Here is a 72,089-nt window from a genome sequence, read left to right as displayed (position 1 = left end):
TCCATATTCCAGCGGTAAAAGCAATCGCACTGCTCACCAATAGATATGTGACCGAACACCAGTGTCTCGAGTATGGAACCCAACATATCTTGGTTGCAATAACATATCCATGTCTTGGCACCGTCATCCAGCAACTGGCTTATGTTATGTTACGAGGGCTGACAATAAAGTAAAGTCTCCAACGCTGCAACTTCGCCGGATCACGCGCTAGGCGAAATCTGGCAACACCGCCGTGTTCCTTGGTTCCTTCACTACCACTTTGCTGCTGGGTGAGGCTTCCCCGACCGCTCAGTCTTGGCTGAGCAGCCGTCAACGATGGAGGTACCCCTCGCGTCAGCGTCCAAGTGCGAATTGCGTTCTGTAATACGTTTTTTGAGTGCGAAAAAGGTGACACCTATTGAAATCCATCGTCAACTAGTTGAAGTTTACGGGGAAAAGTGTATGGACATAAAAAACGTGCGTAAGTGGAGCCGCGAGTTCAATTCCGGGCGCACTAATGTTCACGACGAGGAGAGAAGTGGCCGACCGTCGGTCTCGGATGCGATTTTTCAAGCAGTGGAGGCAGAAATGCTCAAAAACCGCCGTGCGACAACTAGGGACTTGGAAGAGAAGCTTGGAGGAGCGTGTAGCAGCGAAACAATCCGTCATATCCTTGTGAACAACTTGCAGTATCACAAAGTTTCTGCCCGATGGGTGCCGAAACAGCTGACCGAAGACCACATGAAGCGGCGCGTGGAATGTGCGACCAAAGTTGTGGCCCGTTTTGAAGAGGAAGGCGATGATTTTTTGGAAGGGTTTGTTACGGGGGATGAAACGTGGGCTCATCACTACACACCCGAAACAAAGGAGTCGTCCAAACAATGGCGCCATAGCGATTCTCCGAAACCCAATAAGTTTAAGGCGACACTGTCAGCCGGCAAGGTGATGGCTATGGTGTTTTGGGATCGCCACGGGGTATTGTTGGTGGATTTCATGCCAAGGGGAACCACAATATGCAGCAAGGTACTGTGAGACCCTGGAAAAGCTTCGTCGTGCCATAAAAAACAAACGCCCGGGATTGCTGAGCAAAGGAGTGAAATTTCACCACGACAACGCGCGCCCGCACACAGCCAACGTTACCCTTGACCTGCTCAAGAAATTTGGCTGAACATCATCGATCACCCTCCCTATAGTCCCGACGTGGCCCCAAGTGACTACCACATGTTCCCCGCCCTGAAAAAACATCTCGGAGGGAAGAAGTTTGAAAGTGACGCGGAGGTTCAGAAAGAGGTCAACACCTGGCTGCGCGAGGCGGACGGAGAGTGGTATTCTGCCGGGATAGACAAGTTCATCGTGCGGATGCGCAAGGTGTTGGAAAAAATGGCGATTATGTAGAAAACACTTTTTGTAAATAAATGTCTTTTCTATGAAAAAAAAAAATTGGAGACCTTACTTTATTGTCAGCCCTCGTATTAAGATTATGGCACAATTCCCATCACTAAAAAAATAAGGTGTGGAAAAACATCCACGGCAACAAGCTCAGCTCAGAACAACGATCCGCACTGTACCTGTATGTGAATGGCAAGATTGCGCACGGAGAGCTGCTGGAGAGGATGGGTCGGACATCCTAGGCGGCCTGCATGTATTGTGCTGCACGGCAAACCCTGGAACACAAGTTCGTCTCGTGTCCTCGTGCTAGTGTCGCGTGGAAGCTGCTGCTGCAATGCATCAAGGGTGCTGCTCCAGGATTCCCGGGCTCGTTCCAGTCCCTTCGGCCAGTGTTGGAGCGGATACCATATCCACAGCATAAAATTATCTCAAGTTTGTGTGCTAACTACGTCGTCCACATCGTTGGCAACAACGATGCTGCGATTGACATAACAGTATTGAAATGTAGCCTTGGCCGGGAACAAAGTGGTGGAGCCCACAGCATCACAGCGAGCGGCTGCTGATCGGCTTTGCGGTTGACCTCACCGTGCCTGGCAGAACTCCGCGGGAAACCTCGTCGCTGACCACCCTGTCCGTGTTGGCAGTGCAGCGCTGGATGGCCGTACACCAGCTATCCCTTGCGCTCCAAAAACCGGAAATGGTCATAGTCAGCAGCCTCAGGAGAAGACATCCGAAAATGCCGGTTCGGGTCGGGGGCTCCGTGTTGCGATCAAAGCGCCACATTCGCTACCTCGGAGTTCAGTTGGAGGATCACCTATCCAGGTACTTCGACGTGAAGGCGGTCACCGAAAAGTCGACACAAATCAGCCGGGCCCTGGGATTCCTTCTAAAGAACCACGGTGGACCGTCTTCGCAACGTCGGTGATGTGGTACGCGGTCCCGGTTTGGTGGAAGGCGACGGAGCTGCAGTGTTACCGGCGCAGGCTGAACCGGGTCCACAATCGGTCGACAAAAATGGTGACCAGCACGGTCCGTGTGATAAAGTACGACGTAACCACCGTGGTCGCTAGGCTACCGCCGATTGTGGAGCTGATCCAAGAGCACCATCGGTGCCACGAGCGCAGCACCCGCGACTGTCAGGAAGGAGGAGCGCGCTGAGCCCGTATCAACCAACAACCTAGCCGAGCACCTGCTCCACAGCCAGGAGGCGTGGGGACGGATGGACGAGGCTACCAGGCTCATCTGCTCCGAGCTACAGCGACACTGGAATATCGAGCAGCAATCTGGCGGTGGGTGACTGTGCGGGCGGCAGCGGTAGAAGCGGCCCGAGAACGCGCAAAGGCGGGGCGCTTCGGGCGAGACCCGACCCTTCGCGGACGAATCCATCAGATGGACGATGAAACCAGGCGAGTCTTCCGGACAGCTACTGGACAACATCCGGCGACTTCGCGTCGCCAGACCAACAGCAGGTAGCGGAAGCAGCGCTAAAAGACGCAGAGCGAGAGCTACGGAGTGCCCGACGCGAGCGCCGGTACAGTGCCAGACGCTCACCTCCACACAGCTCTACCGTGCAGGTGCATGCTGTGTGGGAGTATTAACGAGCTAGAGGAGGCACTAGCGAAGTTGTCGAAAATTTAGGTGATATTAGTTAAGTATTAGGAGTTGTAGCGAAAATAGAGAGAACCTTAATATAAAAGACCCTCCAACGATAAGCGACTTACCCACCCCACCGCACGTCTAGCAGCTTTTGCCGTCCGTGCTCCTGCACAGGAATCGACTATTCCGGACCGATGACAGTGGCCAGTGGTCGAATAACAGAAAAGCGCTGGGTCGTTTACATGCCTAACGATCTGGGCTATCCATATCGAGACGTTTGCCTCCTTAAACACAAGTTGCTGCATAATGGCCATCAGAAACTTCACCACGCGTAAAGGGACACCGATAGAAATCGTTTGCGACAGGAGGACTAATCATATCAGTGCAAGCCGTGAGTTGAAGGAAGCACTCGCGTTAATATTAATATGTGGGTCCATTACAAAAATAAAGTAAATTTTTGACAATCGTTCTTAGTTCTATTTATGTATTCAATTTGTCGGTTAATGTTATTTTCAAAAGTTGTTGGTATTTTTAATAGTGAAGAACAATCAGCATTCATCGTGTTCCGCTCTTTTTTGCCGAAATAATGCGTGTAATGTAAAAAAACATGTGATAAATGTTATTTTACATCACTTTCCACAAGATTGTTGGATGACCCATTACCCATCGATGGAAACAAACTGACAGTAGCACTCTATTGGCTCGTGATGGCCATTAGATTATCGTAGGCGATACCGTGTCCGTGTTAAGTAAAGTTAACTGTTCGAAAATTGTAAGCAAACGCTAGCAACCGCCACGCACCCGTTTTCCTACGCCACATTAGCAATATATGTATCAACATAAAGCAGAAAAAAATTCCAGATGTTAAGTCCAAAAGCAAGGCCTTCCTGGTGTGGAGAAATTCAAAACTAAATTTGTCCAAGAGATAAGTGATGCTTTGTATGAAGAATCCAGGGTTCACTTAGAAGATTTGGCTAACCTGGTGAAGAAGCACGGGATAAAAGGGATAGATTCTATTGACAACAGGGCAAACTGGGTGGAATTCTTCCTTGTCCATAACGATAAGAGATATCGTTCAAATTATTGAGAGGGACAACCGTTGCTAACGAAAGTGCATGAATCAGGGAAAAAGAATGAGAGAATTGAACTGGTAGTTGACGAGACAGGGCCCCTTGTCTACGAGTTCTCCCCAATATCTTGGAATTCTGTTGCCGAACTATTGGGAGAGGAAAAGGTGAAAGTAGCTTTAGATTTGCTCTCCCTGCAATATCCGGAGTGCGCCAAATGGCCAAGGTGATACCCACTATAAACAACTTCAGATTCCATTTGGCTAAAGAGGCTAGCGTCACTTTCGACATAGGTACATTACTGTGTGTATTGACCTACCTTCCTGGGTATGGAGCTGTCATACAAGAATACTTCATGAACCCTCTAACTAAAATTAGAATTTTTTTATATGTATGAAAAAAATTATTTTAATCTAAGGTACTGATTTTTTTTTTGGACATACATACACGTACATGACGAGGAAAACGAAATGGCCGATATGCTGAGCCGAGTCGGAACAATTTCCTCGGACAAAATCGACTACGAGCAACTGGCGCAATCAAAACACACAGCTGACAAAACTTAGTATTTTTTTTAAATCCACCAAAAAACACAACAGTAATACTTGAAAATATCTGCCTACCGCAACTTCAGTTACCCGGATTGCAACACAAAACCAGCGTTCTTCACCCAACCACATCGACCTCATCGGTTCTTTGCCACCATCAGAAGACAATTGTTATTGCCACATGATGATCGAAAAATTTACACGCTGACCAGAATCGATCCCTCTTCCTAATATAACCGCCGAAACCGTTGCTAATAGTCGCCAGTAGAACTGAATCACGGCGTGCAAATTCGGCGTGCTGGAGAAAATCACCACCGATTAAACCAGACAACTCACAACAATTTTATTTTTATACCAAAAGTTGCTGCCCATAAAGAATTAGACACGTTCCTCAACATCAATCACATAAGATTAACCGAGAATCCAATTACTTGGTGGTAAAAAGAGGCCAAAACATGTTGAAGAGCAAACATAGCAAACATACAACGGTATAACAAAGCAACCTTATATATCAGTTAGCAAATACAGATTGTATATTCCACACGTACTTTTCTAAAGCTCTGCTTTTGGGTTATGGGCCCAGCCTAAACCCTAACCACGAAAAAGTTGTTAATTTTTCATTCCTGTGTGGCTGTGTAAAGCTTATTGGGAGGAAAAATGGAGGAAAAGAAGATTTATTTGTTCGATGGCGCGAATTTCAACAATTGGAGCTTCCGGATGGAGATATTCCTAGAGGAGCTGGACCTTTTGGATTGTATTCGCGTTGAGGCGGACAAAGTGGAGGAATACAAGGTGCTGGAAACTGATACGGCGGCAGAAAAACTGGCTAAGCAGTTGAAGCTGTGCGATAGGCAGAAGAAGGACGTGAAATGCAAGTCGGTACTGGTCCGGAACATCGCGGATTCACAGCTTGAATACATCAAGGGTAAGCAGAATCCGCGACAGATTTGGACAACGCTTGAAAACACGTTCGCTAGAAAAGGCATATCGGGACAGTTTTACATCCTGACAAAGCTTTCGGCGATGAAGTTTTCGGAGTCCGGTTCTCTTCAGGCGCACCTACTCGAGTTCGAGCGGATGGTGCGGGATTTGGAAGCTGCCGGCATAAAACTACAGGAAAGCTTGGTTGTGTTTTATCTGCTGCAAACAATGTCGAGTTCGTATGGTCAGCTCGTGACAGTTCTGGAAACGCTTGCACCGGAGCAGTGCACACTTGATTTTGTGAAAGCTCGTCTCCTGAGTGAAAGTATGAAACGGGAGAACAGTGATGAGGGGAAAGATAGTATCAATTCGATGGCGTTTGGTGGAAAAGGTGCCAAATCGAAGCTGAAGTGTTTTAATTGCAAAAGGCTTGGGCACAAACGAATGGATTGTCCTCTACTGCAAGAAGGAGCTTTTGGGAAACTAAACAAAGGAAAGTAGTTTAAGACTAGAGACGAAAAAGCGCATGTAAGCGAAACATCTATCACTTTTCTATGTAGTGATTCGAGGGACATCAAGGAAGAATGCAGTAACGATTTCAAATGGATCTTAGATTCTGGTGCTTCTGATCATATGATCAATTCTGCAGAATTTCTTCGTGATGTAAAGAAATTGCACGATCCGATTATGATAAGAATCGCATCAGGTGAAATGTTACAAAGCAATCACAAAGGAAAAGTCGATACTATAGCAACAATCGGTGGTCGTCGAATGAAATATGTTGTTGAAGATGTTTTGTTCGTTCCCCGTTTGAGATATAACCTTTTCTCGATTCCTCGCATTGGACAGCTTGGAATGGAAATAACCTTCTCGAAAAATGTTGCTGTAATTAAACGCGATGGTCAGAAACTGTGCACAGGAAGTCGATTGAATCGCCTTTATGAACTGGACGTAGAGGTTATGAAACCAAACAGATCGGAAGTGCTGATTTCGCAGAACTAAACAAATGATGCTGAGCTTTGACATAGAAGATATGGTCACATAGGCAAGAGTGGCTTGATGAAAATTATCCGTGATGAAATGGTCAGAGGATTGTCTTTGAAGAAAGAAGCTATAAACGCTACAGATGGCATGGGTGGTGGTAATGTATGCGGTCCTTGCATGGAAGGCAAACAGACGCGAAAACCTTTCCAGGAGAAGAAGTTGCGTAGTTCCCGGCCACTTGAGCTAATACACAGTGACGTTTGTGGTTATATGAATCCGACCTCTTGGAACGGCAAACGTTATTTCGTCACATTTACGGATGATTTTACTCATTTCTGTGCGGTTTATTTCATGAGCACGAAAACCGAGGTTTTGGAATATTTCAAAACATATACTGCTATGGCAGAAGCTCATTTCGACAGCACTATTAGTCGTATACGTTGCGACAACGGAGGAGAGTACGTTAGCAAGAAATTTTTAGATTTCTGCCGTATGAAAGGAGTACAAATTGAATTCACAGTCCCATATACTCCCCAGCAAAATGGAACCAGTGAACGATTCAATCGTACTATCCTCGACAAAGCCAGAGCTATGATAGCAGATTCAAGCATGAATCGAAACATGTGGAACGAAGCCGTGTTAACGGCTGTTTATCTCATAAATCGAAGCCCCACAGAAGCATTGAAAGCGAATAAAACTCCGTATGAACTCTGGTACGGGCATAAGCCGGACGTATCACGATTGCGCATTTTTGGGAGTAAAGCGTACAGCCATATCCCGAAGGAAAAGCTAAACAAAATGGAGCCTCGCAGTAAAACTAGTTATTTTGTTGGCTATGGTGGTGGTGGCTACCGTTTATGGGATGGAAAGCAGATTTTTATTGCAAGAAATGTTGTTGTAGAGGAAACATCAACAAACCAGCGGCATACGAATAACCAGGCCGATAATGAATTGCATCAAAATCATGGTCAGTGGATTGGACCATATACTCCTGTAGTTGTTCCTGATCGTGCTGAAAACGGAATAGAACCCATTCAAGAATCACCGATTATACGTATGGAGGTTAATACTGATAGTGATGATGGTGATGTACAATCCATGCAACGATCGCCAATCGAAACTGATACTGATGAGGATACATTTGACGATGCGAGAAATAATGCTTTAGAAGAAAACCAAGTTCGGTTTCAGGAGGGGAATAACGATTTTCCTAGACGCAGCGATCGAGTTCGGAAGCCTCCTGCAAAATTGAACGATTACTTGTGTTTTGCCTATGCATTGAACGCTGAAAATTTTGTTGAAAACGTTCCTGATAGCATCGATGAATTGAAGAAGCTTGATGATTGGTCTGAATGGAAACAATGGAAAAAGAAGAGATCTACATGCGTCAACCAAAAGGATTTGAGGAGGAGAATAAAGTGTGTCGACTCAACAAATCCATTTATGGTTTGAAACAAGTATCGAAAGCTTGGAACGAATGCTTTTAATGTTCTGCGCTAGCCGACTGCATCTGTGAGATACTGTGGACCTGCAAACTATTTGAAGAGCTGCATCTTCGAGAAAATGTGCCTGCAGAGATCTTCGAAGATAATCAGTCTGCTATTGCTATTGCTAAATCGCTCAAGCATACTGAGGTGAAGTTGCATTTCATCAAGCAGTGCGTCCAAGAAGAAAAGGTGAAGCTGAACTACATCCCAACCGCTGATCAACCTGCGGATATGCTAACAAAGGGACTACCTCAGGCGTCATTTGTTAGACATCCCAAGCTGTCTTGGGAGTTGAACAGTTATGTGTTTGAGGAGGGGTGTTGAAGAGCAAACATAGCAAACATAAAACGGTATAACAAAGCAACCTTATATATCAGTTAGCAAATACAGATTGTATATTCCACACGTACTTTTCCAAAGCTCTGCTTTTAAAACATTCCCAAAACTGTATACTTTATACAAGCGTCGGATTTGCATCCCGGCTTCGTCGGTTCCTTGCCTAAGGATCTACTTTCCAAACCAGGGAACATAATCGTCGAAAAAAGAGAACAGACAAGTGCAAAAACGGCTACAGGAAATAAGGCTCATACAAGAAAACTTTTGGTTCGTAGAGCCAGGCTGGCTATTGATATTTATCTGAACCATGTGAACCATGTGAAAACAACCCATTGAAATATTTGAATGAATCTCTTCGAAAGATTCAAAGTACCCAACATTAATCGAATGATGTCGCAATCGCCCAACAATGGTAATAGCCAAAATAAAGATTGGTAGATGTATCGTAATCTTTATAATTCTAACGTATTCTAATTTCAAACTGCGTGCTAAAAGTGGCGCTTGGAATGAGAAGTAATCTCGAATCCTTACGGGGAGTCGTGAGAAACAAGTGTACAGCAAGTAATTATTGACGAGAAAATCAAGTCTACAGCCCACATTGATAATTTGATTTAAAAAATGGCTAAGCGTAGTGGTGTCTTTCGATTAAGGGGTGGGACCTATGCTTGGTTAGTAGGATTCTTTTATATAACTCTCTGATTATGCCATACCTTGGCTTTTGTTCGTCAATCCTGTTTCTAGCTTCCCAGACCCAAGTTGACAGGCTACAAGGTTGCAAAATAAAGCCATGAGATATGTATAAGGTTGTATTCGGTTCAATTCGTCTCTATCGACTATGATCAACATCTTGCAATGTGAAACTAAGAAACGTGTACCAAACTGTGATATTCGTTCATAAGCTTGATCAGGGTCATTTACATTAACCGAGAGTGCCGAGCCATACTACGATAAGTAGTATTCAGCGTAGGTTTACTAAATTAGCTCTTTATTATGCACCGTGGTTCATGCCTACTAATCAGATATGCTATCGTGATCGTTGCTCACTATTAGGTTTGCAACCCCTGTCCTATAGGCGAAATGGGCCCAAGCTACGTTTATAGCCAAACTATTAAATAACGAAATTGACGCACCATCCCTACTAGATAAACTAAATATTTCTGCGCCGGAAAAGGCCCTGAGATTCAAAGACGCTATCAGAGTCCCGCATACAAGTTTGGTATATCATATGCAAGTATCCGATTATCGCTATGTCTAAAATGTTTCATATATTCAGCGCCTACCATGATTTTAATGTTAGCACGGCCCGTTTCAAAAATAACATACTGTTAAGATGGACGTCTAGCACTAATTAAAAATGTTCAGTTTATGATTTTGTTTTAAATTGGATGAATTGGAAGATTGTAAACTTAGATTTAATACCAATTTTAATTTCAAACAGACCTAATTGTCCATTGAATAAAACTAATAGTAATAATAATTTATTATTATTATTTATAAACTACCAACCACAATTGTCAATGCGGACACACCACCTGAGTTTAAAAAATTGTGTGCGGCTTATGTTTTTATAGGGTATGTTAGTAATTAGGATAGAATGTATTGTATGTGTACACAGCATTCCACAATCAGATGATGATGATTAAGAATTAAACTTAATGTAATTTTTATTTTAAAACTAGCTGATTAACCCGATTTCATCCGGGTAGAAAGAAATTCCAAACGAAAGAGTGTTTTCATACAGTATCTTGAGTTTTGCAATCTTTAATTTAGCGTTTTGGGGATTGTGGTATTTTTTAGTATTACCTTTAGTCGATGAAACCATGTTAATATACATTTTACATTCGCTATCTAATTGTGCTTCCACCTTGGTTCAACCATTTAAAATTCATCAATTGAAGCAAGTATGAGAAATACCCCAGTTAAGCCCTCACCCCACGATATGTACCGTCGCCCGGCACTCACCGCCAGACTCAACGCCATGACGCCCGTGGACAGATCAAACTGGCTTCGGGAGTTGCGCAACATCCGTGAGCGAATCCGTCGCCTGAGGAACAGGACTGTCCAGCGAGCTACGCACCACGCGCTCGAGCGCAGGAACGACGCAATGCTGAGGCGACACGAGGCTACGAACCAGCAGGAACTGCAAGACGCACAGCGAGACCTCGTAGCAGCGGAAGCAGAGCTCGTAGAAATCCGAAGGGACCAACGGAGACTGTCACAGCAGGAAAATCGGCCCCGACAACGACGTCATCAGCGATGACACCGTGAGGACATCCCGATGACAGCAGAAAGAAGGCAGGGGTAAACTGAGCCAAACATGGGAGCAAGACGCGCACCAAAGCGCACGGAACAACCAGCTCGGAAAGGTTTTTAGGAGGTAGTGGTGGGAGTCAATCAGCGGGGGCAACCCGTCTGCTGTATCTCACAGAGTCCGTTCCCCAGGGCGTGGTACCCTTCCCTTGGTAAGGAGCCCGACAGTCCCTCAGGAACATCCCCTTACCCTCTTCAAGGGTCTGGGGGTGCCACAGCGTCCGTAAAGAGAGATTTTTCTCCTTTCCAAACCCCCCCCCGAATGATCGCTCTACCACGACGGTGCACATGCGCATAGGGAACAGGGTACGTGCGATCGCCAGGAGGCGATCGATCACTAAAAAAAAAATGTTAATAGTATTGGAGAAAAATGGTGGCGTATCGACAGATGGACGGAGTGCAATTGGGCGTCGCGGAATTGTATGCAAGGTAAGTTTCTACAAATAAAGTAAATTATAAATGTACCATTCTATACAATTCTTTTCAATTGCATTTCACTCATCAGCAAATAACGGTATAGTATTGCAAACCAATGATGGTGGTGCCATGAGCATGGTCGAAAAGTGGAATCCGAAAAATGTTCGTGATTTTAAATCATCGTTTGAAGAGGTGTCTTTAAGGAAAGTCCTTACATGCGTAGTGCTTAACAAATGAACCATACCACATAATACTTGTTTTACTTTCCAGTCTTCAGTCAAAGGCCGCATCAGGAATGTATTTTCAGCAGTAGCAACAGCACACAGCCTCGCGCCGATCCTGAGTGGGAAAGTGGGAAGTGGGAACCGACGAGACCAGCCGCAACCCTCTGACGGCGGTATGTCGTCGTGTAGGTGCCAACCGCCATTGATGTTGCCTATTAGGAGCTTTCTAGCGCAAGGGCTTCACGAGAGCCTAATCGGCTTTCGGCGTCAATGCTCTTCAATGAGCCATACCACAACCACTTGCTCAAACCCCGCACCAGTGGTGAAGCGTCAACATGGAATGGTAAAACAACCTTCCAAATAGTAACATGGCCCGTCCACCGCCATACTGACAGCCAGATTTTTTCAAAGTATTTAAATGATGTAACTTTACAATAAAAATTTACTTCATTAGATTAGCTTGGTTAACTATTTTCTTATCACCAACAAAAATTTGTTTATTTTTGTAGTGCAAACGATATTTATATTCCACGGCTTAGTTTAAGACGGCGTCCCATTCTTCGGATAGAAAAAAAAAAACTCTGTGGATGCTTATAATTCATTACTGACTCTTCAATACTATCCTTTTTGAACTACCGTTGCATACTATGAAGAATCAGCTTCGGTTTAGATTTGATCGACTCGACTTAAGACTGTTAAATGTGCACTGATACTATATCATACAAGGGCATGTTAACACGTTCCGTACCGCATCATCCAATTATGGGTGGTAGCAGTTCTGGTTCTAAAAAGTTTTTCACCCATAAATAATTGAAAATGGAACATACAAATTATTTGAATATTTTATATACATTTTTTGGGAAGCTAAGTTTTTGCTTGGCCTTCGAAAACAATCGGTTTAACAAATGTTATAAACAAATTTTCATTAAAACAATTGTACTAAAAATTATGCTAAAACGCTTGATAAGCAACGTGTTAAGTCAACTATGGCGAACATGTACTAATTTATTAATAAATAAAATAATCAAAATAGACGAGCATCAAAATGTACAGTACAGAGACATAGCTGTACTCGATAGTACATCTGTCCGCAAACAATATGTTTTCGTCATCACAACGAATTGCAAACATTGTAACATCCTTCTATTAAATTATTGAAAGTACTATAAACCTGGAAATTTTACTACAAACATGGCATACACTTTTCTTTTGTTCATATGGATCATCCGTTTTTCTTTTGTTGGAGAAATCGTTAAAATCAAACTAAGGTATAGTTACGTGAATAATGCGAGCATACAGATAAGGTACGGAAGTTTAACAGAATAGCATTCATAATTGATTTTCTAACCCGAATAAAAATATGCAATCAAACAAATAAATGAATAATTTGTAATTATTGAACGCGAGTGATACATACATCTCCATCTTAGTGATAAATTTTTGTTGGTAAATATGATGCGCTAATTATGGCACCCGAACAATAAAAATGTGATTGCATTGCGCATCAATTTGAAGTGTTACCAATGATACCTGGATGTAATGATGATTGACACTTACCTACCTTCTTCTACTTACCGGTGAACAAAATATCCTTAGCCCTTGTTATCACACTTTTTTACATCGTCGGCTCGAGCATGGAAACTGAAAACAGCCAAAAGAATAAAAAACAATTCACAAACTGTGTTACTAGATGTTATAAACAATCTACGTGTTGAACATAATTATTAAGAGTATATCTCATGAGGTTCGTGATAGTATAATATACTGGAAGAAAAATTACTTAAAAACTGACTGCTCCGTAGGCATGTCCTATCTGATATCTGCCTGATGCCTGAATTTTTAGTAAATTAAACTACAATAAATTCGAACTTTTTCGTCAAACTGAAAGAATTGTATAATGTTTTAATAACAGAAATCTAAAGATCAAAAGAACGTTAAAGTTCGTAACTTCGGCATAACTAAAATTTCTTAAGAAATGGGCGTAATGTGAAATGCAATCTGGTGACACCAGGTGTTATTTATATTCTAGAATCTATCTAATTTTTGAAGATAAACCCAACACAACAAAGAACAATGTTTGTACACTTACCTTTAATTGCAATGGTGAAATTATCCGTTGCACATTAGCTAACACTTTTTCCTTAGCGCAGTTCTACACGGCGCTGCGATAATCCTTCGACCGGGAGTTTCTGCCTTCTGAACACCTTTGACGTACGAGTTGGCCGACTTAGGCAATTTTGTTTATTACTTTGGCACTTCCGTGTTCCCGGAAACCCGGTCGCAGAAAAGTCACAACGCCGTGTAGACCTGCCGTTACCTATCACTCTTTCACTGCCCCACATCAATAACACGTCATGCATTTGATAAGACCAATAGTACGCCATAATATTCGGTTAAGCTGAAATGAACCAAAAAGCAGAGTCATTAAAGATTCAATCGTACCTTTCCACATATTTCATAGTAATTTTCAACTCACCACATTATTTGGAAGGAAATTTGCCGTCATTTAAAATTCAAATCGGTTTATGAACATCACATTGCACATATTTCTGACGAAACGAAACATTATAACATACCAGCCAGCCACTGTTTACACTTCTTCCTTCATTGTCAACATAGCGAAATAATCCTATTATCGCGCCTACGTGAGGAACACCAAAGCTATTACGTGCGACTTATTACTTGTCGCCTAAAATCTTCACGTAAACCCAAGCTAGTCGCCAAAATTAATCTTTTGGTATTTCTTCTAAAACGAATAACATTAAAATTTCAATGCCAATAGTTTCGGTGATCAACCTAATAAATAACCAGCTTACTCACCATTAAATTAGGTTTCCATCTTTTGTTCTGCCGCCAAACAATATGAAAATCCTGGAACAATGTGTATTCAGTACATTTTCTGCACCTGTAAAAGAAACAAAAACATGAGAATTATGTAAAGCTAGACTAAACCTGTACAGCTTCTCATGTAATTCTCAATTGAAGTTAAAATATAGTTTGATAAAAGCTTCGACAAATACAGTAACATCCGTACAGTACAGTAACTCATTCAATTGCTGAATTGATACGGATTGAAAACTTTTGTGACACGATTTCAAGATTTATTAACGCCCAACAACAATTGGCTACGATCATTGAAACGAAAGAATAAAGCGAACACTCAATTCTTTTTACACTTCGCTTTTCTACACCTTAGGAAAGATTCAAACTTGTAAAATGATGCACATTCGTATTTGTAGGTACCCAAACTGTGCCATTACACTTTCCACCGTCACTAGCGCAACTTAAAAAACTAAGCACAAATTTGCAATGAAATGTTCAAGTTGGCAAACGCCTTACCTAGCATACAAGCCTTCTTCTGAATCATATCTGATCGGAACAACAAATCCGCGGCTTTCTACACTTGATGTACAAACATCACTAGCATGAGCTAGCACCCTGACGTACACTATCATAAAATCTCTATTCACTTTACAAAACTACGGCCGGCAAACACAATAAAAAATTTACAAGTTAGCCACCGCCCCGCTTAACAATCAAAGCCTACTTCAGAGTAATTGTATCAAACCGGAACTAGAAAACCGCGTATTGCTACAGTTTTCTACACTTTGACATTTGGTAAACGATCCAAACATACGAAATAATTTTTCAAGCAAAATTATATCGACTCGTCATTGACAGTGAAACATTTCATATGAGGCAATGTTTTCCCAAATGTAAAACGGCCGTTTGCTTTACTACAAATTAATACGTTTGGAAATGCTATTCCCGGATGATAAAAATTCAATTTTTTGCAGCTGTCATGTAGTTAGATCAATTGCTTACAGCATGGAAACTTAAGTTTTTCCATGGCAGATTGCTGGGACTCTTACTGGAACTACATAGTAGCAGCAACAATTTAAATTTCTGTCAGGCGGTGTTTTGAATGTGCTCAATCTTTATCAAAAATTATTTTTATGTAACCCGAAACAAACCTCGACAAAAGAATATCATTCTACCACCAACGGTATGTGCAATTTATTCACACCCCAACCAGAACCTTTTTTCTAGATCTTCATTAGCAATTTTGAATAAATAAAAGCCGAAAAAACTCATTTCGACCATTTTTGCTTTACATCGAGCTAGCGGGATGATGAAGAAATGCATCAAAAAACCAAAACCGTCAACATATAGAAAACCTTTTTACTAAAAAGTAGCAGTTTGTGGATTTGAAAAATCTTCAAAACTAGTGCAGTTATAGCATTTTAAAAATAAGGGTCAAAATGACCCCTAATGGCCTTATCACACTGGTCACCACTGCACGATGGAGTGAAGCCGAGATAAAAATCAAAAATTCATTTTTGGATTTCAGAAAAATGAGAAATGTTTTCTTAAACTACAAGATGAAACTAAGGAATGACCCAAAAACTAGAGCCTCGGTTCTTCCAGGTTCTAAGAAACAGCCCGTCAAAGTCAAGATTTGTGAAAATATTGCATGAAAAACTGAAAAAAATCCATCAACTTTGAAGGTTTGTAACTCCTATAATAATGGTCGGAATCGAATTTTAAGCACAGTTTTGGAAAGGTTTATTGTCATGCATTAAAATTGTTGACAGTTTAAGTAAATTGAAATTGAATGTCACAAAATATTAAGCATTGTTTCGGAAAACTCTTGGAAAATTTATCAATTTTCTGTTTTTAACCTTACGCCATCGCTAAGGATTGTGAAAGATTGTAATATGATGCATACTCACTTATAGTCTAGAATGTTTTGTAACAATAAATGATAGTTTTTTTTTGCGCATACGCGCGCATCTTTACGTTATTCTGTACTTTATATGTGAAGCTTATAGTTTACTACTACTAGGCGTCTCCATCATGCCATACGCAGCATCATGTGTGGTAAGAAATGTATGAAATTCTCATTCCATGAAATATAGGTCGATGATCGTATCGTAAAAATGTGAAGCAGGGTAGGGTTTGAACATCACGTAAAAAGGGAAAGACAAGCCAAGTCAATGGCAAAGAATGAAATTTGGTTAGAATGAGAATGAAAATGTATAAGGTCGCTTTTACTTGTTTTACAGCTCACAAACCCATCTTTTTATACCCAAAATTCATATTAATAATGTACCCTACACTAACATTTTATTTGGTTTGTACCCTTACCTGTAAAAGTTGAAGTTAATCTTCAAGAGTTGGTGAACCACACTGGGTGTGGAATAATTGAAATGCAAAAAGCAAAAATCTTGCAGCACCGTTTCTTTGTGTGATTCACTAAGCGTCGTATTATTGCGCTTGTGGGGTATTGGCGGATCTAGTGGACACAGCATTTGCAATCAACTGTTTCATGGTTCCGGAGAAAATACTGCATCAGACACTGATTTACTAGTATCGGCAATAACTCCTATCCGTCATTCGTTCATCAGTGACAATTCAGATATCATCTGGATAAACTTGATGCCCCAAAGTGTTGGTTCTGCAGGCCAATTGTGATCAAGTTTGCGAATGAGTCAAAAGAAAAAGTTATACATACAGTAGATGAAATCAAAAGCCAAATAAGCAGGTTAGTTCCTTATACAATTCAGCTAAATGAAACAAGTTAAGTGACGGTAAATTATTCATTTTACATGATTTGAATTGATGGAAAAATTTTGGCATATTAACCGACACTATGTATACGCAAACATGTTGTATATATGGTGCAAAACCAATAGAAATGAACAGTGTAGAGCAGTTATAAAATGGATTTATTCCATATCCTGAGAATTAATCTTGTGATTTATATACGACTACACTGCACTGTTGTTACAGAATTGAATTTAAAAAACGGAAGGTTACTAAAAATTAAAAAAACATGTACAATGATCGAAAAACGAATTGTATTGTAAAAGATGTACAAGGAATTTGGTGTTAAAGTAGATGAACCAAGGTAAATGGGTGGAAATAGTACGACGGGAAATGTTTGTCGTAGGGCTTTTTCAAACATTGAAAAATATTTTAGATATTTTTCGATCGAGAGTCGACTGTATATTGTAACGAGAACAAACGAAGTCTTGGGATAGAAGTTGACTTCAGCGGTTGAGATTTAAAAAAAGAGAAAAGAAGCGAGAAAAAGATTGTCGAATTTAGAATTTAAAATAAAATTATAGAAATGTTTCGTAGAGATCACGACAGACTCCAAAGCAATGTATTCTAGAGTTAAATACATTTTACAAACTAATTCCTATCGTACCACAAGTATAGACAGCCTTCATTTAATGTTATTTAAAAGTGACAGCAGCAAAATTATGTTGAGCATAATTTGTGCGGACATAACCCTTTCGAAATCAAATTAAGCGTATCGTCCAACATGAAAAATTGTATGGGGAGGAGAACAAGTACAATTTCATTCTGAACATTGATCAGTTAACAAGAATTAAAAAAAAAGCAAAGAAATATCAACAACACTCACCATTTTAAAACGATCAATTAAGAAAGAACTCCCATCATGTTCGTCTCTGTTATTTAACATAATCACCAACAAAACCATGACTGAATCGACACTGAAATTGATTGAAGTATAAATTAAAGCAATTACCACTAGAAGTTATGATCTTCATAGCCATACATAACATGCATACTTACTTAGTATCAGAAGAAATTTCAACTTCAAAAGACTGAACAACACACGACACTGTAAAATGCTGATTATCTTTGTTTTCACAAACATCAATACACTGAAATGGATGAACGGATAAAAAATAAATTAGAAAATTATGTTCACATATTAACAAAAATTAATTATAATTAACAAATGCTTATGAGTAACTTCTGCTTTCTCTTCTACTTCATATAACATGCCTGGGAGATAAAAATTAATCAATAGAATAATACTTCTGCATAGTCCAAGACAAACCGATTATAATATCACTTCTCAAAAAATTTGCTATGAACTAAACCGGTAATTCAAGCGTATTACTCTGCTTATTAACACGTTAAGCGCTACGTCGGCCCCGTGGGGCCGACAGTGTTCTTCCCCGTAAGCCGGCGTCGGTCTGCTCGGGCCGACAGAGCCCGTTGGGTAGGCCGGCGTTTCTACGAATCGCTGGCAGAACGGGAAGTAGTACAATTTGCGCGTAGCGCTTAACGTGTTAACACGTTAGCGCCAAGTGCAAATTGCACTGCTTTGCATTCTGCAAACTCCGTTCGTAGCAAACTATTGACGGCGAGCGAGCAATGCTTACACATTCAATCATGTCTCGACGATAAGGTACAAAGCAAAACAGAGGAACGCCGGTCTGCCAAACCGTCTCTGTCGGTCCCAGCGGACCGACGCCGATACACGGGAAAGAACGCAGTCGTAGCGCTTCACGTGTTAATCAGAAGACTTATTAAGCATAGGTTCAAACCGAATAACTGTACACAACTTACCACACTATACATTCCTTCTTTTTATGTAAGCACTTCCTTCGTTGCTTCGAGGGAGTTAATTGAATTTTAAAGTATTCATTTCCGCAGGTATCTTCATTTCCACGTGTTTCTTCTTTAACTCTGTGCCCACAGCGCTAGAAAGAGAAGGAAAAGCAAATATTTGAGAATGATTTATTACAGTACAAACTTCTACAGTACGTCGGTGCATCACCTTATACATCCCATTAAATTAATAATAATCCTTATTAAATCCCATTCATTCGCTGTTTTTACAACAAGCCTTACATAATACATTGAACGGGAACCCCACAACTACATACCATTGTTTGTCTCATTTTTGAGGTGGCAAACTTTTTAACGGGTTAAATCAACAACATTCCATCACTTTGCTTTAAAGAACAACATTATACTATATAACCAAAAAATGTAACCGAAAAAGTTCGCATTATTTTTTCCTAGCACGGTCATTTGACGTCTATTTCACGACCGGAAAGCAACCAAACTAACAACTTGCCAGCTCTCACGGATTCTATCACACATGTGACATTTATTTTCATGAAATCGCGTTGCCCAATGGAAAACTCTGACAAACGGTTGTAGAGTTCTGTACTAAAATCATATCTCATCAGCTTCAAGGTGGGTTCTAACCATGCGTTTACACTGGCTTGCGACACTTCTGCGACCGATTAACCCACGGTTAATGAATACGGTTATCTTCTTCTTCTTCTTCACTTCGTCGAGGATTTACTAGAGTAAGGCTATTGAATCCAGCTTCCTGGGCCTTCGCAAGTTAACCTGGAAACATAGACCTCTATCATATAAAAAAAACCTTGCGCGATGTCGCGCGAATCGCGCTATGTTTTTTTTTGCATGGAGTTCAGCGCCTGTCAGGCGACGTCGCGTTACGCGACGTTGCAGTCTGGAAAGCGTGTATCTCGGGGTCCACACTACAGCGCGACGTTCCGTCACGAAACGCGCCGTCGCCTGACAGGCGGCCGAACTCCATACAAAAAAAATGTCGCACAAATCGCGCTAGTGTAGAAACAGCGAAAAACGCGACGTCACGCTAGCTCTTGTCAAATGTCAATTCGAAACGAAAACAAACCGACAGCTGGACAAAACGTAAACAAACCGAATCACAAACGCGAACAAAACGAGCAATATTCTTCACGAAACATCGGATTTTTCGTTGTACTACTTATTTTTAGGCTTCACAAATGTAATTCAGTTATCAAACTCCGTTTTAATTTATATTTTTACCAAAGTTTTTTCGGGTGCCGAAACGTAAACAAACTGCTTTTCAACAAGTAGGAGATGATGTGGAAATATATACTTCCTACGGCGGGCCAAAATATCGTCGTTGTTTGTTTAAGTTTGTTTTCTCAATGAATTTCAAATGTGGAAGCGCCAAACTCACTCAGGGCGCATAAAATACGTAGCTTAACAAATATCATGCATTACTACCTCAAAATTCAATAAAAAATTTTAGCCGAGTTTGCGCCTCAATGTGATACATATTTCCACATACTCTCTTACCTCTGTCGCGCTTTGCTTGCGCGATTGTTCTGCCGAAACTGGGCTACTTTTGAAACGGGACGTCGCGCTGCAGTGTGGACCCCGAGTATGGTATTAAGGACCGGCTACTAAAGGCCATATGTCCTGGAATACGGTTATCGAATAGGGGATTTCATGTCCACAATATTGATCATACTCAAGTGTCAAATATTGTTTTTAAACAAAGGGAAAACCACGAGCACTGACGACAATTTTCCCTTTTCTGGAGGACCCAGCCTTACTCATCCGGTAAGATGAGTTCTCCTTGATGAGAACGCCTTTCTCGGGCAACTACGTATCGGCAGCAACTTTCTGCACTTTCCGGCGGCAACCAGATAGCACAAGCCTGCTTCAGATAGTTATGTGCTTCATTCACCTGCTTCACTAGCTTGACCAAGAAGCAAGACAGCGTTTCGTCGTCCACATTGCCTACTGTTCCGTCTACCGTGCAAATCTGTCTTCGTGTGCGCTCAAATTACGCAGGATTTTACTTAAAACCGACACAATTACCAGAACCCCAACAGTACTCCACGTAACACACGGCAGTTCAAGAAGTAAACAAAAGTAACTGGACTGTCAAAAATTTCTTTTATTTTTCTATCGACGGTTTGTCAAAATGCTCTAGACGATCAGACCAGAGTATTACATTAGACCATGGATTAACCTGTGGTCACAGCTTTGCGCAACCGCATGCGGTTGCGTTTTTGATCTGTCAAACGAGCACAGCTTTTTGCCAAAATTAATACCCGGTTGACAAAAATTCAAATTTTTTGCATCTGTCATGTAGTACCAGCAAGTTATTCCATGGCAGATTGCTGGGATTCTTGCTGGAACTACATAGTACCAGCAACAATGTCAGTTTCTGTCAACCGGGTACTTTAATGTTGAACATACCACTTATATGAGCATACATTATTTAAATTAAAAAACGCATTAACTACATGAATTAGTACGCCAGTATTTATTCACTATATCAAAACTCTTTCTCGTCGAACAAACCACGACAATGACCATTTTTACATACAAATAACGGTCTTTTTGTAATGTCACAGAAAGTTGCGACGAAAACGTTGGCCAGATCGTCCAACGCCGCGACCCGGTGCCGGCGGAAGTTTCTGCGACACTTTTGACATGCAAGATGACTGATTTGGACTACTTTTAATTAATTTGACACTTCTTGTGAGCACAAATCTGTCGCAGAAAATCCGGTCGTAATAGTGTCGCAAGCCCGTGTAAACGCACGGTGAAACGGGATGTCGCGCTGTAGTGTGGACCCCGTGTCAGTCTCGTAGAGAAGTGAACTATGCTGTGTATATGAGCGTTGACTGAACATCCATCCATTTTTATCGACTGTCATCGACATCGACTGTCAAATTGTTCTCAGCAAGTGTTATTTTCCTGCAGTTTCAGTTCGGTAGTGCATCAGAGCGGATGTTAGCAGTGCATAAGTTTCCTGAAAGGGTTAGCGGAAAAGTAAGGTTACGGCACGACCGCGTGGTGACGCCGAGCTGGAGCTCAGGTCAGACAAATCCTAGCTGCCGCACATCTCGTTCTGTTTGAGTCAATCAAGCGGACCACGAGTTCTTGTGTCCTGACAACGGAAGGAATTATCCCTCCCGTGGGCGGCGGGTGGACATATGGCTATTATTAGCCGGTCCTAAAGGACGAGCCCCTTCATAGGAGTTCGGACAGAGTTGGTACGCCTCTGATTACGTGTAAGGGAACAAATTGTTCGACTTAGCGTAGGAGGATATACCCCGACTCGCATATCGAAAGAAGAAGAAGAAGTTATTTTCCTGCTCGGCCTGCGACGTTACCAGAAGCTGAATGCAGGTTTAGTTTGTTCGAGTGTAGTATTGGGAAAGTTTTCAGCCAAAATGCAACATTTGGAGGATTGCCTTGAAAGTATGTTGAAAATCATGACGCCTAATTAAGTAACAAAGATAAATCCACGATGCGTAAGCAAAAGTATCTGAAGATGTCTGCAGTCATCAAGCTCGCAGCAAAGGCCATCTACCAACAATCAAATTCAACAAATTATTACCCAATATTGCAACTATACTCACTTCCAAAGTTTTCCTTAATACAAACTATAACTTTATTCTGACAGGATTCACTTTCCATGACAAGCTTCCGTCACAAAATGAAAGTTGTTGGTGCAATTTTAGAAAATGTAAAAATAAGTAGTAACTATCGTATCTTTTTTTATTCGATTCCAGTGATCGAGCATCTACCCCAGGAGCTTCGGGATGGGTTCACGGAAATGCGTGAGATGGATTTGACCGTCCAAAGTACGTAGGTGGTATCACAAAGTATTTGGAAGCAAATATTTATACATTTTCTCTCGCGCTTCTGCAGATAACACTGATTCCCTGGATAAACGGGCCCGTTCACTGTTTCAACAGTGTTACGAAAGGAAACTACCAACTGCAGTGGCGGATGCAGAGTTCAACGCAATTCGAGGCGGCTACAACCGCGTGCTGGACGATTCTGATGAAAAAATACAACTGGCAGGGCAGATGTACGATGTGGTTGAACGATATATGCGCCGTCTCGACACCGAGCTGTACAAATTCAAGTGTGAGCTGGAAGCGGATCACAATGGCATCACAGAAATACTAGAACAACGTTCGTTAGAGGTCGACAGCAACGCTTTGTCGAACGGTGGCACGAACCAGAAGGAAAACCCCTTCTATGACGTCCATCATTCGTACTCCGGAACATCTTCCGGGCGCTCGGATAGTCGCTACAAGTCGGAGCCGGTAAAGCGTCGTGAGAGCGTGGCCGTCACTGCTGCCGAAAAGCGTGCCGCTGCTGCATCCGGAGCTAGCGCATCGAATGTTGCTCCGATCATGAATGTGCACATTCGTCCGACGACCCCGGGCACGGCGGTACCTGCCAGTATTGTGTCGGGCACGATCGTCGTCCCTCCTGCTATGAATGTTGGTGCGCACGCTTCGTCTTCCAAATTCAAACATATCCTATAATTTGCCAAATTTTTCTCCGGCAGGATTTGCTATTGCTGCCGCTGCAAGCCAGGCGATTGCGCAAACGCAACAAATGCAGCAGGGTTGTCAAACGGGCAGTCTGAAGGCATCGTACGAAGTGATTGGCGCAAAGGGATCGCAAGAGCTGCTGGTCAATAGTGAGCTGGCGGGGGCCACACACAACGGCATGCAGGGAGTCGAGCGAGAGTCGAGCGTTTTCTCGAACCAGCGACGTACGAAGAAGAAAGATCTTACGAGCACGCCAAACACTGCAAACTCTGCGGCGGGTGGTGTGCAGGGCACAACTACCACGACCTTGCTTTCTAGCAATTCGATCGTAACACCGATACTCACCACTCTGTCGAATCAAACGCCGTTTGCAATTCTAGGCCAGCAAACAACCACGTTGCAGCAACAACAACAGCAACAGCAGCAGGTTGGAACGGTCCAAGTAACACAATCGCTTGTGCAGCCACAACAGCAGCAGAAGGGATCTACCCTGGAACCGTACATAATGGGCACCAATGGGCCAATCGCGGTGCAGCAGCAAATAAATCTGCACCATTCAAACACGCAAGTTCCTTTACAACACCTGCAGCCAGTATCGCAGCAACCGATGTTGCAACAGCTCGCGGTCCGACAGCAGCAGCCGGCGGCGATGAAACAGGAGCTGCTTCCTCAGCAAATTCAGCAGCTCGACAACATCGAGAATGTGCAGCAGAAGCACATTCTCTTACCGACGGCACCGCAGCAGGCGCAGCAACGACTAACGCACCCACAGCAGCTGCAGGAACTATTCCAGCAGTCGCTGCAATCACTGCAGTCATTGACACCGCAGTTGCTGCAGCAGCAACAACCGCAGCAACCGGTTCCGGCAACATCGCAGCAGTCGGGTCAGCAGCAGCAGCTGCCTATGCAGACACTCGCGCATCCGCAGCTCATGCAGGCGCAAGACGGGTCCCATTCGTTACCATTGGCGCCAGTGCCGGTGCAGCCCACGTTGAAAACGCGCTCAGGATGGAAAACTATCACGAAGCCTACATTGCGCCGCTATATCCCTGGGCAAACTCCGCACAACTTACAACGGCAGGTGATCCATGTGCAGTCACAGCAGCGAACACAATTCCAGCAAATACAGCAACAGCAGCAGCACCATCACTTGCAGATGGTACAGCAGCAGTTCCTTGCTGGTCCCGCTGGATCGTCGGCTTCTGGTGTTCTTGCGAATACGGCATCGGCGATGGCACTGCTGCACTCCTCCACTGCAACCGCAGTGTCAACATCGTCGGTCAGCTCGTTGGACGGCAATCGGGGTGAAGACACCAAAGGCGACAGCATCAGCGGCGCCGGTAGCACCACCCTGACTGCCTCCAGCGGCTCCAGCACCTCTGGCTCGGTCGTCCTGAAAGAGTCTGGGATGGTGGTCCAACAAACGCCCGAAGGTGAGTGGTCTTACGATCCAAACGAACCTCGTTACTGCATTTGCAATCAAGTTTCCTACGGCGACATGGTGGCCTGTGACAACGAAGACGTAAGTACTGCTAACCGATGTCAACGGAAAGCTATGACACTGTGCCAGCGCTGGTGTCGGTTCTATTTTGAAATTCACCTTTATTTTACAGTGCCCATTCGAGTGGTTCCACTATCCGTGCGTTAATATAACGTCCTCCCCCAAGGGCAAGTGGTACTGTCCGCAATGTAGCAGCTCGATGAAAAGACGGGCCATCCGCAAGAACTAACGGTAATCACTGGTCTCTCGTGTATCGTCGATATTCGGGCCAAGCATCATCTGCAGCTTTGTTTATGTTTTGCAATTTGGTGTCGTTATTCGCATAGCATCGTAGATGGCGATCGAACTGAGAGCAATCTCGATGTAATGCGAATAACGATAAAGACGAAAACTGATCCATTAATACGTAGGTTGCCTTTTAAGTTTCGGGATTTGAAAAAACTGGTGATGCAATCTACCAACTAACAATTTTATCGTAAAGTTTGACGTTTTTGAGGTTATACATACTCAGAACGTGTTGAAATACGAGCGCTATTTGTGTTGTTAAAAAAATTTTAAAAGTGTCAATGTCCGCCAAATTGTGGAATTGGGTTATGGAAATTTTCGTGCGATTAGTTTTTGCAACTTTCGACGTGAATTGACACAGCAGTATTGCATGAATGAACTTAATTCAACTTTTGGTGATGAAGCTCCATCAATGATCAGTATTTATTGATGGTTTGGAGAATTAAATCGTGATCGGAGTTCACTCCAAGATGAATTTCGTGAAGGTCGTCCAAAATCAGTTGTTGTTCTGAAAAACATTGATGCTGTGCTTGAACGGATATTGCAAGATCGTCATGTGACTTTTTGTGAGATAGAGACAACCTTAGGTATTACTGGGACCAGCATATACTTAATATAGCATGAACATTTAACTGTCAAAAAAATTTGTTCGTGTTGGATTCCACACAATTTGTCAATCACTCAAAAAAAGACTCGTGTCGATTGGCCGGAAGAAATGCTCGAAAAATACGATTGCGGTGCTTCAAAACTCGTCTTTAATATCGTGACAGGTGAGGAGTCGTGGATTTACGCGAATGAGCCCGAAACTAAACTGCAATCGACTGTATGGGTGTTTCAAGATGAGCCGAATTCAACCAAAGTTGTTCACGCACGAAGCACTTCCAAGCAAATGGTCGCATGTTTTTTCGGAAAAACTGGATATATCGCAACCAAACCTCTAGAACAACGCACAACAGTCTATTCTGAGTGGTACACAACAATTTGTTTGCCAGTTGTCTTCCAAGAAATCAGGAAATTCAACCGTTGTCGACGGATCACCCATCACCACGACAATGCGAGCTCTCACACATCGGCTCAAACAACTGCATTTTTGAGTACTCAAAACATCGATTTGATGAGTCATCCGCCATATAGTCCTGGATCTAGCACCAAATGACTTCTTTTAATTCCCGTACGTAAAAAATAAACTGAAAATTCAACGTTTTTCAACACCAGAAGAAGCGAAGATCTCTCAAAAAAGACTCGTGTCGATTGAAACTTTAAACATTTTTTTAACAACACAAATAGCGCTCGTATGTCAAAACGTTCTGAGTACGGATAACCTCAAAAACGTCAAACTTTACGATAAAATTGTTAATTGACAGATTGCATCACCAGTTTTTCCAAATCCCGAAATTTAAAAGGCAACCCTCGTACATATGTCCTTTAACATTAATTATTTTTTAAATTTTTTATTTCGCTTAGGGAAAAATCTTTTATTTTGAAAATATATTTTTTCATTTAATTTATTTTAGATCCACTTGTTGTGATTCACTCGAAAATCCGCAGGCCGTCCCCTTCTCTGGCAAGCGTTCTGTTCTACGCAAAAGGGACGGTGGTTGTTTTCCCTACGGTTTTCTGATTTCCACGCGTCGCCTAGCAGCAGCGTGAAAGCATGGCGGAGATCTCTGTTTTGCTCCTTTGTTGTTTCAGTTTACTTTCCTTGTTATTACTGTTGCCCACATAATGCACGGTTTTTTTGTTTTCCACAGCCAGCATGACAAGTGCGCAAGAGCAGCAGGTTGGAACGGTTCAAGCGACACTGCTGCTTGTGCTGCCACAATAGCAGCAGAAGAGACCTACCCTGGTACCGTACATAATGGGCACCTATGAGCCAATCACGGCGCAATAGCAAATACATCTGCATCATTCTAACACGCAAGTTCCTTTACAACACCTACAACAAGTATCGCATCAGCAACCGATGTTGCAACAGCTCGCGGTCCAACAGCAGCAGAAGCTCGCGGCAACACAGAAAACCGTACAGCAACCGACAGCGAAGAAACCGAAGACGCAACAGAAGCACTTTCGCGTAGGCTGTGGTCAGAGCTTTACGCAAACGCATGCATTTGCGTTTTGACGCTGCGGCATGCGTAAAATGATCACAGCTCAACGCAGGGTCGTGTGGTTGTCAAATATGCTGGGCGCTTGAAACGTTAACAAATTTCTTTTCAAAATAAACAAACATTAAAGATTATCGTAACAAATATTGTATGTCGTAATTAGTATCAATTTCTATTCGAAATGGGTGACGACGAACTTCGTGGTTTAATGCTTGCTGTCACAAGTCTGGCTTTACGATATTCGCTTTTAACCCAGTGTCGGGGTATAAATCCATTGTTGGTAATAAGAAGTAGTGAGAGAATTTCACATGCTGTTCTTCTTCTTCTCCTTCGACGAGGATTTACTCCAGTACGGCATTTGAATCCAGCTTCCTGGGCCTTCGCAGGCTAGCTTGCGACGTAAACCTCTATAAAATTAAGTACTGGCTGCTAAGGCCATATGTCATGCCCTGGAGGCAGAAAATGTCACGCGACGCGTAAAAATGTTGTAAACCCCGCGCATTTGGCGCGCATTTGGCGCGCATTGTGACAGTGAAATGAATTTCTAATTCCAAACGATCAAACAAATCACTGTGGGGGCATCAAAGCGGCAAAAGCAGTCGTCCCACGTCTCGGGTAGCGAATAACCAGTACGAAGGTGGTAGTTGCAATTACAAATTCATGAAAAGGGTTAGTAAAATTTGTTAGTCAGGCATAAAAGTATGTAGTAAAGGAACGAAAGCAAAGAATTCAGAAGGTGATAGAGTAGGGTTGACAGGATAGCGGGAAAGAGAGCGAGCAGGTAAGGGAATATAAACTAATTTACAAAGTATAGATGAAAGGGGTACTACCACCCGCCGAGACGGAGTGTTTTTATGAACTTGAAAAAGTTTCATACAGGAGGACGATAACTGGATAGGTCCAGCCTCGTCCTCCGTATTGATTTCATACATCTCCGTCTGAGCAGTGTACTGGTTTCCAAGCAAAAAGACGCGCGTATTATTTTTTTTCGCTTCCAAAAACTTAACTATGCCATTGGATCTGGTCAAAAACCATTGATCTTTCTCATTTGGCAAAAGGACGAAATCGGCTGTTACGTGCACCCCAGCACCCTTCGGCTTCAAGATAGGAAACTTTGGTTTCTGGCAAGCGGCAGTATGAATTGATGCATATAGATGCGTTCGTACTGCCACTTGCTCCAAACATCTCGCTCCCGATTTCACACAGCGTTTGAGGTGTTGTAAATGGTTCTCAAAGCAATACGCTGAAAAATTATCAAGCGGTCCATGTACCACAACGTCTCCATGCACGTGATGGAGATTGTGGACATTGCTTGTCAAATGGGATCGACTATAGTGGGTCTTAAACTCCTTAACAAATTTTGTAAGGAGTCTTCCCGCTAATGGCCAATAGCGTTTATGTGCCGATGATGAAAATATCGTCACAGCGCTAAAGTAGAGCAAGTAGTGATTATATGCATCCAAATACATAAAATCTCTGTAGACCACAACACTGATATAATGAAGAAAGGACCTATACTCGGTTCCTTTCCAAAGCGGGACATGATCGAGGGACCGAAATGGTCGGTTCACCTCAGAAGGAAGCAGTGTATTCGAAATGTACGAAGACACGCCGTCCTTCTGTTGGGAGGACCACCGACCAAAACGCTCAAAGGTGTTGTTAAGCAACCCTTTGAGAATTTTGCGGCTAACTCCCAGATCAATCAGATGGAGACGGTCGCTAACTGGAAAATTGACTATCATATCTACATTTTTCAAGTCTTCAAGAGGTGTCCGTATTCCCTTATGGTGGTCCTTGTCTTCTCTAGCCCGAAAGCCAGCGTCCGTACGCAATTCGGCATGCACGGAGTCAAAGATAACTTTATTTTCCGGTTTGATGTGTACTCCTAGGATGGTACACTTTGTGCAACCATGCTTGGCGGAAAATCCCATCACTGATTTTATGTATGACCGTGCTGGAGAATCGGCGATAAATGCACTTATGGACAAATGTACTTCTTTATCGCCGAATTTCAAGCCTCTTTCCATAAGAATGTTCATTTCCTGAACAAACGGCCGCAAAAACTGTTCGACACTCTCCGGTTTTGTTTGCCCGCAGAAAATAGCTACGGGCATAACCGGAGCGTCTGGCAATTCTTCCACTTTTATAAGAACTGGCCAAAATTGAGTAGCCGAGCTCTTAAAAAGTGGAAGCCCGTCGACTGACACTTGGATGGTAAAATGTGATACTTGCGGGATGATATCTCTAAAATAGTTTCTTAGAACCGTCTCCACCCCTTGATACCACAAGTTTCCACCAACAATCGGTGCTAACTGCTTTCCGACGTTGGTGGGAGTTTGGAGGAATGTTCGTGAGTCGCGTGGAAATTTCAATTTAAGAAATTTCCAGCACATCACCAGGAGCAGGCTAGCTAGTTCACGGGACAAGCAAGAAATAGTTAAAAAATGTCTTAACGCTTCCTCGAAACTAGCAAAGTTATTGAGGAAGTGATATTTTTTGTCCCAGTAAACATCGCTTGCATCTTCATGATTGCTATCTACTCTAACTTGGTTGTTATTTTCCCTATCACTATTTCCTTCGCTAGCTCCTACATTATCTTCCTGAACTATTCTATTACCACCACCGTTTAAACTACCACCATTACCACCATTACCAGTACTTACACTTTGTACAATATTTACAGCGTCCGTTACCATCTGGTGCGAGTTCGAATCATCCTCATCATCTAAAATAAAAATAAATAAAGGAAATTAGAAATCGTTTTTGTTGAATGATAGTAAAAAAGTTCAATTTTGGCAATAGGTATGGAAAAAAAATGGAACGATTTCTACAGCATGCACAGTTAACCTGAGGAAACCTGCTCGATAGAAACCTTCGAAACGGTTTTAAACTGGAAACGGGATTTGTCATTAGCAACGCCAAAGAGTTTGATGACCTAATGAGTCTCGAAACATTATATGTTAGCTTAGTTCGCTCTACGCTTGAATTCAATTGTGTAATTTGGCTCCCGCACTTTGACTATTCGCACGATGGAATTGAAATCATCCGGAAAAGGATCACGAGGATGGCAATACGATGGCGACCTTGGCGAAATTCATACCCTTCGTATAACTCGCGTTGCCTGCTTCTTGGACTGCAAATACTCAAAAAACGACTGATAGCACAGGCAATGTTTGTGGGTAATCTGATTCTGGGTGAGATTGATGCCTCAAACCTACTAGAAGTATTTAACTTTAACGCACCTTGTAGACGGCTTCGTAATACGGATTTTCTATGATTTACCTCTAACAGTACGCGTTATGGTCAGTTTGCTCAAATGACCGTTATGAGTAATACTTGTAATAGAGATTACTTCGCTTTCAATTTCTTTGATAACGCTAATACTTTTGAGCGTCGCCTAACAATGGACCCGAAATTTTATAAGTTTGATCACGTGCGTCTACACTAGTTTTAGTTTTAGTTGTAGTTTTAGATAATCATTGGGACTTTGTTCGGTCCGTTGAGTGTTACATTATAATAAACAAAAACCGAGGTTTCGATAATCCTCTCACAGTTCGATGCAAGTTCAATCTTCTAACTGTACTGAAGCTCTAATTTACTGAATCTACCACAACTTTACTGGATTAATCTAGCAGATTAAAAATTTTAAATTTCAAAGTTAAGTAAGTTAAATTTAAAATTTTAAAGCAAATGTTTACATCATCATGGGCCCCTGTAACCGCGCTTATTTACCTAGTTTCTTTTAAAATTTTTCACTAGTGTTTTCCTATGCTAGGTCACTTCACTGGCACTATAAAAAATTTACTTACCAAGTGGCCATCGGAACGTTGATACTCCCGGAGGTAGGCGAAGCTGCTCTGTAAATTTTCCGGATTCCCATTCGACGTCTATTTCCTCGTTAACCTCCTTCAGTAATTCGTCGGCTCGCTTCTCCACAGCACGTTTGCGGCTTCTGTCCATTATTATTTCCGTAAAATCTACAAAAAACAAGGCTCAGAAAAAACAGATTAGTATCCGATCGAAAACAAACTTGTTTTGAAAGCAAAGCCGTACTCACGTGCTTCCCGCCAAAACAGTCAGTCAACACAGGCACTTACACATTTGCGATGAAGAGACTCGTGTATATACACGAGTAGACACACCGCGGCCGGTGCAAATAAATTCTAAGTCCGAAAGTCTAGGGCAGAGACGGTCGGAGACGGTCGGAGACGGGTGAGACGTATACGTGACACAAAATTATGAGTTACTTGAGTACCCCTCTGCCACCTGGGTGGTTTGCTGTGTCTCTCTTTACTGTCTGGTGTCGTGATCTCACGGATTATTTCTCTATTTCATTATATTTCAACTTCCAAATTCAACTACTTGTTTCATTTTCACTATCCACTCTCGTCAAATTCAATCACAAGACTGATGGTTCAACCCTTTCCGTTTTTCAATGTCTACTTTGTTCCCTCTTTTTCCATCTGCAGTTCCATCTCGGTTCAGTAGTAGGCCATCGCTCTTCTAATTTTCGTTGCCAACTATCTAGCGATTAATTTCATTTTTAATTTTTCGTTGCCTCGCATTCATAATTCATTCGTTTATCAATTCGTTCATTATTACTATTTTTCTAATTATTCATCTAGCTCGGCTCAATCCCTACATCCTCCACTACCTCTACTCTCCATCGCAATCGTGATACATAACCGTATCCTGTTATCTCTTTGTTATTTAATTATTCTTTGCGGTTCTGTTAGTTGAGCACTGCTAGTACCATTCATGCAATTACTATCGGCCAATGATGCAATTTAATGGCTTGCTTCCTAATTTGTTTTCCGAACCGTTCAGATTTTTACGTTAATGTTCCTAGTAAGCGGGTCCGAAATCATTGATGATGATCACCTTTGTATCTTATTCGATAGTGTATAATATTCGCTGGAGATAGTGGAGTAGCTCTTAGTCCTTCGTGGTAATAACTTCACTACATAATCTCCTTCTCTTAAATCGGGTTCTTTCGTCTCGAAATCTTCGTACGCAAATATCCCGTACGAAGAAAATGCTCCAACCGTTTCTTCTTATCAATCCCGACTGCTCCAAAACTGAATAGTGCTCGTGTTTTCGGGATAATTTCGGCAAATACAGAAACTTTAGCTCGGTCACGATTGAAGCTACCGCTAAGATTTCGTCCATTACATCGTCTACTTTCGATTGTCGCTTTGTACCTTCGAGCCAAGCTGCAACTTATGCAACAATAATCCGCTCAACCATCGGTCCACAATTGGTAAGAATTTAGTAGATGGATTCGTTGGCTTCTTTCATTCACGAAAAATCATCTATTAGTTGACTCTCTAACCTTCAAGCGTGTAAGGTATTTTTCTGTCCTTGATCGTCCGTTGGCTCTTCGATCCAGTCGATAAAGTTGATCTGCTTTTTGCGTAGAACTTTCAGCTACAATTTCTCCAACAATCCGCTCATCCGTCCGTCCACGATTGATAATAATTTAGAAGACCATCTCGTTGACTTCTTCCGTGGAAATTCTCGAAGAATTAGCTATTCGGTGACTCTCTATCCTTCAACTCTTGTAGGGCCTTTTTCTGTCCTTGATCGGACGATCAAGGCTCTTCAATCCAGTCGTTAAAGTTGGTCTGCTTTATGTGCAGAACTTTCAGCCGCAATTTCTACAACATCATTCCAATCATCCGTCCATCCGCGATTGATAATAATTTAGAAGACGGTTTCGTTGACTTCTTCCATGGAAATTCTCGAAGAAATAACTATTCGTTGACTCTCTGTCACTTAAATCATGTGAGGTATAGAAAATATGACTATGTGCTCTCGAACATGCTGGAAAAATTATCAACAGTGCTGGAAATATTGAAAATGGGCAAACATAGTAACATGGACCGGCAAACCCGAGCAGCGTATTTGAACTCCTTGATCAGCCGTCTTCAATCCAAACGTTAAGGATGATCTACTTTTTGCGTGGTTCTTTTCAGCTTTGTTAGCACCGAGTTACGCCGATTCTCAGGTTTGACTGTGTTGGTGGTGATGATGAATAACGCCGTGTTCCCGATACCATCCTCAAAATTGAAGCTTCTTACGACATATTTGTCCACTAGAAAAATTCTCGAAGGATCCGTTTCGTTGCTCCACATCCGACATATCCGCGATGTACAAATACATAACGAAAAATAGTTATAATTTAAAAGAATGAATAACAATTGTTTCCCTGGGGTTGTATTCCATTTAGGAACACAGTTGGAATGTGTAACGTTCCCCATAGGGAATTTCTTCAAACACCTATTCCTTCACTTAAATAAAACTTTAGAATCCTATGTCTTCCTCTCAGGGAATCTCTTTCCGTATGAATACTTCCTCTCAGAAAATATATTTACAAATGTGTCTCCTACCCGAATATGACTATCTTATGAACTCGGGGAATCTTTAATTTAAATTTCCATATTGTTCTTTCTCTCAGACAATATCCTCTAATCTTTACTATTCCTTGCAAAGATTTCCTTCAACTCGGAAAAGATCCTAGTAACGTACGTGTTCCTTTCCAAATATCTTTTATGTATCAACTCTTCCTCTCCTCCTCACCATTGTTATTCTTCCTTTTCTATAAACTCAAAGAGGACTTAGTAATCAAACCATTCCTCTCGAAGGATCGTTTAATCAGATCGCAAACACACTTAGTAAAGTGCCGTTCCTCTCAGGAAACTTCATCGAGGATTCCACTCTGATAAGCACTTAGTAAAGGAGGTCTTCCACCTCATTGCATCTGTACCGTTCCTCTCAGGGAACTTCATAGAGGATTCCACTCAGATAAGCTCTTAGTAAAGGAGGTCTTCCACCGCATTCCAGCTGTGCTGGTCCTCTCAGGGAACTTCATCGAGGATTTAACTCAGATAAGCACTAAGTAAAGGAGGTCTTATACCTCATTGCATCTGTACTTTTCCTGTCAGGAAACTTCATCGAGGATTCCACTCTGATAAGCACTTAGTAAAGGAGGTCTTCCACCTCATTGCACCTGTGCCGTTCCTCTCAGGGAACTTCATCGAGGATTTAACTCAGATAAGCACTTAGTAAAGGAGGTCTTCCACCTCATTGCATCTGTGCCGTTCCTCTAAGGAAACTTCATCGAGGATTCCACTCTGATAAGCACTTAGTAAAGGAGGTCTTCCACCTCATTGCATCTGTACCGTTCCACTCAGGGAACTTCATTGAGGATTCCACTCAGAAAAGCACTTAGTAAAGGATAAGCTCAGATAAGCACTTAGTCTTCCACCGCATTCCAGCTGTGCTGGTCCTCTCAGGGAACTTCATCGAGGATTTAGCTCAGATAAGCACTAAGTCAAGGAGGCCTTATACCTCATTGCATCTGTACTTTTCCTGTCAGGAAACTTCATCGAGGATTCCACTCTGATAAGCACTTAGTAAAGGAGGTCTTCCACCTCATTGCACCTGTGCCGTTCCTCTCAGGGAACTTCATCGAGGATTTAACTCAGATAAGCACTTAGTAAAGGAGGTCTTCCACCTCATTGCATCTGTGCCGTTCCTCTAAGGAAACTTCATCGAGGATTCCACTCTGATATGCACTTAGTAAAGGAAGACCCTCATTGCATCTGTACCGTTCCTCTCAGAGAACTTCATTGAGGATTCCACTCAGAAAAGCACTTAGTAAAGGATAAGCTCAGATAAGCACTTAGTCTTCCATCTCATTCCAGCTGTGCCGTTTCTCTCAGGGAGCTTCATCGAGGATTCCACTCAGATAAACACTTAGTAAAGAAAGTCTTCCACCTAATTGCCTCTGTGCCCTTTCTCTCAGGGAGCTTCATCGAGGATTCCCCTCGGATAAGCACTTAGTAAAGGAGGTCTTCCACCTCATTGCATGTGTGCCGTTCCTCTCAGGGAACTTCATTGAGGATTCCACTCTGATAAGCACTTACTAAAGGAGGTTTTCCGCCTCATTGCATCTGTGCAGTTCCTCTCAGGGAACTTCATTGAGGATTCCACTCAGATAAGCACTTAGTAAAGGAGGTCTTCTATCTCATTGCATCTGTGCCGTTCCTCTCAAGGAACTTCATCGAGGATTCCACTCGGATAAGTACTTATTAAAGGAGGTCTTCCACCTCATTGTATCTGTGCCGTTCCTCTCAGGGAACTTCATCGAGGATTCCACTCGGATAAGCACTTAGTAAAGGATTACTTCCACCTCATTGCATCTGTGCCGTTCCTCTCAGGGAACTTCATCGAGGATTCCACTCAGATAAGCACTTAATAAAGGAGGACTACCATAGTGACGATATTTCTACTACTTAACCTCACAGAACCAATCGGCAACCTTTCCAAAATTATCTGAATACCACAATGTAGAAGGTGTAGAAAAAGAACTTTAAAAATTCATCGATACAAAGACCAAGTATAGCGAACTTATACCAACGCCATTTCCCTAGCATTGTTTGGCGAGAAATATAACTAATCACTATTTTTAATCAATTTTCAATATTGACTATTCTCTCGACATGGGACGCCATCTCTGGGAACCTCTATGAATAACAATATTTCTTCTCAACGAATATTTCATCTGTGTCTTCCGCTCTGAGAAGTACTTAGTAATTGAGGCCTTTCACTCGGGAAATCTTGTATTCTCATCTCTATACTGAAATCTTTTATTCTTCTCTATCTCTATACTGAAATTTCTTATTGAATCTGATCCGTTTGCAAGAAATTTCCTCAATGACTCAGTCCTCCATGCTGAGAAAATCTTAAGAAATCGTATCTACTCTTAAGAAATCGTATCCATTGTCGTGATCGCCAGACATTATTTCTTCTATTTTTTATCTTTTTTTATTACTTTCTTTTCTTTTTTTATTTTCGCACCACTGTACTCTTCAAAGTCAACCGCAAGTCTGTCCTCTTCAAAGTCAACCACAAGACTGCCGCCCGCAATCGAGCTCGCGCTTTACCAGCTCGCCGACGCCGGTCCCCCTGTATTCCTCTTATTCGGTCCTTCTCTCTCAATTTCGCCCGTTTTTTGGCTAACACCCGCGTTTCTCTTCCTATCTCTTTCTCTGACTCGGTGCATCTCTTCCTATTTCGCCCCAACCACTACATCCATGTCTCTCAAAGACAAGATATGAAACTATTTTATTTTGCATACTTTACTACTGCACACAACGATTCCAAGAATATACTCCAATCCTCAATAATCTCGATACCTACGACACGGTGTAACTATTTTGCACCATAGGTTACGATGTAATGCTCTTTTTATAGCAACTAACCTCAAAGAACTAATCAACAACTTTTCTAATATGTCTCAAAAAAAAAAAAAAATGTGTTTCACAAGACAAAATTGTAATGAACCATGAAAAACTCATAACTTTTGGTTTAGTAGCCATGATATCCAACGAAATGAAACGATAACTTTATCTGAAGTAAAACTCCAATTAGAAAATAATTATTGCTTATCAATCTGGTCAATTTTCAGTCTCTATTCGTGTAAAACATTGACAAATAAACACTATCTTTCACAGAAAGTTTAACAAAATAAATTATTCCAATGACGTGGAAGCAATCCATCTTTGATATGAAACCACCATCTGGTTTCTTTCACAAACCTCGATATTTACGAAAAACTTTTTGTTATTGATGTTAACCTCATAGATTTAATTCTCCTTATCCTCAATAAATCTCACTCTCCGAAATCGCTATTATTTTAGCATTATTCGAAAGGCAATCGCTATTATGTTAACAACCTGATCAATATTAATTCAACGCTATTTTGCATCATTGTTTGGCAAAAGAAAAACCGCGACACATAATCGCTATTCTGTAATAAACTTTCCAATATGGGCTATTCTATTAATATGGTACGCTATCCTTACTCTGAGTAAAGAACTACAACAAGATATCACTTTCTGTCTTAAAATAAAGAAAAAAGTTTAATTATCACCACTCCCTTCAAATATTTCGCCATTATATTTTACCGACTTGCGCCATTGTCGTGATCTCACGGATTATTTCTCTATTTCATTATATTTCAACTTCCAAATTCAACTACTTGTTTCATTTTCACTATCCACTCTCGTCAAATTCAATCACAAGACTGATGGTTCAACCCTTTCCGTTTTTCAATGTCTACTTTGTTCCCTCTTTTTCCATCTGCAGTTCCATCTCGGTTCAGTAGTAGGGCATCGCTCTTCTAATTTTCGTTGCCAACTATCTAGCGATTAATTTCATTTTTAATTTTTCATTGCCTCGCATTCATAATTCATTCGTTTATCAATTCGTTCATTATTACTATTTTTCTAATTATTAGCTTATTTGCCCGGTTACACGGGCACTATGATTTTTTTTTTATGTGAAAGCTATCTTCTAGGAGGTGGAATATGAAATATTAGTTAAATATAACATTCAACGTTTTATTCCAAGTCCAGTTATCACTTGTACACTTGTCGTCCGAGTCACTTGTCGAACCATTGAAATCGGTATTGTACGACTTCATATCAATCTTAGGAAGCTTTGAAATACGTATTGCTAAGAAATGTGGATCAATTAAATCCTTCAGTTTCCTCGTGTTTGTCCATCGAAGTGAGCTCTGGATTTCGTTCTGGTTGATTTGTAAATCATGGTGATATTTTTGTTTTGTGTGTGACTGTATTTTATAAGAATTTGTATTTTGTATGTGTTTCGAAGCACTTGAAGACTCGTGTATGGGAGAAAACAGTTTTAATGAAATCCGCCATCACTTCTGTTGGTGGTGCTTTTTGTTTTTCTTTTTTTTTGTTAAATTATACGATGACCATTGCTAGTTACCCGGTGTCGAGTATTTTTTTACTTGACTCTATTGAACGTATTTCATAAGGCCCGGGCCCGGTGCCGCGCGAAAATTTTAAATTGCTTCAAAACACAATTTCAACATGAAAAGTTTTTTGTTTATTCAAGTATCTTTACTCTTTCCCAAATCAAGCTGGTTGCTATAGCAATCAATGCAATGTAACTGTCGGTACTTTTTGTCAAAAGAAAATACGCTTCGATATTTTTGTTCATGCTTCATATTTGTGGACAAACTGAAAATACTAAACATACGTGGCAAGTTAGTGACTTCAAACTGAGAACCAAGCGCATCAGGACCGATCATGAAGCCGCTAATTCAGTTATTCTGTTGCGGGACTGTTGGTTTGGATAGTTTTCCCTATTCCAGCAGCAGGTTACTGGTTGCATAGCAAACATGCATGCAACTTGAGATTGCGTGAGTTAACGTTCCTGGCTTTCGGGGGTGAAATCAATCACAACCAGGTTCTTTGAGTTCTGCGTCTTTACGACGTTTATTATTCGACTGATGTACTGAGAGTGATGTATACATTGCTTGACTAGCTTTTATATTATTCTATAAGGTACAGCTCATGAATGTGTGTAAGCAGATATGTCTTATGCTTGATTACCAAAAAGGTATATACTGCCAAAATATGTGCTTAATGTAGCCACGGGTAGTATGCTCTGTATGTGTGGTACAGGTAGCATCCTGTAACTTGCCCCCCTCTAAAATTTGAGGCTCCGTACGAAAATATTCCATCACTGCAGGTGGATGGTAAGGCGTTTCTGAGGTTCCGATGTAGGTTAATAATTTTTTTGCTGCTATTACCTAATTCCGAGGTAAACATTGTGTATCCATCACTTTAAGTTTATAATTATTTGTTCATAAACGCTTCGTTAGGTTTGAAAATGTTTCTTGTATATCTCTGATTTCTTTTATAAAATTTTTAATAAATTCTCTGTTTTTCCTCTTCTTACCGTTAACGTTAAATATCTTTGCTTGATATTGAAGTTACTATAGGAACTTTTCGTTTATTAGTATTGTCGATTCCGATCATCTTACATTTGTTCATTGTTTCTTATTTCGGTATTTTTGTAATAGACTGATTTTTAGATACATTCTCTTCTATTAGTATACTCTTTTTCTTTTTCGTCTTTTGATTATCTTTGAGAGTAATTTCTTTTTCTACGCTTTCAAAATATTTGTTTATCAAAACATCTTTACTTTTGGACAACGCTGTTATTCCGATAGCTCAAGTCGATGGTTCAGCTTAGACTAAAATACATTTATTGATGTAATCTTACAAGTTATCTTAACGCTAGATCTTATCTCACAAACACTTATTACTTATCTATCACTAACATATCTACTACTGGTAACATAATTATCTTATGCAAAGGACTGTGCTACTGGGGCATCCTTTGCCTACTTTACGGCGCTAACATCCCGACCACCATAAAAATTCAAATTTTTATAAGCTATTAACTATTAACACTGGTGAACCTTTCCTTCTTCCTTTCTGTTGCCCTCAAATGGAAGTACGCATAACTTGGCAACTGGCCTTTTCACCTTATCGGACTGAGCTGTGCGCAAAGTAACTACCCTGACTATCCCGTCCTTCCCTGGGTGCACTTCTATCACTCGTGCCAATGGCCATTTGTTTGGTGGTATGTTGTCATCACGAATGATAACCATTATTCCAGGTTCTATAGCCGTCGCAGGCATCCTCCACTTATTCCTAACGTGCAGCTGATGCAGATACTCGGATCGCCATCGAGCCCAAAAGTGCTGAAATCGCTGTTGAATCACGCGCCAATGATTCAACCTGCCTTCTGGAATATCCCGCAGATCAATATCCGGGACCTGCTGCATATTTGAACCCGTGATAAAGTGTCCCGGTGTAAGTGCTTCCAAGTCTGTAGGGTCATCCGACATCGGAGTGATAGGTCGCGAATTCAGGCAACCTTCTACCTGCGCCAACAGCGTGACCATATCTTCATACGTGGCTGCTGCGTCTCCCAATACACGATGTAGGTGACGCTTCATTGACTTAACCGCTGCCTCCCAAAGTCCTCCGAAGTGGGGAGCTCCCGGCGGAATGAAACTCCATTTCAAACCTCGTTCGCTGCTCCAAGTTGTTACCTCTGCCTGAAATTGAGAGGAACTAAGCAGATCATAGAGTTTACGCAGTTCGTTGGCGGCTCCCTTGAAGTTGGTGCCATTGTCGGAGTGCAGTTCAGCCACTAATCCTCGCTTCGACACGAATCTTCGGAGTGCCGCTATGAAGGCTGCCGTGGACAGAGAGGAAACCAACTCCAGATGCACTGCCCGCGTAACGAAGCACACAAACACTGCGATGTATGCCTTTGTGGGTGCTGCCTTCCTATGACCGCCCTTGATGTACACTGGGCCGCAGTAATCCACACCCGATATGGCAAACGGTCTCGCTTCCGCTACTCTTGCTGCAGGTAACTCTCCCATTGGTTGCACCACCAGCTTCGGCTTATTCTTGAAGCAGCTGACACACTGCCGCTGCACTTGCCGAACCACTGACCTCACTCCCATGATCCAAAATCGTTGTCGTAATGAGGTCAACATCAACTGTGGCCCAGCATGAAGCAAGTTAACATGGTAATGTAACGCCAACAACCTCGCCAACGGATGTCCTTTGGGAATTATTATGGGATGCTTTGCTGCCTCACTCATATGCGCGTTCTGAAGCCGTCCCTTGACACGAATCAATCCATCTTTGCCCAGAAATGGATCGCAGAACCTCAAGCCCGAAGCACTCGGCAAACTCCTTCCTTTCTTCAACGTGTCCAGCTCTGCCGCCAACTGCTCCCTCTGTGCCAAGCGGCAAAGCGTTGACTCCGCCTTCCTTAAATCCTCCGTGGTCAACGGTGCCATTTCCTCTAACGTTGGTTTTGCATGCGACCTTAGAGCGTGGAGATATCGCTGACAATATCCCACAACTCTGCGCAGCTTCGTGTATGTGGAGCACAGGGAGTAGAGTCGGTCACTAAAGTTCTCTTCGTCAAGCGAAGAGGCTAGTACCGCTGTTGCTCGTTCTTCTCCTGTAGGTTCCAATGCCTTTGCATTGTTTGGCAATGCTGGCCACGATTCTTCCTCCAAGGAGAGCCATGTTGGCCCCGACCACCATTGCTTGGTGTCGATAAGTGCCTCCGGATCCACACCTCTAGACACCAGATCCGCCGGGTTCTCGACTCCCGGCACGTGTCTCCATTGAGCTCCTTCCGCGTTCCGCTGGATCTTTGATGTGCGATTCGCTACGAATGTCTTCCAATTTCCATGAGGAGAATTCACCCAATGCCACACAGTCATGGAATCCGTCCATAAAAAGGCAGGTACTTCTTCCGGCAGGACCTTCTTCACTAACCGATATAAGTTGCTGCCCAAGAGCGCTGCACATAACTCCAATCTAGCGATCGTTATCTTTTGCTTCAACGATACCAACTTCGATTTCGATATAAAAAAGTTCACTGTCGCCTTTTCGCCAACTTTCTGACAACGGATGTAACAACAAGCTCCATACCCCCTTTCCGATGCGTCGCAGAATATATGCACTTGTTTTTCCATACTGCTATCCGTTACCACTGGTCTTGGAACTTCTATCTTTGATAGTGCCGTAAGTTGGGGAAAGAAGGCCATCCATTCTGCAAACAAGCCTTCTGGTAACACATCGTCCCAGTCCCAGCGTTTTCCCTTGGCATCCTTCAAAGTTACTATACGTTGCAAAAGCAGCTTTGCCTTCATCTTAACAGGATCGAGGAATCCTAATGGATCATATACTTTCGCGAGGCATCCCGATACCTGCCGTTTCGTGCGTAGGGTTTCAATCTGTGGCGGTAGCCTAACTTGAACACTCAAGACGTCCGACGATGTGTTCCACGACAAGCCCAATGTGGACACCGTACCTGTAGGCTCCGTCCCAAACTCATAATTTCCTGCCTTCGCGATGTGCTCTGGTGTGATTGCTGCAAGTGCTTCTGGCTCATTGGAAGCCCACTTGCGGAGGCCAAACCCTCCCATGCTGAGCAACTCACTGAGCTCCTTTACCATGTTTCCCGCTTCCTCTATGGTCGCTGCGCCGGACAAGATGTCGTCAACATAGAAATCATTCGCGCAGCGTGACGCCATGGGAAACTGATGCCCTTCATCTTCGAAAATCTTAAATAATGTCCTGATTGCTAGGAAGGGTGCACACGCGGTCCCATACGTTACCGTATTCAGAACGTAGACCCCAACTGGATCATTGGCGGTTTCTCTCCATAATATTCGTTGTAGATTTTTATCTTCTTCCGCCACCAAGACCTGCCGATACATTTTTTCTACATCAGCCACAAAGGCCACAGGCCTCATCCTGAATCTGAGAAGAATGACTTCTATGTCGTCTTGTAATCGCGGTCCAGTCAACAAAATGTCGTTTAAGCTTAGCCCGGTACCACAACGGCATGATGCATCGAACACCACTCGACACTTTTTCGTCAATCCATCAGTCTTCCAAACTGCATGGTGCGGTAGGTAAAACCGTGGCGTGCCCTCTGCCATCTTATCTTCTACATAAGTTGACACCTTTGTCATATGCCCTAGTCTGATGTATTCGGACATAAATTCCTTGTACGCGGCACCCAGGTTCGGCTCCTTGATCATACGCCTTTCAATGGCCGCTAACCTTTTCAATGCTGGTTGAAGTGAGTCTCCCAGCCTTTGTTCGAAGTTGGCTACCTTGGGCAAGTTAACGACATACCTTCCCGACTCGGTGCGCCTCGTTGTGTTTAGATAAAGGTTTTCACATTCCTCATCTTGCTCGGACCGTACACGTTCTTCCGGTATCGCTTCCAGACTAGCCAGCTTCTCAAATATTGCCCCAAGATCGTTGTCAGCCAAACAGGAACAGACGACCTCAGCTGCATCTTCAGAGACTCGTTCTTCCCTGCCGCATACAATCCAACCAAGGCTGGACTCCAGGAGCTTTGGCAAGTGAGGTGCTAACTTTAATTGACCTTGTTGGAGCAACTCGCCAAATAACTCTGCACCAATCAGAAGGTCTATCCGCTCACTCCGGAAGAATGCTGGATCTGCCAATATCAGTGCTTGGGGAATGTTCCAGGACTCCGTGTTCCGAGTTTGCGCTGGAAAGTTGGCTGTTATGTTTCGCAGCACCAACCAATTCACTCGAGACACAAAGGTTGACGCTCGTGATTTCATGGTAGCTACCACCATCGTCTCTGCCTTTAGCGAAACTGCTCCGATGCCGGACAAAGGTTTATTTAGTCGCCTTTTCTTCAGCTTCAACTGCTGTACCAACCGTTCGCTCATGAAGTTGGATTGCGACCCCTGGTCCAGCAACGCTCTAGCTGGAAATTCTCTACCTTCATCATTGCAAATCAACACCTGAGCCGTTGACAACCAAATCATTTTCTCTTGTGAAGGCTGCGAATCAACTGGAGCTGGTATGTACGTGGTGGCGCTTATGCTGCTCTCTGTTCTCGGGGTAATCGGATTGGTTTTGTTGCATACTAAGGTGTGATGTCGTTTCTGACAGTTTCCGCATCTTGACTGGGCCTTACAGAATCTTGCTTGATGCTCCTTTCCCAAGCAGTTGAAGCACAAAGACTCAACCTTCGCAATCTGTTGGCGCTCTGACAACGACATCTTTGCAAATCTCTCGCATCTTGCGATATGATGATCGGCCTTACACAACACACACCCTCTGAGCATGTTGCCTGTCTGAGCTGCACAGGACATTGAAGCTGGATACGGTCTTTGTGTAGGCTTTCGAGTATTTTGATGATCATGATTTGTTCCCCTGGTTGCCGGCCTCGTATCGATCCTGTTTTGCGTGTGGACGACCGAGTTTGTCAAAATCTTGATGCGCCGCTCACAAAACTCCATCAATGCCTTAAAGGTATCCGTCTTCTGCTCGGCTGCAATAAGTTCGAAAGCCATTAGTGTTTGCTCGTCGAACTTGTATCTTACCAGACTTGATAATGGGGTATCCCAGGAAGATACAGGCTCCTGCAATCTGTCCATCCCAAGCACTAAGCGCTTCGATTCGTTGACGATACGAGTCAATTCCTCCGCCGTTGCGGCAGCCATCGGTTGCAGATCCACCAACGCCTTGAAGTAGTCCCGTTTCAGCATCTTCGCATCATCAAACCGCTCCAACAAAGCTTGCCACGTACTGTTGTAGTTTCCTTCTACAAGCTTTACGTGGTCGAATAACCTGGCAGCATCTCCTTTTAGCGAAGCCAACAAATATTGCAGCTTCATTATGTCCGACAACTCTGCATCGTGAACCATTGCAGTGAAGCGATCCTTGAAGCTCATCCATTTTGTTTTGTCACCATCGAACGCCGGTAAATCGATTTTGGGAAGCCTCACTTGCGAATTTGTAAAACTTGCATTCGCCATTGTACTATTTGCAGCCGGCCTATGGCCGTCCGCCCCATCTTGCTTCTCCAACAGAAAGCCCTTCACCCGATGGAACTTCCCGTAGAAGGCTTGTTTTTCGGTCAAAAGTTCCACCGTATCACATTCTTCGTGTTCCGTTAGTAACTTTTCTCTCGCACTTTCGAAGTTACTCTTAGCCTCTTCCAACGAAATGAGGAGGCTGCTTATCTGGCATTGCTGGTTTTCGGTATAATTTTCGATGAACTCATAAAAAAAATCAACTCCCGCTAACTTGTCGTTGTATACGCGTTTCATCTGACGCACCATTTTGTCCGTAACTGGCATTTTCCTTATTGTTTCTGTTCCGAGAAATGTAAACCTTTATACACCAACCGCGAACTTTTTATGCCACACTGTAGCGTCGACTCAAATTCGCGCGCGCTTTGCTGGATTTGGTTGCCGCTTGACACGGTCGTTCACGTACAGGTCCAAAGTTCACAATTTCACCACGGCAACCACCACGAACTAGTGAATCTAACTACCATCAACTGAACTCAAACTCTTTCCGCGAATCAACTCTCTAACGCGGTTTACTCCGGATGAATGTTACAAGAATCCAAATTCGATCCGGTTCGAAGGACCAATATTCCGATAGCTCAAGTCGATGGTTCAGCTTAGACTGAAATACATTTATTGATGTAATCTTACAAGTTATCTTAACGCTAGATCTTATCTCACAAACACTTATTACTTATCTATCACTAACATATCTACTACTGGTAACATAATTATCTTATGCAAAGGACTGTGCTACTGGGGCATCCTTTGCCTACTTTACGGCGCTAACAGCTGTTTTATGTGATTTCATATGAGTTAGGGTTTGTTTATTATCTCCGCATTCTATTTGCGTAATTTTATCCGGAGCTTCACGAATCGGTTGGAATTTCGCTCGATCGAAATAATACGATTCGCCATTGTATAGTTCACATGGATTCTGCTCGTCAATATGCATTTGTCTTAATGACGGAGGATCCGTATTATAATTATGAGACTCCTTCGCTCTTTCTTCATGTAGGTTAGTTTGACTATTAAGTGGCATCACATGCTGTGTATGACTGCTCTGCAAACTTGATTGGAAACCGTGAGTAAACTCCGTTGTTAAGAGATTATTATTCACTTTTTGGCTAGTAGGAAAGTTGATATTTTTGTTATAGTGACTGTCTTGAACCAAAAGCAAACAGTTAGATTCATAATCAAGGCACATTTTATACGCAGCTGACAAAAGTGTTGGTTTATCTTTTCGAAAGAACATATTTGTGAAGAATGTACTACCCATTCCTTTAAACAAAATATTTATAACCTCACTTTGATAAAAATTCAATAGATGCTCTGAGTGCTGAGTATATTCAGGTTCTGTTCGCACTAAAATTTCAATTGCTTCGTGTACACTATGTATTATTTTGTAAAACGATCTTAACGACTCATGCGATGCTCTGTATAATGATTTTAATTCATCGTACAGGGTATTCAAACTCCTATAATCTTTAAAGTGAAGAATCAGATTTGATTTTATAGTCTCCCAATCATTCGAAATTAAACTTGTGCTTAAAATTGCCGCAGCTTTTCCTACAATTTTTCTCTTTATCGTTAAAAGCACAATAAGGTATAATGTAGACCAGTGATGTCAAACTCGTTTCACCTTGCGGGCCGCATTTTCTCCCAAAATAGGCTAGCGGGCCAAACCATATAATTGATTGGAGTGATGAAAATATGTTCTTATCAATGTGGTTTTATCTTAACAGTCAATCATGTTTTACATTTTCACATTTTTTCTTATTATATTACTTCTTATAAAATTTACAAATTTTGAGTAAAAGAGAGGGTTTGTTGCTCAATCGTTTTCCAAATTTTAACGAATTCAAATCAAGTTTATTGAAATATATGTTGCAGTACAACACTATTGTGTATTTTGTTAATGATTTTAGAAAAGTAAAGGTATATAATTACAATAGCTAACTTATTGCTCCGCATTTGTTAGTTTGTTTGGAATGGTCTTGTAGTTCATCACGTTTGTTTTCTATAAACACTATTTATCCACTTGTCTAGAAAAATCTGTGTAAAACCTTTGCTGCAAAGTTGCATATCACTTTCTTATTGAAATTGTTTAAATTGACATTCGTTCAGTTCTCTTGCAATTCGCAGTTCGTGAAAAAATTTACATTAAATATTTTGGTATTTGCTATGAGCCAATACTCAAGGATCCAAACTTTCGATGTAATGTTTCAAAGGCGTCGCGGGCCGCACCCAATGTTCTTGCGGGCCGCATGTGGCCCGCGGGCCGCATGTTTGACATCCCTGATGTAGACTGTCTGTCTAGCTTTGAATATATCTGCCATACGTCTTCAACATGGCCAATACAGGTCCATATGTTGCTATGTCCATTATATGTTGGGATGCTCTGAACAATATCAGGTACTCTACCCATTTCGATGAACTCACTGTGAGTTAGAGGTTTGTCATTTGATTGATCCATTCTCTAAGGATATCGTGTTTTGTTACTTTCAATAATTGTTTCGCTTGCTTCCGAATTTCTTCAACGGTGTAACATTAGGTTTTCGTTTCTGTATTAAAATTATGTGACTCACAGCAACCAGAGGAGATAGACCAGCATTTATAGTCTGGCCTCGTGGACTCGGTGTGAAACTGCCGACACGTTGGAGTGGTCCCGTTTGATGTTTCTACTAAGGGTCCTCGGCGTCCTTCTCGATGTAATCGCTGAAGTGCAGGTGGCGGTGACAAAGCGCAGGATAGATTTAACCAAACTTTCACTGTTTTTTTTTTACTGTACTGCCACTTCACTGTCCGAGTGTCCAACCTATTCGGGCGCCAGTTAATGTTCCTGGCTTTCGGGGGTGAAATCAATCACAACCAGGTTCTTTGAGTTCTGCATCTTTACGTCGTTTATTTCGACTGATGTACTGAGAGTGATGTATACATTGCTTGACTAGCTTTTATATTACTCTATAAGGTATAGCTCATGAATGTGGGTAAGCAGATATGTCTTATGCTTAATTACCAATCAGGTATATACTGCCAAAATATGGAGTGTGCTTAATGTAGCCACGGGTAGTATGCTCTGTATGTGTGGTACAGGTAGCATCCTGTAACTCGTGCAACATGAGGCTGTAACTTGTAAGCGCACTTTACTAAATTTTATAATTTATAGATAGATAGAAGATATAGATAGAAGATAGAAGATAGATAGATTCATCTAACTCGGCTCAATCCCTACATCTGGTAGGGGTCATTTTTCTGCTCACTCCTGGTCAGAGGCGATATACATTTGTTTTGATGCTCGTACACTTGTGCATAACGTCTTGTTGCTGCCATTTCGCTGTTATGCTTACAGTCCCTACATGGGGATTCCAAAGAACGACCTTTCCCGTTGATTGTTGCTTTCCAGCTATTTCCAACTGGAAAAAGCGAGGCGTTGCCCTGTCCTTATACCGGGCTCACTCGGTGGTTGATTGTGATGGGTAGGGAAAGGTCGCCTTAAACGTATTTCGTTATTGCTGCTTTTTCTAAAAACAAATCCTATTCTCTACAATGAATTTGTAGATGGCTTTCATGTATCTTACGTCTTTTTTCTTAAAACTTGTTTCGAATTTGTCTAAGTTAATCCTACTTCTTTGTCTTTCTACTCTATATTTATCACAGTCGAATACTTTATGTCTGCCAGTCTCAGGTACGCCGCATACATCACAGTTCCCCGACTCAACAATTTTCATCTTGTTGAGCCAAAAATTGCTGCAGTCGTGTCCCGCTAACGGTCTGTAGAGCAACTTTATTTCTTTGGCCGTTAGATTTAGCTTGTGATGCCACATCTTTTCCTCCATCACCTTCTGCAGTTTGTAGAACGTTTTTCCCTTGGTAGAGCTGGCCCTTGTATACCACTCATTTGTTTCCTGCAGCATTTGTTTTTTTAGTTTGCCTATTGCATCCTTTAATCTTCTTTGATTGAAGATGTAGGTACTGCATTTCGCACCTCTTTTTGCCAGCTTATCCGCCTTTTCATTCCCTTCTATTCCCACGTAACTAGGTATCCATTGGATGCTCGCCCTTGTATACACGCAGTTGTGCAATATATTCCCCGCAATTTCCTCCACAAAGTTGGCCCTTGTGGCATTGCTCAAAATATAACATGCTACCATGTTATTTGTGTACACCACTGGATTGTTAATTTGTTATACTGCAGCGATTTCCAGGGCTCTGTCAATCGCAATGAGCTCCGCTGTTCCTATCGATACCTCGTTCTTTAGTTTATAAGCGATTTCTTTGACCTCTGGCACATCTGGGAGTTGGATGTAGATTCCAATCCCACATCCTGTGTCTGTGATACTGGCATCTATGAATATTCTGGGGGGATTTTGGTCCTTTTTCCTCATGTGCTCAATGCAGATTTGTTTTATCACCTAAGGGTTTGCTTCCTTTTTGCTAGTTATTAGTCCCGAGATTCGTTTTCTTATCTCTCTATCACAGTTTTTCATTTCATTGTATCTTACTTTGCTAACCGTTTTGACGAGTTCCACATTGTCTAGAAGAGCCTGCTCCTGTACCGAGTGCCGTTTCCGGAATGATCATTTCAAAAGCTTTTCAAGCTGTTGTTCATTTGGCTTTGAGTGTTTTTAAAAAGATTTTATCATCTCTTTTGCCTCCAGGAATTTTCTCCTTATTGGTGATGGTACCTCTGCCGCCATCGCCATCAAGGTGTATATTGGGGTCGTTTTCGTACATCCTGTGACTTTGCGTAGAGACTGGTGTAGCAATTTATCCACCTTGGAAAGGCTTGCTTTTTTGGCGTTGCTCATTACTGTTATCCCGAACTCCATTGATCCCCTTATCATTGCCCTGCGTATTTGTATTGCCTTCTCTGGGCTTATATTGTTCCGCTTGTAACATATTATTTTTTATAATATTTAGTTTACTTTGGGCTCTTTGTATTTCTTTTTCCACCTGTTCATCGAATTTAAGTCTTTGGTTTCAGGTGATGCCCAGAAACACATGTTTATTTGTCGTAGAGATTATTTGTCCATTGAGTCTCACCTCTATGGCTGCCTCATTTCTTGGGAATGACATTAGTTTGGTTTTTTCCATATTAACCTCCAGTTCCAGCCATTTTATATTTTCTACAAATTCGTCCAGTACCTCTTGGAGCTCTTTTTTAACTGTCAAGGGGTTTCCTGACGCAATTATTGCGAAATCATCCGCGTATTGTATCTCGGGGTCCACACTGCAGCGCGACGTCCCGTTTCAAAAGTAGCCCAGTTTCGGCAGAACAATCGCGCAAGCCAAGCGCGACAGAGGTAGGAGAGTATGTGGAAATATGTATCACATTGGGGCGCAAACTCGGCTAAAATTTTTTATTGAATTTTGAGGTAGTAATGCATGATATTTGTTAAGCTACGTATGTTATGCACCCTGAGTGAGTTTGGTGCTTCCACATTTGAAATTCACTGAGAAAACAAACTTAAACAGACAACGACGATATTTTGGCCCGCCGTAGGAGGTATATATTTCCACATCATCTCCTACTCGTTGAAGAGCAGTTTGTTTACGTTTCGGCACCCGAAAAAACTTTGGTAAAAATATCAATTAAAACGGAGTTTGATAACTGAATTTCATTTGTGAATGCTAAAAATAAGTAGTACAACGAAAAATCCGATGTTTCGTGAAGAATATTGCTAGTTTTGTTCGCGTTTGTGTTTCGGTTTGTTTACGTTTTGTCCAGCGTCGGTTTGTTTTCGTTTCGAATTGACATTTGACAAGAACTAGCGTGACGTCGCGTTTTTCGCTGTTTCTACACTAGCGCGATTTGTGCGACATTTTTTTTGTATGGAGTTCGGCCGCCTGTCAGGCGACGTCGCGTTTCGTGACGGGACGTCGCGCTGTAGTGTGGACCCCGAGTATGATCTTAATCTTATTCCCACCATTATTGCAGGAATGGCATTGGCTGGTGTACACATTAAATAGGGTGAGTGACAGGACTTCCCACTGAGGGAGGCCATGCGACACCAACCTTATGACAGTTTGTTCGTTGACTGCTATTTGTAATCTTCTATTTGTCAATATTTTTTTTTTTTTATTTATTTATTTATTATGCTCTTACTGTCATTCGTTCTTGCCCGAGCGTTCTTGTGCCGCACGCAAATCTCCTCCAACCCCAGGAGCAGACACCGATTCGAATAGGACGGAATAGAAGAGGAGTTGTTAATCCGCGTAAACCTCCGCTGAATGCCCTCGAGCATGTTCATGGAGGTAACCCCTGGAGGAGACCAGACAACACAAGCGTAATCGAGGGCAGAACGGACCCAACAACAGTAAAGCGACTTAAGGCAGAGAGGGTCGCGAATCTCAGTCGCTGGGAAGCTTCACGTGTGGCTCCTCGGTAAACCCCTGGTCACAGCTATGCGCAACCGCATGCGGTGGCGTTTTTTCCCATTTTTTTTTTTTTCGCTCACAGCTGTTCGACGTCAATGAAACGAATGGTGTATGTTGGTGGTGTTTCACACTACTTCCACCATTATTTCAACCCCTTGTTCTACCGGCCTGCTACACGAGCCGCAAACTCAAAAACCGTATAAGTTTACGTCAAAATCTTTGCGGTTCGTGTAGCCGCGTTTTGCGGTACCAATTCAGTGAGCCACGCTACACGAGCCGCAAACTCAAAAAAGAGGTTTTTGTTTTTGATTTTTCAGTTAACTCAAAAATCTTCCTTCAAAGCAAACAAGATCTTATTTCAATGCACACAAAAAGTAAAAGATGGATAATCTGTTGATGAATGAAGTGTGGCTAACTACTCTATCGCGGGTCATCGAGTTGAGTACCCAAAACTTGCAACAACGCAACAGGCGTATTGTGCGTAGGCAAGAAGATGGCAACCGTTTGCTGGACAATACTGTAGCAGAGCAAGCAAATGAAACTATAATTAACTTTCTTCGCATGAAGAAGGAAGATTTTGATGTTTTCAAGTTACATAAAAAGTGGTAGTATAAAATATTTTAATCTTTATCATTAAACTTTTTGAAACTTTTGGATAAAATCAGTTGGTGGGCCGGACTTTGCCGACCCCTGATCTATAGTGAATTTATAATTGATATTCTAGCTATAAAATGACAAAATATTACTGTAGCTGCAAAATAAACACGTAAATTTATCACCATATGTTCGATTATTTTGTTTTTGAGATTTGTTATGTTTACATTTATTTCTTCTTCATCTTCTTCTTCTGGCGCATTTGAGTTTGCGGTTAGCTGCCAAAAACTACGCGGGTGCAGTTTTCAGCTCACGGAGCTGAAAAGTTTCTGACGCAAACTTTTCGGTTGTTCCCCTCTTTGCGCCGCAAAGTTTTTGAGTTTGCGGGTCGTGTAGCGGGGCTCCTACAAACTGCTAGAGCATTGCTCAGCACCCAAGAAGAAAAATATCTCTAGTTCGAGTTGTCAAATGCATTTACATTGTATGGTTCGAGTTCAACTTACATGCAATCTAATGGAAGACGTCAGTTTGAAATATTTTCGTCAATCCGGTTTCAAATCGAAACACCAAAGCATAGTCTATCATCTCTTTCTATTTCTCATTCTCGACTGTTCTATCTTGAGCTAGGTCTAACAAATGGCGGAAACTTTGAATAGTGGACTGTTGTGAACAAGTGCTTTGCTTCTTTCGACGACTCGAAATTTTCTATTTGTTTACTGCATCAAATTAAGAAATCATGATGCCTTAATATTTTCGTCGTTTGAAACAAACCGGAGCATTGTACCGGTTAGTAAATCGACGTGAAGGCAAATAAGATGTGTTGAAAACGAAGCAGCTTCCGAAAACGAAGGGCCACAAATGATAGGTAAGCCAAAGATTTAGCAGAATCTCAAATATATGATAATATGAAAGCGCAATTTGTTCATGAACTTTTTTGTTACATGTTTCAGTCCCTGAAGAAATATGTGAAGCTACAAAGAGTAAACTGATTTGTATAGCTATTGGTCATGACGAAAACAAATGTACATTTATCCCATTACTCCATACACTTGTAAATTGAATGCAACAGATTAAGAAAAATAAAGTCAACCAGATACTTATAATATAATGGTTTAATTATTAGCGAAAGTGAATTATTGGAGACTTCTTATAACATATCTTAATTTCAAAGCAAACCTTTACGATTACGACACGATGATTTTCTTATGTCCTTCATATGAACCCTCTTACTAGCATAACGTAATTTTTTAGGAAGAATTTTGTTACATATTCTTTTTGAATCGCTACTAGTTCAGATGCCTAGATCCTTCTAAATAATTCTATTATGTTTTTAAAAACTCTTAGTTCTATTTTGTTGGGTCCTGTTTTTGTTAATACAGTCCAACTTACTAAAGGGAGAAACTCTCTATCAAAAATTAAATCTATAGTCTCGTGTATTCTGTTGACTCTATCCGTTGTAGTTAAATTAGCTTCTAACCATTCGATCACTTTGTTGAGGTAATTTTCATTTTCTAGTAATTTTTCTCTTTCATGCAGATCTTCGGAAGACTTAATTATTTTAAAATCGAAGTTTGGTCGCCGTTGTATCCCTGCACCCGGTTTCACCATATCTACTAGAAGCTTTATTTGTGTTTCCTGGCGTTTTTGAGTCCGCTGAATGTCACGGATTACTATTGCAAAACCGTCAAATGCTGTTAAAATTTTATCTATTTTAGCTTCCAGTCGATCCAATAGGCCATTTTCTTCTTTGTGCTCATAAGTTTCTGAAATAGTTAACCAACAGTTCAATCTACAATATCATACAAATATTCTCAATGTTTTACCATTTTTTCGATGAGCGGTGTTGGAAGTCGATACAAGAGTGGTTCTTATGGTATTGTGGCTCGGTTTCCAATTGTGCTAAAAAATTATTATATCCTTATCAAATCAACCCTGTAGAATACTTGTGTTTCAATAAAATTTAAAGATGAATTTCCACTTACCTTTCGCTATTGTACCATCCGTATAAACTACTGGACCGCTTTTGTTGACCACGGTTGTAGGTTTAGGAGCAACCGGTGGTTACAGCGTAGCTGGCAAAGACGAGCCTTGAATGAAAAATTAATATAATTACTTGCACACATTCTAGTTCAATAATACTTTTAATGCTTCCAGTTACCATTTGCTGCTGGATGACCCGTGAAATTCAGTAGACGCAATTGGCTTGGCTTGATCACGAATGTAGGTTTTGGTGCAACTGGTGGTTTCATCGCCGATGATGTTGAGGAACCTTAAATAAAAATTAATATAATCACTTGCACACATTCTTCTTGTATGTTGTATTTAACGCTTCGAATTACTACTTGGTTTTGAAGAATCCGAAACTGTAATTCCTTGCGATCGGCATTGCTAAACGTTTACTTCAGATAAAACTCGTTTCCCGCTAGGCAATTTCGAGCAAATCGTCCTCAAAAACGTCCTCCATGACACAAACATCGAGCAGTTTTGTATGGTGAGGAGGACAAGGAGGACGATTGCTCGAAAAACGTCCTCCTTTTGTTTCATCCCCATACAAAAATGGAGGACGTTTGTTCGCGCGGAGGACGTTTTGAGAACGATATTTCGAGCTGCCTAGCGGGTTGTGGGGCAATTGATCCATGGCACAGTTTGAAACAAAAAACACAGTTTTAATGTAGCCCGTCAGCGAAGTCAGCCTAGCTACTTACGAAAACACGACGGTTCAACTGATCACAATGCAGCCTGCAGTAATGGGTTCTAATCCTGCTCCGGTAAGTACGAAACACTTTCATGTAAATAAACATTTGAGTAATAACTAACATATACCACTTACCAGTAGTAACACACACATTTGTAAATCACAGCACATCTGATAATAACCGACGGTAACATACGATGGAAAAAAGTGCGTAGTTGGAGCTGGCAATTCTTTTTTTTTTCATACAGTGCTGCCAGAGACGATCAAAAATTTTGACAGCGGGCAGTTCGAATAAGCGCTGCTGCTCGAGTGGGTTGTGACCATTAGTTCGAATTCAACTTAGAGGTCACAAACACCTCAAATAGCAGGGTTTTTTCTTCTTGGGCAATCAGCTGTGCCAATTACATAGAAAACTCAGAGCACATGACAAACAAACATAGGTCCAATAAGAATGAAGGTGATAGCACATTTGAGGCATGCTCTTTTTGCACACAGCAGAAAGCATTGAAAGAGAATCCTAAACACGCGTTCAATGCATATGCCTTCCGCTTCACGCACACCATCAACCGGTTTTTATTCCGCGTTAACCACAAATGCATGACCCAATGAAGAAGAAAGAGCCAGGGCATAGCATAAATAGCAGCTATCTTGTTCTTGTCCACCGTAGAGGGTTGCGGAGGGGATATTCTCCCTACCCCTCGCCTGTAAAATGAACTGATTCGAGCAAAACCGTTCGCAGGGCCTAGACGCAAGACCTTGCGGTTTCTGTACTAAAAAATAAAACGAGTTTAATTCTTGCCGCAGACTCTTGCGTTTTTATATGTCGATAGTAAATATTGTTCCTAGTAGACTTTAATGAGATTGTATGCTCATATAAGTGGTATATTCAAACATTAAAGTATTAGTTTTGGCAAAAAGCTGTGTTCGTTTGACAGATCAAAAACGCAACCGCATGCGGTTGCGCAAAGCTGTGACCACAGGATAAGAACCCACAGCAGATAGTTCTTACCGAGGAGCCACACGTAAGCGAACGAACGCGTATACCTAATTTTTTTGGCCCGAGCTTTTTGCGGCAGTCGGTGGATACCATATTTATAAAGGGGTGTGCACACGTCGTCTGCGCGTTCTTCGGGCGCGGCTAACGCGCAGACGAAGTGTGCGGATTAGCTTCGGCAAAATCCGAAAAAAAACTCTTGCAGCGAGAACGAGCAGCAATATACTGCTTTCCTTTGCAACCGTACAGGAAGCAAGGTAAATTTGGTATGTTTACGCATACTACTTTACAAGTAACGTACATCCCTAGATGCGCATCTTTGGTTTTTCTTTAATTGTTTTACCATGAAGGAAATTTAATCATTTTGGTTGCTGTTTTCTCATGAAGAACTACAATGTCGGACACAAGTTGTACACGACATCCATTGCTCATTTTTGAGCATCTGAATATCCCTTTGCACGGCTGCATCGTGCATATCTCATCAAATTTCGTCAAAACCGCTTAGCTAAAGGTAAAGGTCCTACACCCTAACCCGTGAAGCAGTCCCAGATCAGGATATACAAACTGTGCCGAAGGATGGGTAGCTCGAATCTTGGGTCATATAGCTTATTCCGGAGCTTCCTCACATATGTCATACCTTCAGTTCATCACTGAACAGCACATTTCGCCAATGGGCTACACATAAGTGAGCAAATTCAAGCCGAGCCTGGCAATGCTGCACGCTGAGCTTCGACTGTTGTTAGAAGGAAGCTGCTTGATCCGGTAACCTCTGACCGATGTTCTCAGTGACGGACAACTGCAGTTCCATTATGACTCGCGCAGCCGAGGTTCTATGATCAATGCTCCCTTCTGAGTATTATAAGCAACACTGCGTAGGGGTTCAAGAAATGTAAATTTTTTGTCATTTTATTATGTTTGTCCAAAACTGTTTCAGACCTTAGAACAGACGTTTTGTAGATAGGACATTTTAAAGAGCTAACGAGAACAGGCGCTCGTATATACTCATAGCAGCAAAATATAGAAAAAATAGCCGCGGTGCTATAACACAGCGATTCCAACACACCGCGTACCAACTGCCAAGTCGGACTTCGAATTAAGACCCCTTGGTGTACGAAAGGCCGACTACAGTATCTTTCTAAGGAACTTTCTAAGGAAGGGATACACTAGGAGACCCATAATTTAGCGACACATCATAAGAAACAATTGTAATACTCTTTCCTTTCCGGCTCCCCCAACAGTAACAGAAAAAACTGCCTGCAGCAGGAATGGGAGCTCCGAAAACCCGAACATTTTCTTATCCTGTCGCTCTTCTGGTAGGCAATGGATAACACGAAGGTTGCCGAAACCGGCCCGAAAGGTTCCGAGCAATTTTTTTCACTACCACTGCTTTGATTTGTGTACGTACACGAAATGCCGAAATCGTTACTTCTCTCTTTATCCTATGATAATTTTTGTTCTTCCATCTTCCTCCGATGTATGTTCGGCACATGCAAAAAACACGAAGTACTGAGAAAAATGCCGATGAAACAGTTTCGAGAGAGAAGGAAGAACAAAAAATGATTATATGAAAAAGGGAGACGCAACGAGTTCGGCGTTTCGTGTACGTACACAAATCAAAGCAGTGGTAGTGAAAAGAATTGCTCGGAACCTTTCGGGCCGGTTTCGGCAACCTTCGTGTTATCCATTGCCTAGCAGAAGAGCGACAGGATAAGAAAATGTTCGGGTTTTCTGAACTCTCACTTCCGCTGCAGGCAGAATTTTCTGTTACTGTTGGAGAACCCGGAAAGGAATGAGTATTACAATTGTTTCTTTTAATTTGTCACCAAATACTAGAGCCCCTAGTTGGGCGCTAAGCTTTCTGATTGCTGTTCTAATCTGACGGTGTATGCAAACTATTGAATGGCCTCTCGTACTCCTGTGGGTCTCAAGTTGCAAGTCTGCCCTACTTTGATATGACCTTCAGAGGACTTTTCGTATGAGTACGAAATGGGTCACACCAAACTAGACCAACGCTAGAGTAAAATGCCTGAACTTTGTATCAGCCGCAAGGTCATACAGAACCATATAACTGGTAAAAATAGCGCTATCTTGCAATTTAGGATAACCAAAACAAACATTCCTTATAAACGTTTAAATTCCGTTCTTTAACGAAAAAACAATAGAAACAGGGAAACACATTTATATTGATCAACAGTTACCTATCATACGATTCCTGTATCAGAAAACCTGTTTGATTGGAATTTTAAGGAAAACTTTTATCTGTGTATCTATATCAACTTCAAAATTTATTCATTTTGGTACTCCCTACCACCTACGTAATATACATGAAAAGCTGTGGCGATCCATCCTGTAGTTCCAGTAATGTAGGTCAGCCGTTCCGGGCTCATAAAAAGTCCTCTGAAAGTGATATGAAAACAGGGCATTTGAGAAGATTGGTTACACGATTGTCTGAAGGGCTCAACCTCTCGGTTACCACATGATCTATTGTCCTGCAACCATAATGTCATAAGCCCAATGATTTTTATTTTATTGCAATGAACTCATGACAGCGCTTATGTTTTTCGATAACGCTTTCAAATGCCCTTTTCATAAAATGTTTTTCATTGGTCTATTGGCTCTACAAGAGATAATAGCTACCAAAATAATTAAAATTCCTTCATGGCCAACCCACTAAAGAAAACCCAAAGCTGCGCATCTAGGGATGTAAGGCGTTTTTAAGATTGTGTGCGTAAGCATCCTGAAATCCGGAGTGCAGCTTAGATTTTACGTAGCTTCCTGTACGATTGCAAAGGAAAGTAGTATAGTGCCGCTCACTCTCGCTGTAGGAGTTTCTTTCGGGGAGGAGTTTTGCTAACACGCGCACGTCGTCTGCGCGTTCTTCGGCCCCGAAGAACGCGCACACGTCGTCTGCACCCCCGGTAACAGTTGATCTGTTTTTTTACCCGTGCATGGAAGGGGAAGAATGCCCAAAAAATTCGCTCGACTTTTTCTGTGCGCTAGCGAACTATCATTAGAGCGAGAGGCAGTGGTGACACACGGAAAGCTCAAGCCACGCGAAAAAACGTTCGTTCGGTGTAAAAAGCTTCACTTGTGGCTCCTCGGTTACTGATGATGATTTGTCCGCGCTTTTCACACATTTCAGTGTCTCAACAAGGAGGAAGAAGCGGTTTAAAATGAACATCAACGCGTTCTACGTGTTTTCACTGGCCATGACGGAGTGGTGCTGCACATCGTACATCGACGGAACCTGTGGTCACTGTTGACATATGTATGTTGGCATGAATGTACTCCCAAGAAGAAAAAACCCTGCTATCCCGCTAGGCGAGGTCGCATGCAAGTTGTCCTCCACTTGTGTCATCAGGCCTCGGGCCTGGGTAAAGGGAGGACGTTTTTATATGGGAGCTTGCACGCGGTAGAACGATGGAGGACGTTCGAGCAGTCGAATAAAAAAGCAAATGGGGATGTGTGCGTGCATCAATTTGTGCTATTTGAGAGTGTGTGAGTGAAAACGAGCAGCCCAGGTTTATGTATGTAGTTGTGATACGTGGTTTCTTTCGGGATAGTGGCGCAAAATAAACATGTCAGACTCCAATTCGAAAAACTATGAAAAATTTATTTAATATTCAAATTTTTGATTGAGGTTTCATACACTTTACACAAAAATGTCCGCCGCATACTCAAGGTAAGACAGCACTCCACACTTTTAATTATTAAAGTCTAATAATACTTACGGTACAAAAATTACAGTTGCTTTTATCACTAAAGGAACCCAGCACTCCAGGGCCACCGGAGATCGCGAAGGAGTTCCATGCCATCCGCAAAATGATCAGCCATCTCGAAGTGCGAGCCGATCTTCCAAACAGCGAGCTGGATATTAAAACTCTCCATCATGATGGAACAACTCCCAGCACTTTGCGTCAATCACTTTAGTCTTTTAATGATTCTTTTCTCCTTAAACTTTCGGTCCGCGCCGTTGGTGCACAACCGTGTTAGTCCGACTTGCTCTTGACTACAAATGGCGCTTTGGACTTGTCAAATTTCCGCCGAATCGTCGAGCAATTCTAGTACCAACACAAGGAAACACACGAGTGTACAGACACGAGCTACCATGTTTCACACACCATGTTGGATCGAAGCGGTACGTTCATAACACAGAAGAGGAAGATAGCAAAAAATAGCCTGGGCGTGTAAGGGAGAAAGCATGCGCCGAGTCTTGTACACAACATCCAAAGTATAGGTCAGGGGTGGTTGCTGATGGAGGAAAGTACTCGAAATCGCCTAGCGGGTATTTGAGGTGTTTGTGACCTCTAAGTTGAATTCGAACTAATGGTCACAACCCACTCGAGCAGCAGCGCTTATTCGAACTGCCCGCTGTCAAAATTTTTGATCGTCTCTGGCAGCACTGCATGAAAAAAAAAAGAATTGCCAGCTCCAACTACGCACTTTTTTCCATCGTATGTTACCGTCGGTTATTATCAGATGTGCTGTGATTTACAAATGTGTGTGTTACTACTGGTAAGTGGTATATGTTAGTTATTACTCAAATGTTTATTTACATGAAAGTGTTTCGTACTTACCGGAGCAGGATTAGAACCCATTACTGCAGGCTGCATTGTGATCAGTTGAACCGTCGTGTTTTCGTAAGTAGCTAGGCTGACTTCGCTGACGGGCTACATTAAAACTGTGTTTTTTGTTTCAAACTGTGCCATGGATCAATTGCCCCACAAACGAGTTTTATCTGAAGTAAACGTTTAGCAATGCCGATCGCAAGGAATTACAGTTTCGGATTCTTCAAAACCAAGTAGTAAATCGAAGCGTTAAATACAACATACAAGAAGAATGTGTGCAAGTGATTATATTAATTTTTATTTAAGGTTCCTCAACATCATCGGCGATGAAACCACCAGTTGCATCAAAACCTACATTCGTGATCAAGCCAAGCCAATTGCGTCTACTGAATTTCACGGGTCATCCAGCAGCAAATGGTAACTGGAAGCATTAAAAGTATTATTGAACTAGAATGTGTGCAAGTAATTATATTAATTTTTCATTCAAGGCTCGTCTTTGCCAGCTACGCTGTAACCACCGGTTGCTCCTAAACCTACAACCGTGGTCAACAAAAGTGGTCCAGTAGTTTATACGGATGGTACAATAGCGAAAGGTTAGTGGAAATTCATCTTTAAATTTTATTGAAACACAAGTATTCTACAGGGTTGATTTGATAAGGATATAATACTTTTTTAGCACAATTGGAAACCGAGCCACAATACCATAAGAACCACTGTTGTATCGACTTCCAACACCGCTCATCGAAAAAATGGTAAAACATTGAGAATATTTGTATGATATTGTAGACTGAACTGTTGGTTAACTATTTCAGAAACTTATGAGCACAAAGAAGAAAATGGCCCATTGGATCGACTGGAAGCTAAAATAGATAAAATTTTAACAGCATTTGACGGTTTTGCAATAGTAATCCGTGACATTCAGCGGACTCAAAAACGCCAGGAAACACAAATAAAGCTTCTAGTAGATATGGTGAAACCGGGTGCAGGGATACAACGGCGACCAAACTTCGATTTTAAAATAATTAAGTCTTCCGAAGATCTGCATGAAAGAGAAAAATTACTAGAAAATGAAAATTACCTCAACAAAGTGATCGAATGGTTAGAAGCTAATTTAACTACAACGGATAGAGTCAACAGAATACACGAGACTATAGATTTAATTTTTGATAGAGAGTTTCTCCCTTTAGTAAGTTGGACTGGATTAACAAAAACAGGACCCAACAAAATAGAACTAAGAGTTTTTAAAAACATAATAGAATTAGAACTAGTAGCGATTCAAAAAGAATATGTAACAAATTCTTCCTAAAAAATTACGTTATGCTAGTAAGAGGGTTCATATGAAGGACATAAGAAAATCATCGTGTCGTAATCGTAAAAGTTTGCTTTGAAATTAAGATATGTTATAAGAAGTCTCCAATAATTCACTTTCGCTAATAATTAAACCATTATATTATAAGTATCTGGTTGACTTTATTTTTCTTAATCTGTTGCATTCAATTTACAAGTGTATGGAGTAATGGGATAAATGTACATTTGTTTTCGTCATGACCAGTAGCTATACAAATCAGTTTACTCTCTGTAGCTTCGCATATTTCTTCAGGGACTGAAACATGTAACAAAAAAGTTCATGAACAAATTGCGCTTTCATATTATCATATATTTGAGATTCAGCTAAATCTTTGGCTTACCTATCATTTGTGGCCCTTCGTATACGGAAGCTGCTTCGTTTTCAACACATCTTATTTGCCTTCACGTCGATTTACTAACCGGTACAATGCTCCGGTTTGTTTCAAACGACGAAAATATTAAGGCATCATGATTTCTTAATTTGATGCAGTAAACAAATATAAAATTTCGAGTCGTCGAAAGAAGCAAAGCACTTGTTCACAACAGTCCACTATTCAAAGTTTCCGCCATTTGTTAGACCTAGCTCAAGATAGAACAGTCGAGAATGAGAAATAGAAAGAGATGATAGACTATGCTTTGGTGTTTCGATTTGAAACCGGATTGACGAAAATATTTCAAACTGACGTCTTCCATTAGATTGCATGTAAGTTGAACTCGAACCATACAATGTAAATGCATTTGACAACTCGAACTAGAGATATTTTTCTTCTTGGGCTGTTCATAGAAGCGTCAAATGACAGGAGAAATGTCAAACCGCGATGGTGACAAGGGTGCACCTCTATATGTATGAACTTTGACCATCTGAATAAAAGCACGGCGAACGCTCGGCTCAGTGTCAGTCGTTTGTGTCCCTCCCCACCCATTCCTTTCCTTAAACTATCCCATGATTCCAAACATTTCCCTAATATGTAACTTTAATTTAAGATAGAGATGAATGTCGCCGTTAAGGCGCAAAATCTCTTAAATAAAAAAAAAAAAAAAAAAAAAAAAAAAAAAGTCGTTTGTGTATCAGCCATAATAACACGCTGGTGTATTTCGTTCAAAGTTCAACAGTCACAGCTTTCCGCAACCGCATGCGGTTGCGTTTTTGATCTGTCAAACAAGCACAGATTTTTGCCAAAACTAATACTTTAATGTTTGAATATACCACTTATATGAGCATACAATCTCATTAAAGTCTACTAGGAACAATATTTACTGTTGACATATCAAAGCGCAAGAGTCTGAGGCAAGAATCAAACTCGTTTGATTTTTTAGTACAGAAACCGCAAGGTTTTGCGTCTGCGGTGACAGCCCATGACTGCTCCTATCTCTCCCATGGGAAAAAACGCAACCGCATGCGGTTGCGCATAGCTGTGACCAGGGGTGGAGCCTGCTACGATCAGTGGTCGCTGTTTGATCGGACGATTTCTGGATGTTTCGCCTGATCGTCTTCCGAACCGGACGATATGTATCTATTATTAATATCGATAAACGATAATAATAAAACAAACAAAAATATTTTCCTACATGAAAATAATTATTATGGGAAAGAAACGATATCTTGAACTCAGCTCATATAATCTACTACGAATGGGTATACGTTTTTTGCACGTATAATCAGAAATAGGTGTTATAAACGCACAGTCAAGTTGTCAAAAGCGTTCTCTTTTGAGGTGTCCCGCAAGTGTAAACAGAATTGTTTTACACATCTTTTCGGAATTCGGGTTGCACCTAGATTGCATAGGAAATCTGCCGCCTGGTTAAACCTGGTTAAACCTGTGGTCACAGCTTTGCGCAACCACATGCGGTTGCGTTTTTGATCTGTCAAATATAATGTTTCTTCTTCTTCTTCTTCTTTCGATATGCGAGTCGGGGTATATCCTCCTACGCTAAGTCGAACAATTTGTTCCCTTACACGTAATCAGAGGCGTACCAACTCTGTCCGAACTCCTATGAAGGGGCTCGTCCTTTAGGACCGGCTAATAATAGCCATATGTCCACCCGCCGGCCACGGGAGGGATAATTCCTTCCGTTGTCAGGACACAAGAACTCGTGGTCCGCTTGATTGACTCAAACAGAACGAGATGTGCGGCAGCTAGGATTTGTCTGACCTGAGCTCCAGCTCGGCGTCACCACGCGGTCGTGCCGTAACCTTACTTTTCCGCTAACCCTTTCAGGAAACTTATGCACTGCTAACATCCGCTCTGATGCACTACCGAACTGAAACTGAAATATAATTGAGGGTATTATGATCCAGTTCCGCGTTATTGCTCGAAAGTTTCCGCATATTTGCTCGAATAGCAACCTGGGTATTTATACAAGTATTTCAAGGTATATAAATATATAGTTTTTAACAAGTTTCGAGCACTTTGATTTTTAATCAATTTTCAAAACGATCGAGTTATTGGTGTGTTTTATACTATGGCTAAATGGCTAAATAAATCAAAGTGACTTGTCAAAACACAACGTTGATATGAAAAGTGCATCCTGAATTATCATGTTCTTGGTAAATACCAAGATCTATAAAACCCACTTATGCTTCGGACACATACGGTCTATAGAGATCCATCGACCAGGAGGTGCTTGAAACTGCTCGACGATAACGACGCGCGTCGTTTCGTATCCGCGCATCGTCTCGACACGCAGGTGGCGTCGTTTTGGATCGTCGAGACGCCCAGCCATTTTTTCGCTTTTTTCAATGTGTTGTTTACCTTTTGTATGGGCCAGCGTCGAGAAGTTTATCGTTTCCGCGCTCCCAATCATAATACCCTCAAATGTTTCAATATACCACTTAGGCCGCGTCCACACGGCATCGTAGCGTAGCGATTTTGACACTCCGTCGTAGTGTCAACTATTTTTTATGGCCGTGGCTAAGGCCTCTCGACCAACATTTACACTACGACGGAGTGTCAAAATCGCTACGCTACTATGCCGTGTGGACGCGGGGTTATATGAACATACAATCTCATTAAAGTCTACTAGGAACAATATTTACTGTTGACATATAAAAACGCAAAAGTCTGCGGAAAGAATCAAACTCGTTTGAGTTTTTAGTACAGAAACCGCAAGGTCTTGCGTCTGCGGTGACAGCCCCCATTTCTCCCATGGGAAAAAACGCAACCGCATGCGCTTGCGCAAAGCTGTGACCACAGGTTAATGGATGAAAAACGCAAACGTATGACCTTGTATAAAGCTATCACCAGTGGTTTACCAGGCTAGGTGGTCATATGTTAACGTAGGTATTTTTGCTCGTAGACCTGAAGGTTAACTTTTTTTTTCTGTCAATTGTAAAAACTGCTAACGGTTTAATTTTGTTTTGTTTAGTACAGAGCTGTACAACTGCATATCAATAATTTCATTTGTCAGATATGTGTCAGAAAACAAGCCAAAATAGCCTTGCGAGCTGTCATGTGTTACGTTTCCGGTTCAGACCATGGGGTCTACTTTCGTGCTGATGAAAGATGCAGTTCTTCGATTACAGTTTCCTTTCCCAGCAATCCTTGATGTTTGATCTCTATTTGTTTTCCGTTGACGAACTGATTGTTATTTTATGATGTGAAATAAGTGATGTGACTAAAAAGTCGGTTAAAGAAAGTAGTGAATTCCGGCACGTCGATAGAAGGGCAGGCAATGGTAAGAGCAAGTTTATGTGTGTGTGTGCATTGGGTAAAGATCACTTGTTCAGTTTGAAGTAACAATAAAAACGAAAGAACGTGGCGAAATAGCTTTTTCCAATAAAAGTTTTTGCTATATTGTGATTATTATTCTCAACTTTGTTTTTCTTTCCCTTCGTATCGCAGTGAGGTTTGGAGCGCACATTTTAAGAAGAAGCGACATTTTCAGTGCAAAAAACAACGGAATCAACGGTCGGTAATACAACGATTAGTACGAGAACCTGTATTCTGGCATGGCGTTGAAATTTAATTACATAATGGAAAGTGAGGAGCAACGTTAACGAAATCATTCGTGCGGTGGTACGTATTGTTACTAATCCTGCTGTAACGTGATGATTAATAAGTTTTGTAGAGTTGTATTAATGTGGATGGTTTGATCGATATTTCAATCACTTCAATTACCGTTGTTAATAGCGAATGGTGTTGACAAAAGAAATTGCTACATGATGTTGAAGATCGTTTGCTAAACAGTATGTAATTATTCATGTTTTAGGTCAATCAAGATTCTTGAAATCGAATTTTCGATCTATGCAGAAATGATACAACATTACGTAATTGAAAAATTTATTATTAACCATTTCACATGTATGCGTGAATCCTGTATTGGGTTTTTTCTGATTTGTTTTTGTATCCATTTTGCCATTTTAGTATATACTCGTGAAGTTTGTGATTGTGATCAATAGCGTCCACGAAGACGAGTGAGAACTTTCTAAATTGTGGTGAGTGTTCATTGTTTCGCTTGTTAGATTTTAAAAGTTGTACTTAAAGATAATTCGCTAACGTTTCTAACATTTATATCAACTTCATAATTTATTCAGACACGAGCGTTTCTGTGATTGTTAAAGATCAGCTGGTGAGACATAGATACAGAGTTTGCCACCTTTGTTCAGCTCTAACCCACCGATGATTGAAATAGCTCATCAACTGTTGTCTCTAAAGCATGTGGTATTGAAATAGCTCATCGACTGTTGCCTTTAACTCATCTTATTTTGTCTCTAACTCATCTGATTTTGCCTCTATCGCATTTCAGTTTGTCCCTAGCCGAAAACTTGGGAATAAACAAAGTGAATGTGGTTGTGATACTTTGTAGAACTTCAAGAACATTAAACTTTATTATTTTTGTATGCTTTAAAGATATTCTTATGTATTTTTGAACTTATGTAACTTTTGAACTGTAGAAATGGCATTTGGAATGCTTAGTGGAAGGTTCCGCGTACTTAGTAAACCGATAGAGGAAAAGGAGGAAAATGCAAAAACATTGTCATGGCTACGATTTATTTGCACAATTTTATAAGGAGAGAGGAACGTATTAGAACCAGTGATTCCCGAATCTTGCTCTCGTCACAAACCTTTACAAATTTGTCAAATTTTCCGGCAAGTAGTGCACGCGCCAGTCAAGTAACCATAGGAATAAGCACCAACCAAATGCATATAGCAAATTATTTGTTAAACAATTAAAACAAATATACTACTGAATGTAGATGCCGCTTCGGATGTCTAGATACTTCGGATACTCAGGGAAGAAAATCCTTACATACACTCATTAGTTTTTTTATTCATATTTGTTAGTATCGTTTACTGATAAAAGTTATGCACTTACTGTGTCTATTGTTTTGCCACATTCCGGGGCGGAGTTTAAAAAACCCATGGCATGGATTTCAGATTAAATTTATATAACTTTCTACGTTTTCGTGTTGCCTTAATAAATTTCACATAATCTATCGAATAAAATCACGGTGGTGGAATGATATTCATTTGCCGAGGTTTGTTTCGGGATATATAAAAATGATTTTTGATAAAGATTGGGTACATTTTAAAATATGATTTTCTAGTAAAGCAAACGGCCGTTTTGCATTTGGGAAAACATCGCAGGAAATGTTTCACTGGCAATGGCGAGTCGACATAATTTTGCTTGAAAAATCATTTGGTATGTTTGGCTCGTTTACCAAATGTCAAAGTATAGAAAACGGTAGCAATACATTTCTAGTTCCGGTCTGATACAATGACTGAAGTGGGTTTTGCACGTTTTTAGAGATGAATGATGTGGTTTTGCACGTTAGGCAGGCGAGGCGTTAGTTAAATTGTACATTTGATTGTTTTTAAAGTTCGGCCGTAGTTTTGTAAAGTGAAGAGATTTTGTGATAGTGTATTACGCCAGGGTGCTTGCTCCTACTAGTGATGTAAAAAAGTGTAGAAAGACGAAGTGTAGTTATGTAAAAAAGTGTAGAAAGGTGATTTTGTTGTCCCGATCTGATTTGACTCAAAAGTAGGTTTTGTATGCTAGGTGTGCGTTTGCCAACTTGTACATCTCAATTTGGGCGAGAGTTTTATAAAGTGGCGCCAGTGACGGTGTATTACGCCAGGGTGCTGGCCCAAAATACAAATGCGCAGCGTTCTACAATTTTGAAACTTTCCTAAGGTGTAGCAAAAGCAAAGTGTGTATAGAATTGAGTTTTTGCTTTATTATTATGTTTCAATGATCGTAGTCAATTGTTATTGGCCGTTAATAAATCTTGAGTCCTGTTTTTAATCCGTATCAATTAAGCAATTGAGAATGTCGAAGCTTTTGTCTAACTATATTTTAACTTCAATTGAACGACCTAGGTGGTCGTTAATGAGAATCTGCACAAGTTTAGTCTAGCTTTACATAATTCTCATCATTTTTTCTTTACAGGTGCAGAAAATGTACTGAATACACAATGTTCTAGAATATTCATATTGTTTGGCGGCAGAACAAAAGATGAATACATAATTTAATGGTGAGTAAGCTGATTAATTATTAGGTTGATTACCGAAATTATTCGCATTGAAACTTGAATGTTATTCGTTTTAGGAGAAATGCCAAAAGATTGATGTGAAGATTTTAGGGGACAAGTAATAATTCGCACGGAATAGCTTTGGTGTTCCGTAGGCGCGATAAAATTCTTACCGTATTATTCTGTGTATAACGACCCGCTTTTAGTTCACAAATTATCAAAGTCCGATTAAGTGGGTCGTTATACACAGGTAGTAACTTTTCCATTCGATTCTAGAGTGGAGGTTAAAACACGTACCACATTGTTACAACTGATGAAATGTAGAAAACAAATTTTTTCAATTTTTTTCATAAACATAAAAAAATGGTTTTTGGGGGTCGTTATACACTGAAAAATACGGTACTTTGCTATATTGACAATGAAGGAAAAATTGTAAACAGCGGTTGGCTGGTATGTTGCAATGTTTCGTTTTGTTAGAAATATGTGCAATGTCCGCGTGTGGGGGTCCGCGACAGCCGAGCGGTAGCGCTGGTTAGAAATTCGGCCCATGAGCGCCGGGGCTAACCACCTCGACGGCGTGGGTTCGAATCCCAACCGAGACCGGACCCTCCCCTGTACGAGAGGACTGACTATCCACGTACAACAGGGAAACAAGTCTCGTAAGCCCTTAACGGGGGCAGGCATGACCAAGAGTTCGTTACGCCAAGAAGAAGAAGAAGAAGATGTGCAATGTGATGTTCATAATTTGATTTGAATTTTCAATGACGGCAAATTTCCTTCCAAATAATGTGGTGAGTTGATAATTTCTATGAAACCTGTGAAAAGGTACGATTGAATCTTTAATTACTCTGCTTTTTGGCTCATTTCAGTTTAACCGAATATTATGGCGTACTATTGGTACTTATCAAATGCTGCATTATAACTAGGCATCGTGATGAGGTTGGGTTTGTGATGTGACGTGTTGTTGATGTTGGATAGTGAATGTGTACTAACGGCAAGGGATAATTGCTACGGTATGTGCAACGGTAAGAACATGACTACTGCAGTCCAAGGTAAATGTTTGAATTTTTTCCTAGGTGGTTTTGGTTTGAACTTGATTGTTTCATAGATTTTAGATTGAAAATTTTCTTATAAAAAATATAATACATTCAGTTAAACGAAAAAGTGCGAATTTATTGGAGCCTAAATTACAGAAAATTAATAGCAGATATCTGGCTGGAAATGTGCACGGAGCTATCAGTTTTTAAGGAAAGCTTTATACTGTATTTTTTCTTAAAACTCTTGCACACCTGAGCAATGCCTGCCAAGATAATACCAAAGCAATACTTGACAACCTCTGTTTTTCTGCCAAAATAGCTTGCCTTGGCATTGCTCATGTGTGAAGTACCACCGCAAGTTGTCGACAAGTTGTCGACGACAACATTGTTGTAAATTTCATTCTATACTCGTTTTTACATTAAAAATAAACAACAACAGTTGTGTTTGAATGCGAATGATTGTTTGCGCTTGGTATACTGGTTTGGTTACCATTTCTGTACTAGGTAATATTGAATTGTCAAACATTGGCGAGGTTGCAAATAAAATTTTTTGGTTGAGCAAGATTTGGTTGCAATTTTTTCCGACAGCTGGCGATACCATAGAATCTGTATATTGGCAGTGAAAGTTGGCGCCAACATTGGCAACGTATGCAAGAACTTTTACAGTACATTATACCACCCCGAATATCATAGAATACCCCCATGCTTTCATTACATTTGTGTGCATTACGTAGATTGCTTGAATTTTGGTAACACAGTTTTTAAATTGGTTTTTTTTTGTTATCTCTTGACTATTTTTCAGTTTCCACGTTCGAGCCCACGATGTGCACTGGCGTGTTCTTTTTAAAAAGTTTGATAAAAAGATCTAAGGATATTTTATTCACTGGTAAGTAGAGGAAGAAGGTAGGTAAGTGCTAATGATCATTGCATAATTACAAACACTTCAAATTGATACATAATACAATTGTAACGAATGGACGATGTGTTTCATTCGTTCGTCCCGACCGAACGAAGGAAGATAGGAAAAAGGAAAACCATACGGTTTTTGAAGGTCAGGACGAAACGGAACATTCGTACCGGATGCATATTTTTTATAGTTTATGATGCCAGAAAGGAGCAAAGATTAGCTTAAACTTACACGCTAAAAGAATTTGGGTCAAGTACGAACGAGATCGTACTTGCGACGCTTGTTAGTTTAGGATGAAGCGAAACACGCGAGAATAGAAGAAAACGGCGATTACCGCTGTTGCGCGCCCATGAGCCCACCCAAGAAAGGCAAAGAACGGATTTACATGTAAACTTTCGGTAACGACCGCGATCGTGGTCCTAAATAAACATGAAAAGGAAAAGGACACGACGCGTCGGTACCGAGAGTCTAAGGCAATGCGTGGGATGAATAAACATTACGCAACGACCGACGCATGTGCGCATGCGTTGCGTAATCGCGACGCAAGGAACGTACCCCTTTAGGACCCACGCAACGACGCGAACGCAACGAAAGCGAGGATAGGATAAGACCGTAAAATTCAGGACTCGCGAGATAACGAACTAGGCTCAAAATTCTCGCATGTTGGAACGAGATCCTCCATCTCGCTTACGATCATTAGAGGATAAGAAGCGTTTTAGTATATAAGCGCTTGAAACTTTTAATAAAGCAGTTATTTTTCAACAGACACTTGAGGACGAAGGAATTTTATTTCGACGTCCCAATAATCCGAAACTAGGCTCCTTACTCCCAACCTCCTTACGCTAGATCACTTCTCCGTTAGCGGCATGTCGCGCTGCGGACCGGTATCTTCGTAAGTTTCCCAAAGACTTAGAAAATTTTCGAAGGCTTCTCTCCGACGTCGGCCAGTCACGGCTCGGACGGAACTTCAAAATTTGACAAGTCCCCTTTCCCAATCGAACTTAGAAAAATTTCGAAGGTTTCTCTCCGACGTCGGCCAGTCACGGCTCGGACGGAACTTTGAAAATTAGACAAGTTCTATTCCTTTCCCGAACTTAGAGAAAACTCGAAGGCTTCTCTCCGACGTCGGCCAGTCACGGCTCGGACGGAACTTCGAAACTTCGACAAGTTCGATCCCTTCCATCGTCCAGAAGGTTAAGGAAAATCCGTTGGAATTCCTCTCCGTCAGCGGCGTGTCGCGCTGCGGACCGGGTTCCCGATTTGCCTTAACTTGAAGGTTTCGTCATCAAGCGTGGTTTTCTCCGGCGTCGGCCAGTCACGGCCCGGACGGAACCCGTTGATTCCGAAACCATCGGACAACCAAGTGTCTCGTTGGGGAATACTCGCGTGACAGACGACGACGCACTCGGTCGGGTTCACCTTCGCGCCCGGTCGGATAACCGCCTCGTTACATGGTGGCTCCAGAGAGGATACAACACGGTTGTATTCTAAATCGAATTCACGAAAAAGGTGTGCTGTCGCCTGAAGAACAGTAAGTGTACGGTGTGCTATCGCCGGAAGAATAGCAAAGTGTAAGGCGTGCTATCGCCTAGAGAATAGCAATCGTGAGGCGTTCAAACGCCTATGAATACGTGCCGTTTCAATAAGAAACATTTAATTAGCCAAAACGACGTAGCCAGAAGGCCGTCGTAGGTTAGAAGGGCCGTATAGTGAAAGTTCACTGAATTCCAAATGGAACTAACCTTATGAAAGTGTAGTGAAAGGTTTAACTTACGGTGAACGGTGAAAAGTTTACTGGTTTCCAATTGGAAGAACTTTCAAATAGTGTAGTGAAAACACGTGTGAAGTGTCACTCACTAAATAAGGAGGACAAAAGGTATCCTCATAAGTGAATTCGTGAAGTGAAGTTAAGTGAGTAAGAGTAAAATTCTCAGAAGAGAACTCTTACAGGTGTTTGCGTCATCGAACGGACGCAAAGAGAAGAAAAATCTCCGGTTATCGAACCGCACCATTGCCAAATTGGCAACAAAGGCGGCTGAAGTGTCTGAAATTAAACAGACAAAAGTGTGAAAGTTCGACTCCTACGAATTAGGAAATAACTCCTAATTCATATCGAGAGTGAGTGCGAACTAGTAACCTCTTCAGAGTGATTATAATCACCGATGCCAAATAATTATTTTATTATTATAAAATAATAATTTGGAAGACGCCAGTTGATACTCGATAGTATCAACAAATAGGGTTACGGATATCGTACCCTAAGAACGATCAAAGGACTTTTGATCGTAGAAATCTTTCAATCGAAAGATTTGTGACGCTAATAAGCGCCACTTCGCGCGGACTTCCTGCCAAAAGAGGCTTGTGTGATCAGTGTGTTACAAGGCCGATTCGCTCGGTACGAATCAAAAGTGTGGTACCAGCGGTCATAAAGTGCGTTCACCGAACGTGCTAACGAACTTAAGGTGCAGTCGATCCGGAAATAATAAGCTGATAACTGGATCAACAACAAGGGCCGATCTGCAAAGGAGGTCAACGAGAACGCACCGAAAGAGAGTAAGATAACTTCAAATTCATCGGAATTTGAGTGGCAGGTAAGTGAAGGTATTTCTGTCAACACTGTCAAAGGGAACGAACAAGGGATCCTAAACAAATAATCGTAGGGTAGATTCATTGTAGCTGGAACGTAAAGGTAAAAGAACGATCATGCCTTTTACAGCTTTCGGGATCAACCCGA

General features: G+C 41.5%; 1 protein-coding gene, 3 long non-coding RNA genes and 1 pseudogene across 6 annotated transcripts; 2 read left to right on the top strand and 3 right to left on the bottom strand.

The window, feature by feature from the left end:
* Positions 1 to 12,009: 12,009 nt before the first annotated feature.
* LOC131265910 (uncharacterized) lies at positions 12,010 to 19,164 on the bottom strand. Of its 2 annotated transcripts, none has more exons than XR_009178308.1 (8): positions 18,971 to 19,164; positions 18,651 to 18,784; positions 17,865 to 17,956; positions 17,692 to 17,782; positions 14,079 to 14,163; positions 13,735 to 14,004; positions 13,348 to 13,656; positions 12,010 to 12,899 (listed from the first exon to the last, which is right to left on the bottom strand). It is a non-coding gene; the product is annotated as an uncharacterized LOC131265910 (long non-coding RNA). The 2 variants fall into 2 exon arrangements; XR_009178309.1 differs by having other exon boundaries at positions 13,735 to 14,001.
* Positions 19,165 to 22,081: 2,917 nt separating this feature from the next.
* Positions 22,082 to 25,022, top strand: LOC131264534 (inhibitor of growth protein 3-like; annotated as a pseudogene).
* A 3,638-nt stretch (positions 25,023 to 28,660) lies between these two features.
* Positions 28,661 to 44,630, bottom strand: LOC131264533 (uncharacterized). The gene is given in 5 exon segments (XM_058266824.1): positions 28,661 to 28,683; positions 28,686 to 29,299; positions 29,417 to 29,813; positions 30,898 to 31,065; positions 39,719 to 44,630. Coding segments are annotated over 5 exon segments (6,114 nt in total).
* An 8,566-nt stretch (positions 44,631 to 53,196) lies between these two features.
* On the bottom strand, positions 53,197 to 53,580 carry LOC131265938 (uncharacterized). The gene is made up of 3 exons (XR_009178349.1): positions 53,494 to 53,580; positions 53,318 to 53,422; positions 53,197 to 53,234 (listed from the first exon to the last, which is right to left on the bottom strand). It is a non-coding gene; the product is annotated as an uncharacterized LOC131265938 (long non-coding RNA).
* A 10,817-nt stretch (positions 53,581 to 64,397) lies between these two features.
* LOC131265912 (uncharacterized) lies at positions 64,398 to 68,424 on the top strand. Of its 2 annotated transcripts, XR_009178312.1 has the most exons (6): positions 64,398 to 64,614; positions 64,782 to 64,955; positions 65,304 to 65,374; positions 67,330 to 67,414; positions 67,489 to 68,202; positions 68,281 to 68,424. It is a non-coding gene; the product is annotated as an uncharacterized LOC131265912 (long non-coding RNA). The 2 variants fall into 2 exon arrangements; XR_009178311.1 differs by lacking the exon at positions 65,304 to 65,374.
* Positions 68,425 to 72,089: the final 3,665 nt, after the last annotated feature.

The sequence above is a fragment of the Anopheles coustani genome, chromosome 2 (genome assembly GCF_943734705.1).
Source record: "Anopheles coustani chromosome 2, idAnoCousDA_361_x.2, whole genome shotgun sequence".
Lineage (NCBI taxonomy): Eukaryota > Metazoa > Arthropoda > Insecta > Diptera > Culicidae > Anopheles > Anopheles coustani.
Note: the sequence above shows the minus strand (reverse complement) of the source record. Positions and strands in the feature narration are given on the sequence as shown.